The sequence below is a fragment of the Chenopodium album genome, chromosome 26 (genome assembly GCF_948465745.1).
Source record: "Chenopodium album chromosome 26, dcCheAlbu1.1, whole genome shotgun sequence".
In the NCBI taxonomy this organism is placed as follows: Eukaryota; Viridiplantae; Streptophyta; class Magnoliopsida; order Caryophyllales; family Amaranthaceae; genus Chenopodium; species Chenopodium album.
In genome coordinates, this window is record NC_137859.1 from 17,661,181 (window position 1) to 17,733,269 (window position 72,089).

The 72,089-nt window shown below is 39.0% G+C and overlaps 2 protein-coding genes and 1 non-coding gene across 4 annotated transcripts; 1 reads left to right on the forward strand and 2 right to left on the reverse strand.

The window, feature by feature from the left end:
- Positions 1–7,446: 7,446 nt before the first annotated feature.
- LOC145616484 (peptidyl-prolyl cis-trans isomerase FKBP19, chloroplastic-like) lies at positions 7,447–24,798 on the forward strand. Of its 2 annotated transcripts, none has more exons than XM_081671213.1 (12): positions 7,447–7,859; positions 7,953–7,997; positions 14,219–14,285; positions 14,380–14,541; positions 21,136–21,221; positions 21,311–21,361; positions 21,616–21,696; positions 21,795–21,839; positions 23,775–23,830; positions 24,156–24,231; positions 24,303–24,444; positions 24,544–24,798. In XM_081671213.1, exons 1-11 carry the CDS (start codon positions 7,509–7,511, stop codon positions 24,396–24,398), a joined length of 1,116 nt encoding a protein of 371 aa, XP_081527339.1. In that variant the 5' UTR covers positions 7,447–7,508; the 3' UTR covers positions 24,399–24,444; positions 24,544–24,798. The 2 variants fall into 2 exon arrangements, with proteins under 2 accessions (XP_081527339.1, XP_081527338.1); XM_081671212.1 differs by having other exon boundaries at positions 24,561–24,798.
- Positions 24,799–40,957: 16,159 nt separating this feature from the next.
- LOC145616912 (zinc finger BED domain-containing protein RICESLEEPER 2-like) lies at positions 40,958–42,653 on the reverse strand. Its single transcript, XM_081671630.1, has 3 exons — positions 42,185–42,653; positions 41,796–42,027; positions 40,958–41,360 (listed from the first exon to the last, which is right to left on the reverse strand). The coding sequence occupies exons 1-3, from the start codon at positions 42,651–42,653 to the stop codon at positions 40,958–40,960; spliced, it is 1,104 nt and encodes a 367-aa protein (XP_081527756.1).
- A 25,092-nt stretch (positions 42,654–67,745) lies between these two features.
- Positions 67,746–67,851, reverse strand: LOC145618736 (small nucleolar RNA R71). Its single transcript, XR_014107996.1, has one exon. It is a non-coding gene; the product is annotated as a small nucleolar RNA R71 (small nucleolar RNA).
- Positions 67,852–72,089: the final 4,238 nt, after the last annotated feature.

Genomic DNA, 72,089 nt, shown 5'->3' on the forward strand with positions numbered 1-72,089 from the left:
TAATGATTGATACTATGGAACCTAGTCTTCAAAAGCGTTTTGAGGACCAGGATGCCTACTCAATCATGGAAGAGCTCAAAGCTTTGTTTAAGAAACAAGCTAGAGTTGAAAGGTATGAGCTTCATCGTGAGATTCTGGATTGTAGGATGGAGAAGGGTGCCACAGTTCATGATCATGTTTTCAAAATGATCGGCCTAATTCAAAGTATGGAAAAACTGGGGTACCCAATTAGTGATGATTTGGCAACAGACATCATTCTCCACTCACTTCCAGAAAGTTTCAACCAGTTTATCATGAACTTTAACATGACTGCGAATGCAAAGACTATGAATCAATTGCACGCAATGCTGGTTAGTGCTGAGAAACAAATCCCTAAGGAACCTAAGAAGGAAGTTCTTATGATTCAAAAGGGAAAGGGGTTCAAGAAGAAGGGGCAAAAGGCTAGTGCCAAGAGCAAGGGCAAGCAAGTTGCCAAGGCTCCTGAAAAGCCTAAGGCTAATCCAAAATCCAAAGCTGCAAGTGAGAGTGAATTCTTTTACTACAAGAAGAAGGGGCATTGGAAACGCAATTGCCAAAAATATCTTGATTTCCTCAAGAAAAGAATGGAGCATCAACCTCAGGTATTATGTTATAAACATTTTAACTTTCACTAAGGTATATGTAACCAAGTTGAAGAGCTTAACATTATGATGTTGCGCAGGAACTGCAAACAAGTGAAGCTAGTATGGAGATGGAGCTTGAAGGTGCACTAGAAGTTTTGAGTGGCCAGAGATAGCTTCATAGTTTTATTTTCTGATTAGTTTATCATGACATTTAGAACTATTTCCAGTTTTTGATGAGACAATATTTCGGTTTTCTTATTTTGAATCCTGATTTGGTTTTACTTGGCTTGGACAAATGTTGATCCATGACCAAGGTAATAAAATGTTTTCATTTTGCTAGATATGAGTTAATTTTGGTTTTATGACATTGATATAAGTAGATCACAAAAGTAAATTTAGATGATTCAAAGTAAACTTACTTATAAACAAAGTAAGATTAGGTCACATAAACCATTTGCACATCCAAAGTTATGGATGGACTCTTACTCTTATATGATTATGAATCACTTGAGAATTAGAAGTCATGCTTGATAAGGTAAAATGACCAAGTTACCTTTTAGTTGAAAGGGTAAAAGAGCAAAAAAATGACCTTTTGGAACACAAACATATGATGTGTGTGTACCATAAGTTCAAGATTTAGCAAAAAGATTTAACTATTTCATTGCTTTTATTAACAATTTAAGTAAATATGTTGATAATTACTTAATGAAATAAAAGTTGGAATCATTGAAATGTTCAAAATTCCAAAATGAAATGTAAAATCAAGTTTGAGATAAACAATTTAGCACCACAATATGATTGTTGTAATAAATATTTAACTCAAAAACAAATGATCATCTAAAGGAATTGTTGAATTTGTTCACAATCCAGGAACATTACAATTAAAATGTATCTATAAAGTAGGAATCAAACTTTGCTTGCCATGGTTAGATCCAAGATTTAATGATTTACAAATATCGTTTTGAGGATATGCATTAGAACAACAACAATTACGAATATACTAAACAGAAACTTAACCAAAGCAGTAGAAAGATGTCATAAGAGTTATAGATTGGAAATGTTCCAAAGTAATCTTTTCTAAACAGGATCGAGGGAGTATGAAATCTATGTAAAATGTTTACAAAGATGACATAATAAACCCTGAATCATAGGTGTTATTCCTACAATCGCGTAGAAACAAAATGTTTGTTGCTCGCGATAGTGTCTTTATAGAAAGAAATGTCTTCCTACAAAGCCAAGTGGGAGTAAAGTTAGATCTCGATGAGATTCGAGACGAGCAACAAATGGATGTGGATAACACTACATCAGAGACGAATGCGCATGAAATCAACTAATTTGATAAAACATGTGTCGAAGCAAGCTAATTCAACTAGCGAGACTTCTATCGTCCTACTAGAAGGAAAGGCTTCAAAGAGTTGAAGAGAATAATTCTATTGTCGCTCATATATATCGTAGGTTACTTAGGATCGAAACAAACAGTTTGTTGAAATTCTAGTAAAAGGTGGATTCTAAAATTTTCCTATTGGAATGGTTGGAATCTATACCTACAAGCAAGCTTTGGACAAGTGCCAACTCAGGAAGTGGCTTAAAGCCAAGAAATCAAGAATGGACTCCATGTCTGTAAAGATGTGTTAGTCCATGATAGTCTTGCAAATGGGGTCAAACTTATTAGTTATGTAAGCCTATTTGGATTATTCTAGTTATGGAAATCAAAATCACCTTCATGAAATGTTCTTGATTGATGGCATGTATATGATATAACCTAAGAGTTTTGAATCAAGAAATTCCTAGAAAGTTTTACAAACTTCAAAAATTCATTTATGGATTGAAGTAAGCATTAGAGAGTTAGAATATTCATTAGGAAATCAAACAGTTTGATTACCTTGGAAGAATAAAAAGAAATCTTGTAGAGACAAGAAGTTTAGTGGGAGCAATTAGGCTTCTTAGTCTAGTATGTAGTTGACATACATTTCATATGAAATAATAAATCAATGCTTGAATAAGTCAAGCAATGGTTAGAAAGATTGTTTATATATGAGAGACTTAAAAGATGTTGAGCACATATTGGGAATCAAAATCCACAAAGTGAATCTTGAAGGATGACTGGACCTAATTAAGAGACTTATGTTGATAAGGTTTTTGACAAGTTCAAGATGCAAGACTCTAAGAGAGGATTTCTTCCCATGCCTCATGGTTTTACACTCAGTAAAAGTCTATGCCTTTAAAAGCTAGTAAAGTTGAGTTGTAAAGGTAGTGTACCTTATACTTTTGCAAAAGGGTCCATTACGTGTGCCATGAAATGTACAAAGCAAGTTGTTACATATGACTTGTGCATGTGTAGCAAGTTTCAAGCAAATACAGAATAAGCATACGGAAAGTTACCAAGAACAAATCTTTGAGTACTTGAGAAGCGCTAAAGGAATTTTTTCTAGTTTATGGTGTTAAAGATAAACAAGTTGTCAAAATTTTTACGAATGCAAATTTTTCCAAACAGGCAAGATGACTCTAGATTTTGATCTAGATGCACAGTTTTGTCAGTATGGAGAAGTACAGTGAGCTTGAAGAGTTCAAAGCAGAGCACTATTGCATGCTCAATGTCATAATATGTATATTAAGCTATAGTCGGATAGTTTTAGAGGAAGTTCGGATTAAAATGTCATATGACTAAAGGGTCACCTTTGCCCAAGAACAAAGGAGCCAGGGTCACATCACAAATCCAAACAAATGGATATGAGATATCGCCTCAGTTATGAGATCATTGACCAACTGGAGGTCACGTTCTGCAAAGTTTTATTATGAGTGAGAAATCACTAAACCCCTTCCTTAGACTAAAGCATGAAAGTCATATTAAAGTCTTGGATTGAAGCAAATTATGTAATTTAAGTTGTGTATGTTTGAGAAAACATATTACATAAGACAATACATCAATTTGCAGAATTATGTTTAAAACAGAAATTATTATTTCTCTTATTTAATTATGGTTTGAAATTAAATAAAATGTCCAAAATAATTATGAATTGATGGGTTCACTAGGTTGATGACCTTTTGAATGAAACCCCACAGGTGAACAAACTTCATATATTATTTAAGTTCCTAGTTCGAAATCATTAAAATGGACATAAATGATTTCAATGAATGGACTAGCATGTAAGATTGATTGGATAGCGCAGTTTCATGGGCTATAGGGGCATAGTGATGCTCGGTCAATCACTTGGATATGCATGAATGATGCATGATCGAACTATTGACCTACTTTGAAGTTCAAGTATAGAGCTTCCATATATATTAGTGGATTCCTTTGACATGAGTGGAACATGATTTCATTTAATGGATGTTATGGCTATGGTACACTCAAACGTCTGCCCGTAACTGGAGATTATAAAGGGTGTTTCCCGGTCATTTCAGAAGTTGAGTGGGAGGCTTATTGCTACAAGATTGGATAGAGTCTACCTATTAAATTAGGAAATGTGTCATGGCCGCTTGAAGAGGGAGAATTCAGAAAAATACGTGGCCTCGTTCAAATGCATTACTCAGTAATCATTTGGTTTTGTAATTCTAACTCAGATTTCAAGAAACGATTTGTAGATTAATATGATCTCGACATGTGATGCAATCTTATTATCAAATCGACATATACATTGACTTAAGGAATTTGAATAATGCACCCTTGTCTCAGACAAGTGGGAGATTGAAGGAATTATGTCTTCATCGTGTGCAATTACTAGATATATAGTTGGATCAAATTATGGAGATAATTAAGTCCGGACATTTGGGTCGTCGTTTTGCCATAGCTAGAGGTACTTACGATCTTTGGATTAGTAAAATAGGCCAAAGCCCAATTGGACGGATCCTATAAGGTCACATAAAGGGGCTAGATCGAGCATTAGAGGACGAGGCCCATCATGGGCCTAATCACTCTAGGTGGCCGGCCATATGGGGCTTTAAGAGGCTATTGGGCTTCGTGCCCTAGTCTAATTATAATAAGATTATAAATAGACTAGGTGCCTAGGTTTGCAAGCAAGAAATTTACTGATCATTTAGATCAAACCCTAATTAGCAAACACAAAACCAACCCCCTCTCATACTCCCTCTCTCACGTCACTCTCCTCCTCCTAGGCGCCGGTGGTGTCTCGTGGTGGTGGTGGTGGTGGTTCGTGCGGTGGTAGGTTGTCCGAAAAGGTGGTGATCGCGGTTTCCTCAATCACTCGACCAATCTAGTATTGGTGGATGGCTCGTTCGAATCTCGTGGACTAAGTAGAGGAGCAACACTTGGGGCTCTATTCTCTCCTTGATTTGCCTGTCGAATAGCTTCGTGGAATTCACGCTTCAAAGGTATGATTATGTGTCTTGTGTGTTTTGCATGTGATCCTTGGATTAGGTACTTTATTGAATATGATTTATATATGTTATTTCCGCTGCGTAGTACCTATAAACTCCTATAAACAATATATTGGGAACATCTTTTTTTTGAGGGGAATACACTGGGAACATCTAAACAGTAAACATATTCCAATATATTTTTATTTTTAGTCTTCTTTTGCTCGTACAGTTTTCATTCAGTCTTTTAGCTTTTACTCTTCTCTTTATATCTGAAAATTGCATAATACACTAGGGTGTACCATGCTAATGGTACACCTAGTGTTTAATGACGTGTTTTTAACATTTCATATGCAAGATGTCAGTTTGTTATTTTTAAAAAAAAACAAAAAATTCAATCTCTTCGACAATTCATGGGATTCAACGTGATATTTTCATTTATACATATTTTCAAAATTAAATTTCACTATATTTCAATTTCGAATTAAGAGTAAACAAAGTTTACAAAGAATTTTGTAGTAAAGAAAAATACAGAGCAAATTATGAGGACATTGTAATTGATGGATCGGAAAGGTAATTTGATTTTATTTGTTATGATTTTAATTTAAGGATTTTGCTTATTAGTTGATTTTATATATTTCGTTATTATTTTGCACTATTATTGTAAAATTTCATATTTTTTTTTTCAGTTTTGATATTTATGAATTAGAGATCTATATGACAAAGGTTGAACATGATGTTCTTTTATTTTGTCAAAGGTTGAAGATGATGTTCTTTATATTTTGTCAAATGTTGAAGATGGTATTCTTTAAAAATTGTACTTATATTCGTTATTATAATTATTAAACAATTATATGAATGTTCTTTATTTTAATCCTTTATGTTCTTTGTTTCGATGTTCTTTGATTTATTCTGTATGTTCTTTGAATTATTATAATATATTTTTTTAAAATAATATATCATTTATTTATTCTATATGTTTTTTTAATATTAATAATCACTTACTACGTATATATATTTTTTTAAATCAGGATCGTGAAGGTTGATGACAATATTCTTTTCAGATCTAAAGAACATCCGTTATATTTTTAAAGAACATGATAATATTATGTAATGAACATAATTTTTATACCTACCACGATTCAAACACAAAATTCAAAGAACATTTCACTATAAGAAATGAACATTATGTGACGATAAAAGTACATTGCAATTATAATCAAAGAACATGGACATTTAAAATAAACTATCAAAAAATATAATAAAAATCATTATATGATATAATTATGGACATAAGGAAAAAGATATAGTTTTAAAAAATAATTGTACATTACAAACAACTATAAAGTACATCATGTTTTCTAATAGAGAACATTATTAAATCACATATTGAACATCACAAAAAATTTATGTATACCAACCCTGAAAAGAATATTGTAACTATATATATTAATGGTGAAAAATATGAACGAAATAAAAAAAAATTGAAAACTAAAATTTTGAAAATGAAATTTATTAATTTAAAATTTGAAATTTAAAAACAAAATCTTAAGTTATTTTTAGGTGAAATATTTTAGAGAATAAAAATATTTTTTTTTATAAAGAACATTATATAATCCTATAAAGAACCTCATAAAAGGTACATGGAATAATCACTAATATAAATATTATAATTAAATATTTTTTTTAAATTGGTGAAAAAATATGAAAAGAATATTTTTTAAAGAAAGGGAATGAAATATTGTATTTTGGATAATAAGATTTTGGAGATAAAATTAAAATTTCAAAATTTGAAATTCAAACAACTGAGAATTAATTCTAGGTGTACCATGTGCATGTACACTTGGGTGTAAGAACCACGCATTCCTTTATATCTTCTCTCCTCCATTAATTCTGGTGCATGCTTCAAAGTTCAACCTTAAACCCCTCTTTCTCTTCTCTTTCTAATTTCAAAGGCGGTATATTGTTCTTTTATTCAATAGCGAGCCACCATAAATGGCAACCACAACTCGCCGGCGATCTGTTCAATGTGCCCGAAAATACATTGTTGAAATCGGAATTTCCAGTCGACCAAAAGTCGTATACTTTTATTGTCTGTATGTGAAATGCAATTCACGAAATTTTGGTAAAATTTTGAATTAAAACCCTAAAATTTTAATTTACAAATCTTGATTATCTGAAATCGACACCTGTTTTAGACACCTTTTCCGATACCTGAGTCGACACTAGCCCGGAGCCGTGTCAGGAGTCGTGTCGCGCGTCGTGTTGTGCCGACACGCGACACCCAAGGCCAAGGGAGGTGTCGGAGTAACACAGTTTATTACTATCTCTCTCTACTTTTTTTATAAACGCCATGTAAATTTATCTTTCCAATGTATTTTTAGTTTTTTGTATTCAACTTTATTAATACCCGCGAAACCAACCCAAAATGATTGTTCTTTCGAGGACGGAGGGAGTAGCTTGCTATTGTAGATGCTCTTAATTGATCTTTCCTTTAAAAAAAAAACCACATGACCACAAATGTCATAATGCCACACCATTATTCTGATCATCCTAACCAAAAACAGACTAGATAAGCTTGGAGAGAAAATGGGAACCCAACAGTTACAAGTCTTACAACTGCCATTAGCAGCAGCATCATCATCATCTTCTTCATCTTCAACTTGTTCAACTAGACTTTCTTCAATTTTATCACACCACTACAATTGCCGTAGCACCACCACCTCACTCCTGTTCAACCGCAGCAGCACCACCAACACCATTCTCTCTCTTTCCCTCAACCATGTCAACCACCGTCGTTCAATTCAGCACGGCCGTGTTGGTGTTGGTATGGATGACTCGGCTATTCCGGCTACCACTACCGCTTTCGAGGATGACGAAGACGATGTAGAACCCGAACCCACTCCTGAGGATCTCGAATACATTGGCCAAATTAAAAAAGTAATTCTATCTTCTTTGTTTCTTTCTAGTATGTCTTAATGTTTGATTTTATTGGGTTATGAATTTTGATTTTATTGGATGATTCTTGTTTAGGTTTTGGAGCTTCTCAGGAAAAACAGGGACATGCTTTTTGGAGAGGTACATAATTTATAATTTTGCTTAATTTCTTACCATTAGTGATGCACCCACTCTTGGAATTTCTATGTTTTTGATTCAATTCTTCTTAAATTAAAGATTAACCCGCAATTTTAATGCATAAAATCCTGTATTTTTTAGTGAAATTAACTTGATTGATCATATAGGAAGTAGTAAGTATATGGAATTTTGGGGAAAAAAGAAGTTAATGTTCCATGAAGGCTTTATTTGATTTGGGGTAAACATGTTAGGTGGATATTGTTTTACATGGATGTAAACCACAAGAGTTTTTCTTTGTTTGATTCCTTACTAGAAAAGTAAGGGAATACAAAGTGAAATTCAAAGTGGAAGGGAAAGGACGGATGTCCGAGAAAAAAAAGGAAGGTAAAGAGTAGGGAGTACAATGTGGCTTTATTGGGTTTGTGAGGCTCAAATTTTGTTGAGCTCAATTTATTTGGTCTTTAGGCAGCTAGTTAATCTTGCATGTTGACTTAGGGCCAATTCTCTTCAGTTTCAGCTCAACTCAGCTCCAATAAGTTTAGTTCAGTTCTTATCTTAATTTTCTTCTCTCATAAAATATTCAATTCAGTTCAGCTCAGCTAATCAGAACACAGAACAGACCCTTATTGGATGCAAATTGTGGAAGCTTTTAGAAAATGATACAAATTGTTCACACACAATTTCCCTAGTCTTCCTCTTTTGTGTTATGGGGTTGTTTGTAAATTGGGCTGTTGTTGCAGCCTGGTGGATTTTTCTCATATTAGATTTACAATATGGCTAATACGGCGGTAAAAGGGGTGGTCAAAGACTCAAAGGGGTTGTTTGCAATAGTCTTATGGAGTCTGTATATAGAGATGAATTTGAAGTGACACACCTTAAACCTTTTTTTTTAGAAGCCAAATTTGGATTTGAATTTGAAGTGAGAAATTTGAATTTGAATTTGAAGTGACAAATCACAATACTAAACATTTCGAATTACATCACTAATAAAATACAGGCCATTTCCCTTGACTTAAATGAATACAGGGTCACAGGGAAAGTTAAGACTTCAAACAAGTTGATCAATGAATATCTTTGGATATATATTATTCATAAGACACTCATATATGTTTTTAAGTAACATAGCACTACTTACGGCCAAATTTGTCCAAGAAATATAAAAATATAGTATAATATATGAATTTTTTTATTCATTCGAGATCAAGATATATAAATTTCATCAAAGTAGCATCATATTGTCTAATCATCATTATGCTTATATTGTTTATCAATCTAGTCTTATTGAAAAATGAAGCCTTTATGTTAAATTTGGGATTGAGGAGGGTGAGTTTTAGGAATAATAGGGTTAGGAAGGTAATATATGGGTGAAAAGGGTTAACTTAAGGAAATTGAGTATGTTAGCTCACCCATTATCAAACCATATGTAATGAAAACAACTAATTTCATTTTTGCAATTGAAAGTACTATCACATTCTAAATGTAATTGTTAGGCCTTGTTAAGAATTCCTTATTTTTTCTCTCTATCCCATAAATACTATAAGCAATCGTACTCACATTTGATTATTTATTTATTTATTTATTTTTTGTTGCAATTATAGAAACTTTTAAAAATTACCAAAAGAAGGTACAAAGAACTAAACAAAACCAATCAACTGGCACAAACCGTCTCAGAAGAAACCTAACACACCAAAGGAGAAAAATGAAAAAGCAACCAAGCCTCTACTTTCAGCAAAGCTCAACCAAATAATATCTCTGAACATCAGAGCACCTACTAGCTACCTTAAAGCTAATATCATGGAATAACACAGAAGAGTCCTGCATTTCTGGATAAAAATGAGATAATTCCTTTAAAGCCAAATTGCATAAATCTGATAAATGCATTCTGCAAAGAACATCAGAAAAAGCTTATGCTTGACAGTACGTTTTTTTTGCCACATTTGATGGCCCAATCAAACTCCCTGGTAAAAGAATCAGGTCTTCTATGAAAATTCAAAGTCTGCAGCACCAGACTCCAGACCTAGGAGGAATAATTACACTGACAAACAAATGCTCCACTGATTCATTTCCACTGTTACACCACTTGCAAATAACAGAGGAGACCATAAATTCTAGTAAACAGTCTATTCAGTGTTGGCAATCTTCCCTATAGGGTCAATGAGGTTATAAACAAGCTCCTGGGAATTGCTTGACTGTTACAAAGAACTTTGCTCCGACACACCTTAGGATGAGAACCATTAAGATGTTAATACATTTTCTTAACAGAATATGATCCATTTTTAAGAAATCCATCCCAACTGCCAGCATTAAGAATTAGATGTGCGCATCCAAATATTTTCCTCAAAGCCCGTGACAAACTTACTGAAAAGTTAAGAGCAAGACCATTCCCTGTGTTTCATATAACATGCATCCACCGCGCACTAAAGCTTGTCTTCCTTACAATAATAAACCCAAAGTAACTTACACACAACAGCTTTATTCCATATATTTGATGTTCCAGTTCCACCTATTAAGATTAATTCATACTATAGACTTAGGGGCCATTTGCTTGAGGATATTCATCAAAGGGAATGAGAATCAACTACCCTCGTTCCCTTTGTTGTTGTTGTTTGTTAGGCCTTTTTTCCCATTCCCTTTAGACTCTTCATTCCCCCAGGTCCTTCTAAGGTTATTCCCCACCCTCCTAGGTATTTCCCCTCCTATTCCTTAGCCACCACTATACCACCATACCACGACCCTCCTACCTACCAAAATCACCTGAAACCCGCACCACCGCACCATGGCCAGCCACGTCACCACTTTTCGCCTCTCCCCCACCCCTCGCCGCACCTCCACTCCCCTTGCCAGCCATCTGCACTCCCGAAACCCTTTCCCCATCCTCGTAAAAACCTAAGAAAACCCTTCTCCCAGGGTGGGGGAGGGTCGACCAACGGGTTTTACGGGTAGTGAGACTAGTTTCTAGGGTTTTTTAGGTTTGAGGGAGATTTTTTGGGGGAGGGGAGAGCAGACAAGGGGCGGGGGAGGGCTGGCGAAGGACGGAGAATGGTGGGGGAGGTGTGGCGAGTAGCTTGGTGGATGGGTGGTGGCTTGGAAATGGTGGAAAGTGAGGAATTAGTTGGTTGTGTGGTGGTGGGATTGTTTCCCTTTGTTTTTAAAACAAACAGCATAGAAAAAGTAAGGTATTTTCATTCCATTATTTTCCTCTCCCTTTGTTGATTTCATTCTTTTTACCCCGTGCGAACTAAACGACCCCCTTAATCTTCATATTTTACTCCATATAACCACGATAGTTTTTCTTTGTTTGATTCCTTACTAGAAAAGTTACTCTGAATAAAGAAAGTAAAATTCGAAGTGGATTGGAGAGGACGTTCTGAAGGAGAGGAAAAAGGAAGGTAAAGACTAGGGAGTAAAGTGTGGCTTTATTGGGTTAGTGAGGCTTAAAATTTGTTAAGCCCAATTTATTTGGTTTTTAGGTTGCTAGTTAATTTTGTATGTTCACTTATTGGATGCAAATTGTGGAAGGTATTAGAAAATGATTATTATGCACAAATTGTACACAATTCCCCTAGCCTTCCTCTTTAGTGTAATAGAGGTGTTTGTAAATTTTGCTGTTGGCGCAGCCTGCTTCAAAAATGTATCTTTTCAAGTATAAGATCTGGTATTTGGCTTTTAAAGCAAAAGGTTGTCTACATGAAAAAATACATTTTTGAAGTAAATGAATTATGTGTAAAGAGTAATCATAATCAACAAGAACACAAGAACAGAAGGTGAGTTGAATGAAGTAAAATATTGTGTAAGAGATGGGAGAGGAGAAAAATAATAAAATGTAGGAGTGAGGACCATGCGAAAAGAGAGATATAATACGTAGTATAAAACAAGAGATGTCCTGAAAAGGAAATGGGGCACTTAAAAAAAAAAACAGTTGACTTAGGAAATCAAAGCCTTAATCCCGTAGGAGGGGTTGGCTACGTAAACCAAATTTGATTATTCTGTTTAATCATCAACTAAGATCCTCCTCTTCCATCCCTTACGATTCAATGCCTCTTCCTCATGCACATCCATATACTTCATTTTCTTTCTAACTCTTTCTAACCAAGTCATTTTAGGAAAACTCAGGGATTTAAAAAAACCAAAAAACCGATTCCTATAATACCCCTTATTGTTCCTGAGGGACGGAGGAGGCTAGGTTAGCCGAAAGATGGTTATCGGATCAAGGACGCAAGGTGACCCTGTTTTTCATAGCACCAGGCGCGCTGAAGTAACCCATGCCATACTCCTAGAAAAAGCTCGAACGACCTTCAACGAAAGGGTACCTGTACCCGAAACCGACTCAGGTAGGTAGGTAGAGAATACCTAGGGGCACGAGACAACTCTCTATGAGGAACTCGACAAAATAGCCCCGTAAGGGCGCGAGACAACTATCTCTGAGGAACTCGGCAAAATAGCCCCGTAACTTCAGGAGAAGGGGTGCCCCCTCACAAAGGGGGTATCAGCTTTATTAGGGACTTTTGGGGGTGGGGGTGTAATTGGATTACCATGAGAGAATATTGCTGATTGCTCTAAGTTTAGTGATGGGGACCTAGTGTCAATGTGAGTGTTAATACTAAAACTTGTGTAATCATACAGGACATTACATGGAAATTTATGAAATTCAAGGGTTCCATATTACTTACTGGCTATAACAAACTATGAAATGCAGTAATAGTTATAGAATTTGGTGATGGATCTTGTGGGTGAAGCCAACCAAAGAGGTCCCTAAGGAACTAGTGATACGCAAGAAGTGTACACTTAAATGGGACAATTTCAATAGGTGTATAAATTATTTTTCTAACATTGGCTATTGGCCCACCCCAAAGCTTTCAGCATTAGTGGGGAATTCTTTGGTGCTGAGGTAGTGGTTTGTCCCCAAAACACATCAGCTTCTTTGGCGGAAAATATCTATTTTTTTAGGGGTTTTTTTTTTTTTAATTAATTAATTTATTTAAATATTTTTTTTTTTTTATTTATTTTTATTTTTTAAATGTATGGCTACCCTAGTTTGGATGTGCTTATAAGAAACGTTACAATTCAAGATTTTATTTGCATCCTTTTAAACGTTCTTTCTTACTAAAATAATGTTTCACTCCTACCATACAATACGTTAAATAGACAGAAATGTCTTTAATCTCAATAGAAAATTATGTGTGGATTGATCTTTTTTTTTCCTAAACCTTTTCGGCTAAGTCAAAACCTCTTTCCCATTATACTGATTTTTTAACCTTGCATCTCCTTCGAGAAAATCTTTGAGCCTTAATGAGCTTGACGCCACTTAAAATAAGGATGTGCAATCATTTATCGAAGTAATTATATAATCATCAATGTATAGTTTTAAGTTTTAACAATATTTATGTTGGTTTACTATTTTAAAATTTGGTCCAAATCTGGCTTACAATTAGCTTTTAAAATATATATGCTCAATGTCTCTTGATAATCTTCGGATATTCCTCTATAACAGGAACTTCTCATGTAATAATATACGAAGTAATTATAATCATCAATGTATAGTTGTAACCATATTTATGTTGGTTTACTATTTTTACAATTTGGTGCAAATCTGGCGTACGATTAGCTTGTAGAAATAGTGCTTCTCAACTAGTCAGATTTTTAGGTGCAAATTGATTTTTTTAAATCAATCAATCAAAGCCTTAATCCCATAAGTGGGGTTGGCTAACATGAACCAAATTTGATTATTCCGTGTAGTCATCGACATAAATCTTCCTCCTCCATCTCTTACGGTCCAATGCTTCATCCTCATGCAAATCCATATACCTCATATCCTTCCTGACTCCTTCCAACCAAGTCATTTTCGGTCTCACTCTCCCTCGTTTAAGCCCTCCATGGTCCCACTCTTCTGACCGGTGCACCCTCGGGTACATTAGGAGCTAACTACATATCTCTGACTGGAGACTTGTAATCAGTGACTCAGTGAGCTAGAATTTAAGTACATGTCATGAATCTATGAGGTACATGTCCTATAGCTGTTAGGTACATATTGTTAAGTTATAATGGTTTTATTCATAACACAAATCTTTGTTACTGGGTTTGCACATGTAGAATTATGATTAATCATCTGTTACCTGGTCCTTTTTTTATTATTATTATTATTATTATTATTTATTTATTATTATTATTATTTTTTATGTGGGTGTAAGTTGTGATAATATTTTTCTTCTTTTTGTTTCTTCCAGAAGTTGTTCCAGAAGTGGTTGTGGAGATTTGATTGTGCTCCCTTTTCTAATTCCCTCAATTTAATTTGTAAGTTGTAACTGGGAGGCTTTAAAGCAATCTGCATATATTATGAAGAGCTTAGATTTTTATACAATATAATATTTTCTTGGGAAGAGGATAGGTAAAAGAGAAGGGGATAATGATTGCAGAAGAGTAGAGTTGACCAATCGAAGGCAAGTCCTGTTGTCATCAGTTGGATACATTGCTGGCTTTTTGAACGCTGCTTCCTTCTTATCAGCACCTCCTTCTATAGCTGCTTCTTCAGGCTCTGGATTTGCAGACAGTTAAGTTTCTATGAAACTTGACAAACTTCTCTGATTTTGTAAGTGTGTTTTTTTAGTAACAGCCTAAATTAGAATTTGTCAAAAAAAAAAAAAAAAAGTAAAAAAAAAAAAAAAAAACATAAATTAGAGGAGTCGTTTACATTAAGGGCTTACTTGGTAGTTTAATATGCATTTTCTCCATTTCTTATTAATTGACACATGATACACTTCATCTAGACACACATATTTAGGAGGGTGAGATGTAAAGATTAAATACAATAATACCCTTTATATAAAACCCACCCCTACGCACTAACCTCCTACTTTTCTCCATGTCAGAACAACCACGTCAACCAACTTCCTTAGGACCACCCTTGCTAACATTGTAGTCGACATAACCACTATTGCAACCTATGCCATCATTGAAAAACTCAACACCGCTTGTTATGACACCACCACCTACTTAGTAGTGCGGAACTTTCTCCGTCACTCCATAACAACCTTAAAAATAAGGACGTTTCTACTTTGGTCCACTTTATTTGGACTACCCTTAATTATCGTTGGTCGATTTTTTACTTTTTTAAAGCTTGGTCAAACCTTAATTTTAGTATTTTTCTTTTTTAGTTCTTTTTTTATTTTCCAAAATATAATTACTGAATTTGTGAAAATTATTTTATAATTTTCAAAATTTATTTATTAAAATCAGTTTTAAATTAAATAAAAAAATAACATTAAATTTAAAAAATCAAAATAAAAAAATTGTTCATCAATGTTCTTCATTATTCATCATTGTTCTTCAAGAAATTTGTTCATTCATGGATGAGATTAACCACCATTATGGTAATCTTTGTCCCGTAAATACACTCGCATATCAATGAAAATTAAAAATATGCATCGATTTACATATTATATGTGAAAAGTTCATTCGAAATTTGGATTCATGTGTGAATTTGGGATTGTTTTTAATCCTAAAACAATATATGTTAATTGGATAATCGCAAACAAGGGATGTAAAAAATGTGACATGTATGCGAAAATAAAAAAAAATTAACAATTTTTCGAAATCTGGGTTTGTGAGCAAATTGGAGAAGACAACGATTTTTGTTTTGGAATACTTGTTTGATCTGAAAAAAAAAAGATATAGTTTTCAATTCTGTTTGCATATAAGGCATTAACCCAAATGTTAATAGGACATTACCTATAAAACGCAATATTATTGTTTATTTGCTCTACGACCATACGTTATTTTGGCCGTTATTTTGGATATAGTTTTCAATCCTCATTTACTAGCCAAGTCACAATGTACATATACCAAGTTTGATATCAATGATTAGTTATATATCAGCTATTATGGTTTAATTTCTGTATGCATATTCCTCAAAATTAAATTAACTCTAAATCAAACCACCTTTAGAGATATTCTAATGGCAACCTAATTGCCAAATTAGATGATTATCTTCTTATCTATCATGTGGCCCAATTGTTGGATTACTTGGATACTAGTTTGTTATTAATTAAAATAATGAACCGTCTTTGATTATTATTATAATTTTACAATAATTAAGGAGATTAAGACCAATTCTAAATATATAAGTAATGTCATATCCTAATATTGGACGAATCCCATATAATAACCAAATGAAAAAAAACGTGGAGGTGAGCAATTACATGGCAAACTTTTTTTTTTTTTTTTTTTTTTTTTTTTTTTTTTTTTTTTTTCTCTTTTTTTGAAAGAATACATTGAAAAATTGTTTAATATAGTAAATATATTTTTGCATTTATTAATTAGGAAAGCCAATATTCAACCCCTTATATTTATGCTAAATATATGCTACTATTGCTAGTTGTATTCCTTATAATTAGGACATATCATGCTTATGTTTTGTATATACACGTATTCTAGTTATATTAATGATAATTGAAAATATTATTTTTCCTATTTGTCAAAATAGTGTTACATGTTAAACGTAATTTTTTATATCTAGTTTTTTACCCAATGGTTAGTACTACGACTTTACGAGTATCTTTTTTTGATTAGTTTAGTTTTATTTTTTAATTTATAGTCTATATTTTATGTGCCACAAAAAATAACTGATAACAACATTATTGTATATCATTGATTTATTTCTTAAATAGTACGTTAGATATTATTAAAAAAATATTTGAAAAAGATTTGGACGACAATTTATATGGGATAACTGATGTATCAACAACCATCATATAGACAATAATCTCCAAATAGATCTTAAATCTAACACATTCCAGTGTTTATCTAAATTTCAATTTTGATAGGTTGCTTTAAATACGTGATTTTTTACCTTATAGAACAAAATTTCAAATTACACAAACCAAAAAACAAAATTAATGTCCAAACCTAAGCAAATCGATCAAAGGAAGAAGACGCAATTTTAGGATACAAAGATATATAATGAGCAAATGGATTAGAGGAAGAAGATGCAATTTTTTATTTATTATTTATTTATTATTATTATTTTTTTAATTTTCTTCTTATAAACCTTGTTTGATACGTAGAATACAAGTGTGAATTTTGTGATCTGTTTATAGCTCAGGAATTAACTTATGTGTACTTTGGTTATTATTTAAAAAAGAAAGTTTATTGAGTTTGACGAATGACGATATGTATTTTGGATATTGTAAAGATTTCAACTTTATGATTTTTTTGATGTGGAGTTGAGGGAAACAAACATTTGATTTTATTTTACGATATGCATGTCAAATATTTTTTTTTTTTTTGAAAATATGATCTTATTTTAGAAAAAAAAGACTTAAAGTATTTCCTTAAAAAAAAATAAGATAGATTTTAAATCATAATAAACCTTAATTAAATTATGGTATTTTCCTAATTTTATCTTTTTTTGATAGAAAGTACGCAAGTTATTATCTTAAGATTTTGTTAATATTCTATTAAACGAATTGCGTGAAGAAATAACAAAATCTTAGAAAAATCTTAAATTTGAGTGTAAGTAAATCAGCTGTTATCCTAAGCTTTATTAATATTCTATTTACCAAATTTATCCTCTTTTTAAATTCATTTTACACGATTGTTTATCAAACATTTTATGTTTATTGCATTATTAAAGATATATATTATCATAATTTTAGGCATGATAAAAATCAATAATTTTACAAAATCATAGGATATGTCGACAAAATCAGTAAGATATATATATTCTAAAATTTAGAAAATATTAGAATATAATCTTTTGAATTTTGAAAATTATACTGATTTTAAAACCTTCCATACAATAATTACAAGATAAGAAATTAGGAAATTATCCTAATTATAGTTGGTGATTAAAATGTTTTTTAAATAATATTTCTAATGTTAAAAGATATTGATTCCATAATATTTTTTATAGCATATGCATACATAAAGCAAACCACAATAGTAAATATATATTAGTTATCATTTATACCAAACCTAGTTAACATGATACCAGTGAAAACCACATTCATATTTACTACTCCGTACCAAAAAAGAACATAACAAAATATTAGTGAATTATAAATCAATAATGGGTAATGTCCAAAAGAACCTAATGTCATATGTTGTTAGTAATTACAATTTTCATAAAAGGTAATGTCCTATCCTTTTTTGGGGTAAAACATTTTACACAAACAAGTTTTAAATTCGTTTTTCGTGTTTTTTGGATCAAACAAGGTTTTGACCAAAAAAATGATGCGGTATATTTTTCAGATGTTCATGACAAACCCCGATTATCGTAAAATTTAAAAATTGTGATTTCGATTACATAAAATCATCGTTTTTGCAAACTTTGACTGATATTGTACAATCCAAACCTATTATTTTTGGATTTTCATCGCTGCCCATATTTGCAAAGATCCCAAATTTTTTGTGTATTAAAATTTCACATTTGCTTTTTAAATCTTGTATATTAAAATTTCACATTTGCTTTTTAAATCGAGCCATATTGTAAATCGCTTTTGATGCGCGAGTGAATTTAATGGACATAGATAATGTGTTCGTGTTTAATCTTATCCATGGATGAAAACACTTGAAGAACATTGATGAACAATTTTTTGATTTTGATACTTTTTAATTTAATCGTTTTTTTATTTAATTGTTTTTTTGATTTAATTAAAATCTGATTTTAATAATAAATTTCGAAAATGTAATTAAAATGATTTTTGTAAATTCGGTAATTAAATTTTGGAAAATAAAAAATGAATTAAAAAAGGTAAATACCAAAATCAAGGTTTGACCAAGGTAAAAAAAAAAAAAAAAGAAATTGACCAATGATAATTAAGTATATTGGTGGTCCAAATAAAGGGGACCATAGTAGAATTTTCCTAAAATTAAGGAAAAAATTAATCAAAATAATTAAACACAAACTCAAAGAACACTACCTAAAACATAAAAGAATAATACAAGATCTAAACACACATAGAAAAAATAAAAATAAAAAAGGTGATGGATTCTCCCATTACCACACAATATTATCTCATCTTTCTTTCATCTCCATCCAAATCCTCATCACCTTTGTACCTATCTATACAGGGAAAAAAAAGGAAACAGAAAATTCCCACCATCTATCATCTAACACAAACATATTTTGCTACATATAGGACGATGGGCTCTTATTTTCCTCGAGCTAGGTTTTGGGGATGACTCTCCTATTGTCATGTATCAATGGTATTTGAGCAGACAATCGCTCCTTTAGTGCACAGGTGACAAATGGAGGGACGTCGGTGCTTGTTGGGGCTAGGAAACTTCTCTTTTGTTCTCCCTCCTTCTGCCTAGCGCAAAGTTTGCCACATGAGGGCATGTAGCCTACGAAGAGGGATGGATGTTACGATCCATTGCAAGTTATGGGATTTGAGTCCCACATTGGTCACATGGGGTGCTGATGTGGGGGTTATATAGGACAATGGGCTCTCCTCCTTTTGAGCTAGCTTTTGGGGATGACTCTCCTGTTGTCCTTTATCAGCTTGAGAACAAGGGAAGGAAGGGGCTACCGTGGTACGCGTGCGAGAGAGAGAGAGGCCTAAAATAGAAAAATGTAAAAAAAAAAAAACTCCGAAAGAGATGCGTGTCAGCTAATTATGGAACGGAGGAAGTGACTTGGGTGGCTTGATAACATTGTCCTTTTTTAAAATTTTAAATAAAAGGGTTTTGGGGGGGGGGGGGGGGGAGGCTCATAAAACGCTTGGGTTGATCTATTAATGTAAACAATCAGAAGACCAAACATAACTATTTTTTTTTTCTGTAAAAAGGTGAAATTTATACATGCATTAAAAGAATCAACAATTACACCCTAAACAAAGTTCAAAAAAAAAAAAAAAAAAAACGAAATTACACCCTAAACAGTCCAAAGAAGACTGCAACACTACACACAATGAATAGCACACCCTTACAACACTAGAAAACTCAAACTACACCAAAACAAAGAAAATTACATCAAGAACATTTCCCTAAACCAGTTCTGATTTCTTCTGCTAGTCTTAGCTGGCATTCCACGAGAAATTCTATAGAAAAGATCAGCAAAAAGCCCCCTGATAAGCTTCTCAGGTTTCAGCAAGCATTTATCCCACTCCACTTTGTTTCTCTGTCTCCAGATGCAATATAGCAGGCAATATAGCAGCTTTGAAGAACTTGCCTCTTAAATCTCCCTTTAGTAGCTAGCAGCTTCTTATTACAGTCCTCCAGTGAAGAACGAATCATGTTGTCCAAGCTTTTTCTGCAGCTCTACACAACACATCTTACTATAATGACAGTCAAAGAAAAGATGATCAACAATTTCCACTCCATTTTCACATAATGGACAAGTATCATTAGAGATGACTTCTCCACATATTAAACCAGCAAATAAATCGATGCTGGAGGATATTCAATCTATTTCAAACACAGGCACTCCAACTATCTTCCTCATGCTGCTGCTTAAGCCAACTATAGCCACTAGCTATTGAATAGCCTTTAGGATCAGCAACCCATCTGTCACCAATATAACCAGATTTCATAACATCTTTTATCTTCCAAATCTGCTTCCAATTCCAGCTAGCAGGGTACTGGAATCTCTTCCAAGTTTTATCCTTTAAGTACAAACCATTCACCCACTTAAGCCGAAGACTATCTTTTGGGCAATGTTCCAGATATTCTTGCCAATAGCAGCAATAATCCATAAGTGACAGTCATGGATTCCTAAGCCCCCTTGTTTCTTGCTCCTACATACTATTTCCCAGGCAATAGGTGGAGCTCTAGAGTAAACAGGCTTCCCATCCCAAAGGTAGTTTCTGCAGATTGCAGCTACTCCATCCAACACAGTTTTGGGAATAATAAAAATAGTAGCCCAATACATGTGAAGAGAAAGGAGGACAGAATTAACAAGCTGAGCTCTACCAGCATAGGAAAGAGAAAACATAATTAATTATTGAATGAAAATAACCTCTTTGCTATATGCTTGTAGGATAAACCTTCCCCATCTCTTCAAAGGAGTGAGACTCTAAAATTCTTAAAGAGGCATATGTGGTGTTGATCCTAGTCTGTGTGCAACTTACTGGCAGTGAATTTGGAGGCCACTTATTTTGATCTCTCTAGGTGTCACAGTGGTTGTCTTTATATGTTTGAATTTCAGTGCCTGCGCTCAGGGGAAAAGATTATGGAAAGACCAAGATGCGTTATCCTGACTATATCGAAACTGAAAGTGGTCTCCAGTTTAAGGTTAGGTTATTCTGTCCATCTTCATACATTAACATGTGCCCACGTGTACATGATCATTTTTCTTAACCATTTTATGTTTTGCACTCCAGGACTTGAGAAAAGGAACTGGTCCAACCCCTAAGATTGGGGAGACTGTGGTGGTGGGTCATCCATATCCAACATGAACTTGCTCAATTTGCTTCAGTTTTTCATGTATATAGATTTAATGCATACATATCTTTCTAGCCCTTAATTGGTTTTTGGTGTTCATTACACCGTGTATAGAGTTATAGAGTATGTTGTGAGAGCTTTGTCAATCAAGTTGAACGAACAATTTTGTTCACTCAACTAATTTCTATTTGTTGTTTTTGTTGTATGAGAATCTATTTAACATTTTAATTATGAAAGTATTCAGGTTGATTGGGATGGGTACACAATAGGATATTATGGACGTATATTTGAAGCTCGTAATAAGACAAAGGGTGGGTCCTTTGAGGTATTACTCTGCTAATAATATGCCTTTATCCTCTATACTTGTTATCTTGTTGGTGCGACTAAAAACAGTTTGTGACTGTTTGGTCTTTTGATATGTAGGGCGATGACAAGGAATTCTTCAAATTCAAAATAGGATCCCAAGAGGTATGTGACTATTTCCTTATTTCAAACAGTGATGTATGGAAGGAAAGACGCATATCATATGTTCATTCCATTTCCTGTTGACTGCATTAAATATGTTTATTTTAAAATAACATCGTTGCATAACTCCAAACAGCAAAGGTCTGCTGTCTTTATTATATAAAAGCTAAATTTTTTATTTTTATATGTTACACGCGTAGCGTGTGCCTGCTTGTATTATTAAAAAGAACATATGGTATTATAAATTTTGAGGAATGAAGCTAATAATAATTTTGAAAAAATTTGTTTAGAGGAAAAAAAAAAAAAAAAAAAAAAGAAAAAAACTCAAATACTGGGATAACATGCATATCTTTGCAAATTTGCCTGTTGATATTTTTTTTTAAAAGCTAACTGGTTGTTTAACGTGGAAGAGTAGTTATGATAGAGAATTGTTTTGTTTTTTTCAACGTGAAATAGAGCAATTTTTTCAATGACAAGAGTAGTTTTTTTTTTTTTTTTTTTTTTTTTTTTTTGTTTTTTTTTTTGTTTTTTTTTTTATTTTTTTTTTGTCAAAATAAAATTTATTATTTAATTTTGAAATTGGGAATAGGAGAGGTAATTTTGTAAATTGAGAAGGGCAATTTGGGGATAGTGAAATTTATCACCCAAGATGCCCTTTCTCTTTATATATTACTATAGATATACAACACACTCAATCTCCCCCCCCCCCTTCGACCGTATTTGTTTTCCCCGTTGTACATTTTGGGCCGTTCCTTAAAGATTATCCCATTTTCTTATATAGTTTCGGAGTTTCCCCCACCCTATTTGTTTGCTCCATAGTACATTTTTGGCCATTTCTTAAAAATCATCCCATTGTCTTACATAGTATAATGTCCACACCATGAATCTCACTTTCATATATATATATGTATATATATATATATATATATATATATATATATATATATATATATACATATATATATATACATATATATATACACATATATATATATATATACACATATATATATATATACACATGTATATATATATACATATATATATATACACATATATACATATACTATGTATATATATATATGTGTATATATATATATATATATATATATATATATATATGTATATATATATACGCCCATCCACTTGCAAAATTTTGGTCCAAGACTAACAATCAATCAATCATTACCTAAGGGGCAAACAATTGAAACAGATATACTCTGAATCAGCATCTCCACTAGTTTAGGCTAGTAGTACATGCTGAGCTTTAGGCTTGTCTAACTGGTGTAAAAATGGGTTATAGACTTGCTATAGACTAGGAAAATCAGATGCAATGTTTAAGACACAAGAACACATATTAAGGTGAAAGCTTGTAGTTGATTGAAAAACTAACGGATGCAAGAAATATTGCTTGAGGCTGCTTTTCTCTCCACTAGACTGATCTCACAAATCACATAATAGACTACTATTCCATTGCCACTACATTATATACTAAGCATTCAGCGATACAAAAATTACTCTAATAATAAAGAGATTTGTCTTGTACTGCCATTGTGGCCTACAAAAACAGAACATCAGTTACCATTCCTCCAAGTGCTTCATTAATAATTTTGCCCTCTTCCTCTTTCTGCTGCTACTGATCATGAACCTTTTGGCTTGCTGTTCTTTCTTCTCTCATAGACCTGAATTGGTTGTAAGGGTGGTTCGACCTGGTTCAAATTGTTGTTGAAAATGTTTTTAGTTACGTTAGATGGATGTTTTTGTCTTAGCCTAATTAACTAACAAAATATTGCACATAAGAGTGATGGGCATAAAATGGATGACAGATATATTTAAATTTGAATATAGAGGCTTAATCTTCTTTCATTGCCATTTCATGGTGATCGTGATTTGATTGGAAGGTGTTTGACGAAGCTGATACCTGACATGAACATGCAGGTTATCCCAGCATTCGAGGAAGCTGTCTTGGGCATGTCATTGGGTGGAATTAGAAGGTATTCAGTTTCTGGCAAAGGATACTCTTTCTGGTATCACAAAGTTTGTGACAAGAAAGCTAGCTTTGAATTATATACTAAAGTTTGATCTCCTACTAACATCCTTGTGTGAAAAAAAGAGAAATATTGTGATACGGAAAGAGTATTTAAGCTATCCTTTGTTGCTAAGGAGAAATTCAGTTGAACATATAGATCTGTAATTTTAACAACTAATGTAGACTGATATAGCCATTTGTTGCTCGTTGGATTTCTCTATATTGCAATAATTTCAAGAGTGGAATTTTGTAAGTTGACAAAGGGCAGTTGGATTTCTCGGATGATGCAGGGTTATAGTACCTCCAGAACTGGGATACCCTGACAATGACTACAACAAGAAGGGACCTAAGCCAACAACGTTCTCGGTATGTAGGACGTCAACAATTTCATTTCGTTGTTCATTCTAATGTAAGTAGTGACGAAATTATATCCACAGGGGCAAAGGGCATTGGATTTTGTGTTGCGGAACCAGGGACTTATAGATAAGACACTATTGTTTGATATTGAGCTCCTCAAAATCGTATCAAATTGAAAGTTGCTGCTCTCGCTGGTTGTTGAACACTATTTAGTGTTTATTGGTTAGTCATTACTCATTTGTTTGCATAATGTTGTTTGAAATTATATTATTCTGAGACTTTTGGTGTTACTTGAATTAATCTACCTCTTCTCACTGCCAGAGGTTTGCCCTTTGTAGTTTTGAGGTATTGAAATATGCAATGGCAAAGGAGTGTGGTTCCTGCTGATGTCGCCTGAAGGCTAATGCTTATGATGTTTCCTTCTATATTGATATTGTTATTGTTTTTCATTCAACTTATCTTGTGTTATTTTTTTTAATTTTTAATTATATGTTATCCTCTTTTGCATTGATGGGCATTTTGTAATTTCTCAGTATTTTTTCCATAGAAGAATTAAATGCAATTCTACCATTTCAATAGTGTTGCTTTATAATCAAAATGATAAGTATAAATTATTGAACTTTGAATGACATCTTCCGTTCCATTAGTGCACTTTCTAGCTTTTTTTGACAAAGGATACAAACAAATAAAATTAACCGGCAATTTGATGAGCTCGATGAACGCACGGACGATCCGCCTTATGTATGCTACAATATTGAAAGGTTGAGCCAAGTAGTTGAATCTTGCGGATGAGCCAGAGGTAATCCACATTACCATGACCATCCCCCCGAAGGAGGGTAACAAGATTATAAGAATCAGTAAAAATCGTGGTAGAATGAAACTGAAACCGCCGATCAAAAGCACATTGTAGCCCATACAAGCATGCCGCCAAAGCCTCGTCATTTAAAGCTAATGTACACACCTCGAAGTTACTTCCTCCAATGATTTGATCATCCAACGGGTCATCATTATCCAAGCACCAACCCATCCCAGCATGACGAGAGTCTTGGAACCAAGCACCACCAACTTGTAGTGACTGTAAAGTACCCCCTTGGTTACTCTGACCAAGCTGAGCTGTGTAAAACCTTGGCGGAGGAGAGGCACCTACGCCATCTCGTACAATATTAAGGGTATTAGCCGAATCTGTCGAGGATACAAAGACTGAAGTGTCCATGACCTCTGCAAACTGTGAATCAAAGGGCTAGGAAGCAGAAGATTCCCTAAATATTCTGGAGTTTCGACATAACCACAAACTCCAAAGTGTGCCGACTGTTGGGGTTTGGTGAGTCCGACACACCGCGGAAACAACCCCGGCCCAAGGAACCACTCTTAATTAATAAAACCATAAAGCATAAATAATTAATCATACCCTTGAAGCGAGCTTCGCCCTCACAAAACGAGCTCTTACTTGAAAGTCTTTAGCACCGCAAATGCCGTGCCTCCAACGGTATCCACCCACAAAGGACGAACACGACTTTTAGGTCCGCTACCTTGGAGTTAGCAAGGTCCGACCAAAACCCAAGTGTTAATGGAGTTTAAGAGTTTTCCCAAAAATATGGAATGCGCTTTCTAACTCCCACTCAAGCAAAGAATTCTCAAGCCATGCCATGACTATTTATAAGGAAGTATGCTTTGTGAATTCCACTCATCTTTCAATGTGGGATTTTTCACAAAAATATTAGTGAATTCAACCCTTAGTAAAATAAACCAAGGAACAAGTAACAAGTGTCACATGGTTAGGAGTGGACCACTTTCTCACTTGGTCCCCAAGGCATTTCACATGCAATGTGAATTAACCATGTGTCACCCAACCTTGAGCCCCAAGTTGGGTTCGGTTGGCCCATTTCATTTTGGTTCGTGTCCATGACCCATCAACCCGGATCCACGGCCATTGCCACATGTGTCGCCATCGTGGCGCGCCGCCATCATGGCGCTGCCATGTGGCACGCTGCCACTTGGTGGCTGCCAACCTGGCGGCCACGTGTGCTTCCCCATGGCGTTTTTGCCATGTGTGCTGCCACGTGGCACGCTCCTATTGGGCATGCATTCCTAGCTTTTTTCGTGGCTAGGATTTTACTTGTTACTTGATGCATTTTCCCGTCTCGCCAAATCCTAAATTTTGGCTCGACATTTGAGATTCTTCGACGCTCGGTGTCAACACTCAAAGCTCGAATTATCGACGTCTAAATTTTTAACACTCGGGCGACGAATTAATTTCTTCCGAATTAATTCGTCGAGTTGGTTCGTATATTTTGCTTGGGTGTGACCCGAAGGGTTCAGTCAAGATTAAGCTGTAATATTAATTATATTAATATTACTGATCGGAAGCGGCCTCCACCCAGGCATTCTGATCACTTGACTTTGCTGAATATATTAGCTTTCTAATAATTCTGAACCCGCTATCAGAATAATACACTTGTTTGAAGGACACCATTCCTTTCAATCTCCCACTTGTCCTTCCGGACAAGTGTGTATTTAGTGTATAGCCCCTTTCCTATGTCTCTTCATGTCTCTTCATGAACTACAGAGTAAGATTACTCGTCATCTCTGTTACGTCTAGAAGTGTTTCTCGAAATCCGAGTTTGACTGTCAATAAGCAGATGATTTCTAAAATCCATCTGAGCACGACCATGCATTTTCACCAGTGTCGCTCTTCGAGAGGCCTTGTAAACAACAAGACATGTTCCCTATTGTTAGTAGGGGGACATTTCCAGTCTTGTAATGTAGCTTCTCTTACTAAGAGGACCTACCCACCTGATATCTGTCGTTATAATCCCCAGTTTCGGCAGACGTTTGGCGGATACCAAAGCGGACTAGTACTCAAACAAGAGATCTCCCACTACTCATGGTCAAAGGAAAAGAGTTCCGATAGTAATAATGAGAAAAATACTTATGACGATTTTTAAATCTCTTAAAGTATTCTCATAGGTTGATCCGGTATGGTTCTAAACCAATACCTGTGCAAATGATTTATATCCTCACAGCACAAGAAACAGTGCTATAAATCATACTACACACTAATCTCTAATGGTCATTAATCGTCCACAAATAAACGACCTTGATTAGGGATAATTTTCGATTAAGATATTCAACGTTCACTTAATAGGTGTTTCTTTATCCAAGCCATTGACTTGATACCCTATTTTGAATATTTATTAAAATCGAATGGACTCATTATTTAATACTAAACCACAATTAAATAGTTTTGTGGAATATTTAGAAATATTTTATTCCACTATGAAACTTCACAATGTTTCATCTTATGATAAATGGTTTTTCCCAAATGTTTTAAGAGTAGTACTATTCATAAAACATTCATAAAAATCACACTCATATTTGATATGCTTGATTTCTTTCATGCAATTATGAATGTTGTCGTTCACTTATTGCATAGGTTTAGTTATAATTACTTTGCAAACCTTAGCATCTTCGTTATCCACCATTTCCATAATAAGATGATAAAACTTTGAGAGTGTTAATGGATTACATGTGATTCAGGATTTATTGTCCAAGCAATGGCTCCCACTCATTTTTATGATTTGAGACCTTCTACTTGACAAAACCTACAATCATCAACGTTCAACAACGAACTTTTCCATTTAACATATTTCCTTATTATTTCCTTTAAGGCAACAATATTCTCAACATATATTTTAATAGACTCCCTGATGATGCCTTGCTTGGGTTTCACTCCAAGCGACTCACAACGATTTGGGATACCCTAATCACTTGTGAGCATGGAAATTTTCCTTAAATTCCCGCACCTTATACATGGATGCACATCCATGTTACCATTCTCAAGCCACGACACTTCTTGCCTCGTGCTTATAAATGGTTTCCTTGCTAATGATCTAATCCTTGTTAAGGTTTGTCCTTGCAACATCAAAACTCAAATTATATTTGTTTCCATGCGTCAAGAACTCATCCAACTACTTATCTAAGTTCTTTGGATGTTCTTGACTATAATCTAATGATCTACTACTTAGATTAATGTCGATTAGTACTATATACGTACTTCACATGCTCTAAGCATGTAAGTCATCTGACGATTCCATATCATAGCTTTACATGATGGATTTAATTCTAGAATTAATCTCAATTTTATTCCATCCATGTGACATTTAGCTCATACAGTTACACTGAGTCTTGCCAAATTGTTCGCTATATGATGTGGTTGAAAGTCTCCTACTAGAGTCTTTCTCGTTTGACTTAGTACTAATTAGCTTAGCTTATATATAAGTCGAACATTTACTTAGCTTCATACATATGAGTCGAAAGCCTTTCAAAATCTTTCATGTTTAACATGGTAATTTCTTTTACTCATTTAAACATTTAATTAAGTCTATACCATAAAACTTAATTCCCAACATGTACTAAGTATCGTCTTTAGCTCGATCCATTGTCGAAAATACTTTCAAATCTAAAAATTTAGCATTTGATGGTTGTTTCACAATAGAGTACGTAATCTTCTTGTTGGACCATTACTTTTGCTCCCACTAAACTTCTTGTTCATCAGAATTTCTATGTTTCTCCATAAGTCAATCCTCTTATTAACTTTATGAGAAAATACGTTCCAATTCCTTCATGCAATGCTTCCTTTAATCCTATAACGGATTCCATGTGCTTGCTTTCAAATCTAGCATTATTTAGATTTTCAAAACCCTTAGACTATTCCATAGTCACTTTCAAAATCCTATTTTGGGTAGGCGGTTTTTTTTTTTTATCTATTTTGCCATATTTCATATGTGCAATTTTGCTAGATCAATCACGAAAAGACTCGAACATTCCAATTGGTGAATGGGATTTTACTAAAATCAACTCCTTGAAATTAATTATATCCCTTACAACCAATCTAGCTATGTATATGTGTAGACACCCATTTGTGTCTCCCCAAAACCAAACCCAGTGATGAATGCCTTGCACGTTGTGTTATTATCGAATTAGGTGAAAGTGATTCGAAAGTCAAGTGTTGCGGTTAGTTTTTATTAAAATCCTTCTTTCTATTTTCGAAAACCCACTCTATTTTATAAAAACGTCCATTTCAGTTTATTTTGGTCCATGATAAGGGTCCAATAATGGTGTAGTTGGATGGGGCTTGAAAAGACCTTTCCAACGATATATTATAAGCCCAATTCCGATGAATAATGAGGAAGTTATGGCCAAAATACTAAACTGGGCCCAAACCGGATTTTACCTACGACCCAATGATCATGAGGAGGGTCCAAAGGTTTAATCCTATTCCTAAACTAATTAGGATTGATTAGAATCTTCTATAAGTTTCTAAAATATCTTAATTATCCTTTTTTGAAAAGATAAGATCATGGAATTTGATTTGAATATAAACTTTCCTTTTTTAAAACTTTCCTAATTCTATTCGGATTTAAAGATGTTCAAAGATAGTCAGATATTATTTTCGTGCCTCATATTATTTTATCCAAATTTTATATGGTTGGATAGATCTTGAAATTATCTTTCCAATGATATATTATAATAATAAATCCGAGCTATAACGAAAAAGATATTAAAGATATACGAAACTCTATCCAAACCTGACACCCTTTCACTATTTCATCCATATCTTTTTATCTACAAAAGATTTTAATCTGATTCTAATTGCATTAGAAAGTAGACTTCAAGAGCTTTCCAAAGACATATTATATGACTTATTTGGACTTCTAGATCGAAAGATATGATTAAAACAAAATCCGCAAAAAAACTGTCTTGTCGCGAAACGACAGGCTTGTCGCCTCGCGACAGACTCTGTCGCCTGGCGACAAGATAAATCTTTGGCGACAAGGTCGGTTTGATTAGCGACAGAGTGGAGTTTTATTTTTTATCAAATTCTATGATTTTCCGGACTGTTTTCTTATAAATAGGGTCCGAACCTCTGTTTTTATTCATCAACAATCAACTTTCATCAACCTTCATCATCTCTCATCAACTCTTCCTTAATTCTCTCTTTTCTCTCTTAAGCAATATTTGCTTTCTTTCTCCCTCTCTTTCAAAACTACCTTTTTACAAAATACACAATTTCGCATTCACAAGATCTTGAATCTCTTAGCCAAGTTCGAAGTTGCCTTCGCCCTAGACGTGCAAGGTTTGATATTTTCTGAGGGTTTGGTCCAAAACTAGTCAAAACTTTGTTTAATTTGATTTCAATTTAATTCTTTGATTGTTCTTTATTTATTTTCATTGAAGTTTACTAACTTGTGTATTTTGTTATTAGAAAGAGGTACGAGGCTTCAAAGTAAGTAGATTAGCTTACTCCCTATTTCTTTCACAATGTAGATTGCATGCTTATTATTATTTTAATTCTTAGTATCATGTTAGGATGCTTTTAATGCTTTCTAGTATCATGTTAGGATGCTTTTAATGCTTTCTAGAATCATGTTTAGGGTGCCTCTTATCTTTTCTAATATTATGATATCATGTTAGTACCATGTTAGGTTTAAAGCTTTGATCTTTATCGTTTAGTGACGTGCTAGGATTTGTTATTAATCTTGTTAGTATCATGCCTAGGATCTTGCTATTATTATCAAGCTTTATTATTCCTTATCATGCTATCTTCATCATTATTTATTCTTTATTATTTATGTTGCTTGATATATTTTATTTGTTATTGCTTGATCACGCCTTTTATGCAGGTTTAAAGGGAATTTATACTTGAAATCACGCTTAATAAGATAATTAATAATTTGGTTTAGGCTAATGTGATTTTAACTCAAGTGATCGCCAATAATAGTATTATTTGTGCATTAATATTCAACCAACATAGATAAACAGGGTAGGTTTAATATAATGTTTGTATGTTATTCGAAAAGCGCACATGAATACGAGCAGAACAAAGTAGAGGCCTATTTTATAGGGCGGGTCCTTTCTTTTGTAGATTGGATTCGTACCCTCATCCCCGGACCCTGTTTGGTTCAAGACCTTATGGAGTATTTGACGGTCCTTTGGATTGTCTTTTGGGTACAAGTTCCTTAAAACTTGTTGGCGACTCTTTTTGCTCTTTGTCTTTCCCATTGGAACGCCACCGTACTTTAGTGTATGATCACAGTGGGGTTCAAGTTTGGGGTTATCATAATGCTTGAAATATTCCCTACAATATGCATATACATTTCCACAGTTGTTAGTTTTCTCCTTCAAAACTTATTTGCAATCGATGGGTCTTTCACCTTTCATACAAATTAATCAAGTTTCAAACATGATTTTCAAACATAGAGTCTATTTCGGATTTTCATGGCCTTTAACCATTATTAGGAATTTGGATTTGTCGTAGCTATCTTACAAGACATTATTCCTTTACTATTTAATAGTGAATAGTATGCTTGTAAGTCTTAGGTTTGTTTCTAACTTAATAGAAACTTTATAGGATTCAATCCAAGCCTTTGGTGAATTCTTTACCTATACGGGGTAATTGCATCAAACACTGAGTTTTAAGGCGATTTCAAAGCCCTTTTATTATGTTGATCTTACTCTATCATTTTTAATGTTTTGTGAGTAATGAATTCTCTTTTAAGGCACTTGTAAAGTCCTTTTGAGTATTCTTGATCAAGCATTCTCATGAAGTCCTTTAAGGTCTTCCGAGATTCTCAGTTCTAGTTTGTTGCTAAGTTCGATGGTCATCGAGTTCATTTTCCTCCCACTTGTCGTTTTGGAAACGTGTTACTTTCCAGAAAGACACTACTTAGAGCAACAAACATTTTTGTTCTCAATTAGGGTTGTGGAGGTAATGCCCGTAGTCTCACTTGAATGCTTACAAAGAGACATGTATATTGTCTTTGGGTAAAAGTTCGTTGTGAAACAAACAGTTAGCTCCCACTTGAGCTATCTTAGTCTTTATTGAGCCATTCAGCTCCCACTAAGTCATCTAGCTCCCACTGAGCCACTTTGCTCCCACTGAGCTAGTGAACTCCCACTGAGACTAAGAGCCTTAGACATATACTTGAAAAGACTTTTAGAAGTTATTTCTATCCATAACTGAATATGGCGCCCTTTCTTAGCTTCAACATTTTGTTTAGTGTAACATTAGTCATTTATGCAAATCTTTAAGAACTTTATAGGAAGGGTTGTGAACCATCATCATTCGAGTCATTTTCAAATGACACCGAGGTCTCCGTGAAGACACACTATGTTCTTTGTGGAGTTCTTTATGAAAATTTCCATTCATAACTTTGAGATGGTCACACTTGGCTCAAGCAAGCATCGCTCGATCTAATTTAGACGTTTTGATATCTTGCCAAGTCGATTCCGTACTTCACTGGACTCTTGAGCTACTCAAGTCAAGTTTGTTCACATTTGATGAATATAGCCATATCCTTTCAAATTCTTCGTGAAAATTTGAAGTAATTGAATCCTCTTCAGCCTTCGGAGTCAACTGTCTATACTAAGAACAATAGCTCTCTGCTTTGTCGGTTTCAACAAGTAAAACTTGCTTGTCTTAGAACGATTCCAAATCGAGCAACTATCAAGAGTCTATCTAATAAAGCCTTTGAGTACGTTCTTGTCGATGTGACATTGCTAAAGATGTTCGGAATGCAAACTAAGCCCATGACTTGAACTTAGTAAGTTTATCATGTTTAGGAAAATGTTTGTTTATAATCGGGCATTCTTGACTTAATGCTTGGATAACCATGCCATTCAAACAAATCTCGCAACTATTGCTCATTACTTTGAATGTGAGTCTTTCTGTGTGAAAACGGATCAATTGCTGATTATGGGACATAATAACCATTACTTGTTCCAGCCTTTGGCTTAAAAGGTCCTTAAACAAAACATACGACCTTACAACTGATGTAGCTCTTCTTACTTCATTCTATGCTTGTAAGTCGATAACTTAGCTTAACTTCAATAGTTTGAGGTCACTATCATAGTGGAACACTCATGCAGTATCCGATACTTGTGAAGATAACGAATTGCTAAGTTAACTACAATAACATGAACTCATGAGTTGAAATGAAATCTAATTCCTTTTCTTCGTTCCTTCTTTCCTATATTTCTTATCATACACTATCTCATAATCTTACTTTAAGAATCATTTCTTTAAGTACCTTGACTCTTATACTTTGTTAGGCATAATCAAGCACCTAGTGCGCCGTAAAACAAAGTTCCATCTTTTCCATTAATTCTTACTTGAATTACTACATCAATGAGTCCTACTCAATTATGTATGATGCGAAAAGATACGTTGGTTTTCAAACATTGACAATATTGAGATTTCAACTCAATTCCTCATGTTTTATCAAAACTACCTAGTATTTTGAATACATGATGTCCAACCGGCCTTTCGGACTTAGTTATAAAAGTCATTTATGAGAATTGCATTTTAGAAATGCTTTTCCTTTCTTTGAGAACTATTCTCAAGGATTTCCATAACCAATCATGGAAACAATATCATTTGATTTAGAGTACTATAAATATAAGTGCAAAGTATAACCATTTATCAAGAACATAATAAGTTTGAAATAGCATTCATGCAAACTTTAATCTTATTAAACGTCTTATTTACGCATAAAAATTGTCCCTATTTGGCGAAAATAAGGCGATTCCAAGATCCGAAGAAACAAAGAGTGGTTAAGCATGCTTTAGCTTGTCTTAAACACTCAATCTTCTAGGGTAAGCATTGCCTTGCTAATGGCTCTAAGCCACTCTTGGTTAGACAATCGTCGCATCTAATGCATCTTTGACGATGTATCTCTTTTGCCACGATATGTGAGGACTCCTCACTCATACCGATGAGTTAAACCAAAACCAACGTGCATACCCGGTGTGCCTTACGCGCCTTGGAGAAGTGATGGCACCTCGCTTTGGCGTAGCCTACCATCATCCTCGTCCGGTCAATAAGTGTTGTTTTGGAAAGGCAAGTTTGACTCAATATTATTAGGGACCTAGGACTTCTATGTTGGTTGATTTAAGTGAACTTAACTAATCATCGCAACATCAAGAAAACCTAAACATGCATCTAACGAATAATTCACACATATATATATAAGCATAAAATATAAAGCGAAATTATAGATGCATATTGACAACTAGCATGACCCCTTGAATTCTTCAAATCTTCAAAAGGTCTTCATTTGCAATTCAAGGCTTTGTCTTCCAAGATACGCCGTCTTCAAGACTTAACCAAACTATGCAAATACTAGTGTCTACGACTAGAAATAATCTAAATATAAAAGTACAAAAATACTTAAAGGTGCGTAGACCGTATGTAGATTTACAAAAATACATAACGACACGTAGTCCGTTTTTTCTATCCTAGTCGGGTCCTAGTAGTTGCCATTTCATAAAACCTGTGAGAGAGAATATACATTCCATTCATCCATTCACTATTTGTGAATGGCCCATGCAATTTACAAAATCAAACAAGTAAAATGCATTTAAACAACGTGCGCAATAGTAACTAATCTAGGTGGTTAACCCGATTAACACGCCTAATTAAAACTAGTCAAAGTTGTTTAACCGATTATGTAATTGACGTCATTAATAATTGAAGCTCCCACTAAATTCCGCATTTCCCTTAATTAATCTAATTAATTAAGTCGGTAGCACCCAAACTTGTCAAAATAAAATTTTGCCAAAGTCGCCCAAAACCGAGGCCTAGCCTCCCAAAATTTTCATTAAAATAAACAAAATTAATTAAAATAAATAAAACGGCAAAATAAGCAACATTAAGCCAACCGCATTTCAAGTGGCTTTCGCTTTAAGCGTTTTGCCAAGGAAACACGAATAACCGCGGCTCATGCAAACTAAGCATATTACGGCTAGTCACCTCATCGCACCAAGCATACGCGCACACCCAAAAATCCGCACACACGGCCCATGGCACACGGCCACATGCTGTTGCCACAGCACGCCCGCGTGTGGGTGCTGCAGCCCGTGTGCTGCTGTCGCGTGTGGCCGCACGCAAGGCGGGGCAGCCACATGCGGGCTGCTGTGTAGCCCGGCTAGCCAAGTTGGTTCTTTGCCTCGTTTTGCGTGCCATGGCCTCGAGATTTGATCCCTTTTCGCTAGACATAATTAATTAATTAATTCTAAATTAATTTTAGAACTAACTTAATGAGCAAAATAAAATTTTAAAAAGTCTAACTTAATAAAATTTTCAAAGTGCAAATAACCAAAATAATTCCAAGAACCATTCTTAATTAAATTGGTTTAGCTTGGTGCAAAAACAAATTGAGGCAATTTCTCACTTTCAATTTAATCAATTTAAATTAAACTTGAGAATTTGACAAAGTAAGGGGAAGTTGTAAAAATATGAACTTTAATGTTTAAATGAAAATTCCAACATCTAAATTTTGTGAATCCTTGAAAATTATATCTTCCAACATGAAGATAACCGAATTTCTATCACAAAAATTGAAACTTTATATTTCCAATCAACTCAAAATGATTAAAACAACAAAGTTTAACACAAAATAACATGGAATTTAGTGGTTTGTAAAGTTTCAATCACTTATCACAAATAAAGATTGAATCTTTAACACTTAGGAAGCCTCAAAAATAACATTTTCACACTAAAAAGCAATCAGTTTGCAATTATGTGGAAATAAATCAACCTTTAAGCATCAAATACTACCAAGTAAGTGTGCTTTAAGGGGACTTAAAAATGCAGAAAATAATGCAAATAATCAACCACATAATCAACAAGTTATGCCATTAATTTCAAGGTTAGAAAAGACTTAAAATTTTTCGTCAAAAACGAAAAATCCCTCGAAAAAGGCATTTCTGGTCAGAATTTGGCTAAAATCACAGACCTTTTGGGATAAAAACCTTTCCAGAACACGTTTTCCACCCAAAATTAACTAGTCTTGGGCGAAAATCTGGGTTCTGGGCCAAACTCGACTTTAAAAACGGGATTAAAATAAATAAAACCGAGCTACTAATCTAATTAGCAACTTAAACCAGAAAAACAAGCCAAAATAAACCTTGAAAAACATGATTATAAAAATAAACGAGCGGGGCTCCGATACCGCTGTTGGGGTTTGGTGAGTCTGACTCACCGCGGAAACAACCCCGACCCAAGGAACCACTTGTAATAAATAAAACCATAAAGCATAAATAAATAATCATAAAAAAAGGAAGAACGAATCATACCCTTGAAGCGAGCTTCGCCCTCACAAAACGGGCTCTTACTTGAAAGCCTTGAGCACCGCAAATGCCGTGCCTCCAACGGTATCCACCCACAAAGGATGAACACGACTTTTAGGTTCGCTACCTTGGAGTTAGCAAGGTCCGACCAAAACCCAAGTGTTAATGGAGTTTAAGAGTTTTCCCAAAAATATGGAATGCTCTTTCTAACTCCCACTCAAGCAAAGAATTCTCAAGCCATGCCATGACTATTTATAAGGAAGTATGCTTTGTGAATTCCACTCATCTTTTACTGTGCGACTTTTCACAAAAAGATCCCACAGGGAAAGATTGGTGAATTCAACCCTTAGTTAAATAAACCAAGGAACAAGTAACAAGTGTCACATGGTTAGGAGTGGACCACTTTCTCACTTGGTCCCCAAGGCATTTCACATGCAATGTGAACTAACCATGTGTCACCCAACCTTGAGCCCCAAGTTGGGTTCGGTTGGCCCATTTTATTTGCCCGTGTCCATGACCCATCAACCCGGGTCCACGGCCATTGCCACATGTGTCGCCACCGTGGCGCGCCGCCACCATGGCGCTGCCACGTGGCACGCTGCCACTAGGTGGCTCCCAATGTGGCGGCTGCCAACGTGGCGGCCACATGTGCTGCCACGTGTGCTTCCACATGGCGTTTTTGCCATGTGTGCTGCCACGTGGCACGCTCCTATTGGGCATGCATTCCTAGCCTTTTGCGTGGCTAGGATTTTACTTGTTACTTGATGCATTTTCCCGTCTCGCCAAATCCTAAATTTTTGCTCGACATTTGAGATTCTCCGACGCTCGATTTCGACGCTCCAAGCTCGAATTATCGACATCTAAATGTTTAACACTCGGGCGACGAATTAATTTATTCCGAATTAATTCGTCGAGTTGGTTCTTATATTTTGCTTGGGTGTGATCCGAAGGGTTCAGTCAAGATTAAGCTGTAATATTAACTATATTAATATTACTGATCGGAAGCGGCCTCCACCCAGGCATTCCGATAACTTGACCTTGCTGAATATATTAGCTTTCTAATAATTCTGAACCCGCTATCAGAATAATACACTTGTTCGAAGGACACCATTCCTTTCATCGACGAAGGTGCCTAAGCGAGCACTGGAAGGCCCATCCTGACTAATAAAAAGTCAGATATAATCTTAGAGAAAGATCTCCATTAAATTCTGAGCGGATACCAAGGCATCCACCCCTCTGACGTGGGGAAAGACTAGGTCGTTGAACTAGCCAAACAAAATTTATAATCACTTAACAAACCTAAATACAAGTGTAGAAGTAAGTCAAGGGTCGAACCACTGGGAATGGCTATGTTCAAGTGCTCTCAATCAATGCCTAAGCTAGGTCGAAATCTAAGGATAAAAGGTAAACACTAACCAACTACCAAAACGAAGAACCAAACAAATAAAGCACTAGGGAATGGAGATCAACAAGTAATCATGAAAATTATAGCAACTCGGGGAACAACATGTAAATCAATGGTTGCGAAGACTAATGGTAAGAGCAATCAAAAGAGCTCGACAAGCTATCTCCTAGAGGTCTACCTAGTGCCAACTATGAAAGACTCTAACTAGGAATGTCACTAACCAAGCTCAATCGACAATTGCAATTCCTAAATCAATGGTCCGTATCATTAGAAACTACAATGCAATATAGCATAGTTCTCAAGGCCTAATCGAATTACACACATGCAAACTTACACTAATCAATTAATTTAATCTCAAAATTAAGCACAATCAATCAATCATACAAGTTTCACCCTATCCCTAGCTAAACAACTGCTCTAGCATCATCATCTAACCACCAAACAACTAAAGAAATCAAGAATCAACAAAATATCAAGAACAACTACACTAATCAAGGATCAAACATCAAAATCAATCCAAACAAACATAATATTAAACAACGCAATACAATGAGATAGAGTTAGAAATGCTCATTGATTGATTTGATGATCTTCAATACAATTATCACCTTGAATCTTCAATCACTCAAATCAACATTGAAATTCCTCACTTTCTCTCTCTAAAGCTACTCCTAAACTAACCCTAAAACTAGAGAGATAAACTCTCAACTAAGCTAAGAATATGATAAAAAAAATGAATTAAACTTGCTTACAAAAATTGAGCTCAAAAAGGTATTTATAAGAGGCGCAAAATGAAGACGAGCGAAGCCAAAAACCCGCAGAGGAGCGCCCGCGCAACAGGGGTACACGCCTGCGCAGGGGGGTTGCGTGGACGCGCTGCCGCGCTCTTCTGGGCTTCTTTGGGTTTCTTCGAGGCATCGTACGTTCGCTAAAGGCCTTCAAGTGAGCTTACCGAATGATGATGATGGATACCAAGGTTGTCAGCTTCAAAAGCACTTGACGGTGGGATCAACACCACTCCTTAATGAGAGCATGGCTTAAGAGCGCAAGAGGTAGAACTTGGAGAATCCACTTCCTTGCATCTTGAGCTTTCCTATTGCCATGAGCTTGCTCCAAAAGCATGTTCCACCTTAGTAAACTACCTGTATCAAGACCCGAACCTCGTACAATACCTACAACCACGAAAAGAAAGCAAATAAAGGAGAAAACACTAGAAAAACCATAGAAATGCATAAAACCACAAAATAAGAGAGAAAAGGTAAAACGAAGAGGAAAAGCATAAAACTAAGAATTTATTAAGAAAGAAAGCCATGAAAAGAAGGTGAAAGCAACCTTAATACTCATCAAATGGGTGCCATTTATGACATCCATCAAATGTCCCCAAGCTTATCTTTTGCTCGTCCTCGAGCAAAACAAAACCAAGGGGTGGAAAAATGATGAGCTTATTCAAACAAACAAAAGAAGAAAGGAGACAAGAATATATACTAACTCACTTTCGTAGGGATCGCTGTCAATTTTAGCAACTAAAGACAAGCCATTTAAAACCCTAGATCGCCCTAGAGGACGAGTGATGCTCTCGTAAGGGTTTCCTAAGAGATTGATCCATAACTCTCTTAATAATATAAATAAGGCAAAGCATGAAAAAGAAGTCAAAAGTAACAAATCAAATAAATGTCCATGGAAGGACTTTTCCAAATTTACAAGTACAAACGAATGCAAATATTTCTAAACAAGTAAGGGATTGCACGTTTTAAGATATCAGAGGTTGATTGAAACATAAATATTCTAAGCATAGAGAACTAGTAATCACAATCCACCTTCATCCCATTCAATCTTACCATGTTCTCCCTACTAGTCTCAATTCTTCCCCTAGTGAGCATCTCAAAAGAACCGGAAAAAAGAGATAATTTTGGGCTACTCAATGTCTTGACTATGCATCCCCTCTCTATAGGCTATGACTTATATTTCCCTACCCCGATAAGTGACTCAACCACTGGGTCAAAAAGACTTTCTTAGGTTGTAATACAAGGGCAAATGAGTGAGGGTAGGCAAAATTTTAAAATTTGGTGGTTAACCTAAAGTGTGAAGCAAATATTGGCCAAATCTTAATACCAAAACCAAGTAATCACCAAACAAAAACACCAATACTCCCAAGCTTATTCAAAGCTATAATCACAATCATATACACAAAAAGCGTGAGAACGCTTCCCCCCAAGCTTAAATGGAGCATTATCCTCAACGCTCAAAATAAGACACTCACATCAAAATATTTTTGAATTTTTATTTCACTTTTTATTTCGTTTTTTCTTCATTAGTGCTTTGTCCTCGCCTCTTTTAACTATGGACGACTTTTTCAACTTTGCACTTGCTTTGTTCTTGCCTTTTTTAACTTTTGGACGGCTTTTTTCATTTATTCATTTGCCATTATTCACATAATATTCACAATACAACCTTGCTCATCAAAAGAACCATATATCCAAACTCCTCCACCACAAGCTCCAACAATAATGATCATTTTGCTTCAGGGCACTTTCGGAAGCTACTGTTGAGACTTGACAAGCTAATACATCACGAGCCAATTTTGCCATTGTAGGAAATCTAGAGCAATGAAACCTCCACCATCCCAAAACATCAACATTATCAGAGTCTTCCTCTTTCTTCTTCCAAGTACTTGTCCAACTTTAACTTTGTTTCTCCTCCTTTTTCCCACCTTTGTTTCTTATACTTGTTTTTCAAAGCATCAACTTTCTTTTGAGGAGAATTTAAGTGAGCATCATCCCTACTCTCACTTGAGTCCTCTCTAAGTGTATCGATTGTTGGAAAAACACGATACTCATCATACAATGCATATAGAGATTCCCTTAAATTTTTTGTGAGTATAGAACCAACATTGAAATCATAAATCTCACTGATCATCCACTCAACATAATCAAGTTTATAGCGAGGATCAAGAACAACATCAACGAAAATCAGCAAGTTTATCTTTTCTGGATCCCCCCAATATTTTTCATATTTCTCCCTCATTTTACAAGCCATCAAACACATATTTTCATCCCTAGATGCACACAACTCTTTCAAAAGTGCAGCAACATTAACAAGCTCATGAAAAAACTGATTGGCAGTCATATATGCAGAACCAGAAACACGCAAAGTCAGCTCATAAAAACACTCTAAAAATTCAGAAAACCTCTTAATAGTAGCCTAATCATCACATGTAGGGGGTCTATTTCCTTCCCACTCATATAACTCTATATTATAATGGGGATCCTCCTCTGAATATTTATCAAAATCATCCTCTAAAGCAAGAGCAGCATCTAACATAAGATACGTAGAGTTCCACCTAGTCGGCACATCAAGACACAACAACTTCTTGCTATTTATTTTTTCATCCGCAACACATTTTTTAAACTTCAATAAGCGAGTAGGAGACTGCTTAATGAACCTAACAGCATGTCTAACCCGAATAATTGAATCATGAACACATTTCAAAACATCACCAACAACTAAATTAACAGTATGAGCTACACAACGCATATGAAGGAAACGACATTTAAGAACCCTTGTCTTCCAGCCATTGATTTTTCTTATCATCAATATACCTTTACTAAAGGCGAAACCAGAAATGACACTTGTCATAACCTGGTTAAAAATTTTCCCTCCAAAAGGTTTTTTTTTTTTTCAAAGCTTCTTAGAGAAGTATTTAATTTAATAATTACTTTACAATAATATTTCTTTTCTATTTGGCAAGTATATTCATTTTTACGCATTCAACAAAGATTTATATATTTATTTATTTAATGACGGGAACAAAGTCATATAATACAATAATGTAATATTATCTATAAATTTGTAATGTAATCCATGGTTATTTTTATTGGTCGTGCATGCATTTCTTCCTCTGTTTTTTTTAAGATTCAAAAAAATTATAATTACAGAACTTTCATCCTATTTTGCAATTTGATATAATTTTTTATAGTAAAATAATTGTATTAAACTAATGATAAATATTGAAATTACCGTTCATGGCACGGGATCTAACCTAGTATAAGCTATAGCAGTGTCATTTGAACTCGCATTATCAACAGTTATGCAAAAAACATCTTCAAGCTCCCACTCAAGCAAACACTTCTCTATCATTTTACCCACTTCTTCACCTTTGTGACTTGCAATAGTACAAAAACTCATAATTCTTTTTTGAAGTTTCCAGTCATTATCGATAAAATGAACAGTCAAAACCATATAATTGATTTGTTGAATAGAAGTCCACAAATCTGTTGTTAAAGAGACCCTAGAATTGCATCGTTTTAGGAAATTTTTTAGCTTTCTTTTTTTTTTCTGTCAAGAGCATCTCATAACAGTCCCTTGCTATAGTTTGTCTAAAAGGCACATGAAACCTAGGTTCCATAACACTACAGAAATACTTAAAACCTTGAACCTCAACAAACTTGAAAGGTAGTTCATCAACAATTACCATAAAGGTTAGTGCTTTTCTAATGCTAACAGGGTCAAATTTCTGATAAGGCAAACCACTAGTACCTCCACATGCTTTATTACTACCATTTTGAAAAGAAAGTAAGCTTTGCTTGGATTCTTTTGGAGTAGAATAGGGATACTTACGGCATTTAGAGATATGAGCCCACAAAGGGCTGGTTCCATTCTTTTTAGGGTCGCAATTATACTTTGTCTTGCAATACTTGCATATTGCCTTTAGCCTCCCACCCGTTTCCTCTTTGTCGAAGTGATCCCAAACCTCGGATCTGTCTTTCATCCTTTTCCTCTTACCCTTTTCTTTCTTTGGGTTGTTGTTTGAAGTAACTTCAACATCAACATTACTTTCACCATTATTAACTTCAACATTATTAACTTCAACATCCCCTTTGCATGAAACTCGCAACATACTGCAAGTATAATTACGAAAAAATTAAAAACTTGTAGTTGAAATTCAACAAAAAAAAAAGAAAAAAAAAACAAAATACAATAGAAGAAGGGTAGAAAATTACCTTAAGTGGTTTAGGATTGTGAGATCAGAAGAAGGAATGATTCGATTTAAATTTTCATGAGATGAATAGATGATGAAGTGATGAAGAAAGTGGCAAAGAGCGCTTGAGGAGTTGAGGGAGTCAGAGGCGTGTAATGAAAACTGAAAGAGGCAAATTTAGGGTTTTTATTTATATAGTATGTATTTGGGCTAAATTTTAAAGGCCCAATTATAAACCACAACAGGCCATATTATAAATGCTGGTATCTTAAAGTTCGGTGTTCGGTTTTAATTGGATCCGAATAGGGTCAATCCGATCCGATCCGAAAATCCGAATTTTCAAAAAATTTCAATCCGATCCGATTTAAAGTTCGGATCCGATTCGAATTGACAATTTGGTTTGGATTGGATTGGATTGGATTTCGGTTTTTATCCGAATTATGGACACCCCTACTTCCAGTAGGTGTAAAACTTACCATTGAACATGAGTGAACGTTGGGTGGAATACCCTTCTTCAAGTTTCTCCTTGTAATTCATCTCTCCAGGTGGTTACTCAGCAAAGTTATATGCTTACACGTGAGAACCTGCCTTTGATACCAATTGTTAGTTGAGACGATTAATACAAGAGGGGGGTGAATTGTATTGAGTTCCTAATGACTACTTTTTGTGGATTAATAAACAATGCATATAGGAACTTAATAGAACACACAGATTTTACGAGGAAACCTTCCAAGGCCCAACAGGAAGTAAAACCTCGACCCTGCCTTAGGGATTTCAAACACACAAACTTCACTATAATAGGGCAAACAACAAGTTACAACCTATTAGACACGAACCTTTATTTTTACAAGATCCTCACTGGACTTGCTCCTTGATAGTACCTTATCCTACCCAACCTAAACACCACACTTAGATTCACTCGTACCACCAAAGTACTACACATACCACCAAAGTACTACACGTACTACCAAAGTACAAACTGCTTGCAGCACCTAAGTACAAAACTCTCAGCCTCACCAAGAAGCTTACAAAACTGTATGTAAAGAAAACAATAAACTCACCCATATAACCCAACCCAATAAAAGTGTACGACACCTAGTATGATAGGTAAGCAATGCACGAAATCCGAAACTAATTTGACTAGTTAGAAGCTTGGTAAACTTACACAATTATAGCACAGTAATTTCTCCACGCATAAACTCACAAAAACCTAAAACCATTTTGCTCTCTACTATTTATACAAGTATCACTCGTATAGAAAGTAGGTTTTCTAGAAGATAAATAAGTTAACTTAACTTATCTTTAAACACGGTTTTATGTTAATCAAGTGGAATTAAATCTTTTCCGGAAAATAAAATTCAAAAGATATTTTGTTAAAAAGAATTATCTTTTTAACATACCGATTTAAAAGGAAATAAACTTTTAGAAAATCTTTTCCTAAAATCTATCTTTTATAACTTTCCATATTATTTTATTTACCAAGCCATCTTCTCATGTTTCTAATAAATTTTGTGCAATAACCTACTTAACATATTAACAATAATCTAGAAGATAAAAACTTTAACTATATATAATTGCTGCGTTGCGCTTTTGTTCAGGTAGCTTGCTTAGGCTCCAAGATTATTAAGTTCCACCAAAGAACTTAAGCTTGCTGTGTTCAAGTTCCTGTTAGGGAACTCAGTTCTTGTTAGAGAACTCTTCTTCTGATTTGTTTAACTCCTTTGATAAAGATCTCTTCATGTCTTCTTAGTTCCAGCTACTTCTTTCATCACCACGATCAACTTCACCTAAACTAATCAAACACTTAAAAACCTTTATTAGTCGAGTTTGCTTTAGTTTAAGTTCCTCATCATCAAAACCTTTATGCTTCAACAGGTTCTAGTCTATTATAGAAAATACGAACAAGATTCCAGTTCTCAAAATTGTGATGCTAGCATTAATCTTTGAAGATCTAAGAATCTATCCCATGCTTCCCTAAGAGATTCCCCCGGCTCTTTAAAAGTTCCAATGGGACAATGGAAACAGTTCAAACAATCAAACTAAAACTAATAGAATCTAGCCGTCTCCCCGGCAACGGCGCTGTTTTGGGTGTTTTTGTCCCTTGGGAGAGTTACAACTCGAAAACTGGTCCTGAGGGCTTCTGTACCTGCAAAATCAACGAAGACACCGTTCGGGTGGTGCTCCGCCTCCAACGCTCAAGTTAGTGACTAGAAGGAGAGTAAAAAGTGCGAAATTTAAGGTGGGGATCTGCTTGGATTCCAATCTCAGGAGTTCTCTAATGAGAGAGAAAGTAGGGTGTAGTAAATGTTTTGTGAATTTCTGAATGTCCCCCATTTTGGGGGAATAATATCTCCCTATTTATAGGGTCCTTGGGAAAAGTGCCCCTTCATAGGTTATTTTAACCTAGAATTGATGGGCTGCGCCGCCAAATAGCGGATTTTTGGGGAATTGGGCCCCTGAAAGCTGCAATTCTGAGAGAGTATCTGGAGAGGCCACGTGTCAGCTGGAGATTGGTCAAGGGGGGTGACCTGCCAGCCTCTGGCACGTGGCACCTCCTCATTGGTCCACTTGTCAAGGGTGAAAATGCCCCAAACATTTGCCCCTCACAGGTGCCACGTGGCAGGCCATGTGGTGCCTGTGACACGCGTCAACCCACGAAGGGTGAACAGTAAAAAACGGCTATTTTTGATAGTGATGACGGGGATTCGTGCCGTTTCACCCCCTATAAATAGGGATTTACCCCCCCTCTATCCTCTTCACTTTTACAATCTTGACTTTTCTAGAGAGAGAAAGATAGTTTTTTAGAGAGAGGTGCTCTGATCCCGGTTGCGTTTAAGCCAACTCAAGATTTCCATGTGCTCTTTCGAAGTCACACGGTCACCGGTTGCTTTTGCTGTTTTCAGATTTTCAGAACCCAAAGCAAGGTAACTATCCGTTTCCTTCTTTAAGCTTCCTTCTTTTTCTTTTCTTTTTCTTGAGCCTGTATACATCGAATTCCGGCTGTATACATTGATTTTTCAAAAATAAAATGAACTCTCCATTTGCACACACGACACTGCCTAGGACGCTCAGCCGGTCACCAGGGACGGCTGAGTCTAGAACCGGGGGTGCCTTGTCTAGAGTTTCTGGAGTGCTTTGCTCATCTCCGGCTTCTTCCCTCTCTATGTCTGTGCAGGACACAATGGCCAGAACTAAACAAGCGGCTACCAAGCTCAGCATGCGGCGCACTAGGGAAGTGCCCGCAAGTGAAGTTGTGAGGGAGGAAGACTACGAGGCGGCTGAGGAAAGTAACTCAGCTGAGGACACCCCGTCTACCTCCAGCAACAGCGACTCAGGGGGAGACGGTGAGGAGACCGCCTCCTCCCCAGAACAAAATAACTCAGCTGAAGAAGCGGCTGAGGAGTAGGAAGGATCCGGGGATGAGGAGGAGGACCTTGCTGAGGCTTATCGCCAAACAGCAAAGAAAGAAGCAAACCCGGATCCTACTAAGACCCGGATGAAGCCTGGGATAGGGCCCTTCTTGAAAGCGGCTTCAAGGCTTTCAAACAACAACACCCCTTCGGGGAAGACTGGGACATCATCGTCCCTCCAGCTAATGCTGTTCTAGCCTGGGGGGAAGACATTGACAATGTAGACAACTATTTCGTCTGCTATGTGGCGGTAATAGAAGCCGGCCTCCGCTTTCCCCTTCACAGAGGCATCCGGAAGATCCTGAAGGGATATGACCTGGGAGTATGGCAATTAACACCTAACTCTTGGGTCAACATCTTGAGCTATATCGCCGCCTGCGAGCTCCAGGACATTGAGCCCAGCTTCACCGCCTTCGCCCACATGCACTATCTCAAAAGTGCCCCAGGGGGATATGGAGCGTGGTACACTATTTCCACGCTCCCGGAGTACCTGATGACTTTGTACAAGGTGTCCAAGTGGGGAGGCTGGAAAGACAAGTGGTACTTGGTTTCCTCCCCACAAATAAGAATAAACAGAATTCTCCGGCGCTACAACAAGGAGCCGGCTTTGGTGGGTCAAAAGTGCGTACGCCCTGCCCTAACTGCCAAAGCCCGGGAGCAAAAAATAGAGCCGGAGTTTTTCAAGACAACAACTGAGCCCTTGGGGGATGGGACTCACATAGTTGTTTCAAGAAACTAGATCCCCCACCCGGATTTCTTTGCGGATGAGAGATTCTTGTCCGCCTGCGGGTTGAGCCCTATGTTTCCAAAGGGTAGATACACTCACCCACCCGGCGGTCTTCCGTCTGCATTTTAAATTTCATTGTTTTGAACTTGTTCTTGTTCGAACACTTTTACGTTTTTCTGCAGAGGAAGCAAGGAAAATGGTCAATCCGGCTAAGACCCCTCAAAAATCTGCGGCTCAGCTCCGCAAGGAAAAAATCTTGGCCAAGAAGGCCAACATCGAGGCCAAGGAGGCCAAAAAAGGAGGGGTAAGATAATTCAACTTTACTTGAAATTTTCCAAGTTCTTCTGATTCCGGATGACTTATGTTTTCCTTGTATTTTTGCAGGCTTCAACTGGCATTCTTCCCCGTTCTGTGACAAAGGTCTTGAAAAGACCTGGGGATGAGAACCTTCAAAAACCGGCTGCTAAGACCGGGAGGAAGGCCACCTCAACGTCCTCTGGCATTAATGCCAAAGGTTTTCCTACAATCGGGGGTAAGGGCCACGAAGCCATGGCAACTCTGAGTGAAAACTCAGAGAAGTCAAGGAAAAAGCCGGATGCTCAGGAAGCATCGAAGGATGACGAGCCATCCAAGGCTGCAGGTGGTGCTGCAGCCGCAGGGGAGGAGCCGGCGAGGGTCGACTCCAAAGGTAAGATTGAAATTCCTTGGCTGCTTGACTTTATGCGCGTCAAGACTATGACTGACCCTTCCGGGGGTTCTGTGAGTAGCCGGCAAAGAATGAATGCCAAATATGCTGCTAGTCTCTCACTAAGTCCTTCTTATGCTGTAGATGCTACTTCTGCCCCAGACCTGGCAGGGTTTGGCAAACGGATGGTGAGAACTCTCACCCAGTCGGAGAAGAACTCCATACCCAACCGCCACGATGTCGACTTCGACCAGATTCTGGGGCAGCTGGCGGAGGTAAGTGAAAAGTGAAACTTGCCCCTTATCTTTTACATTTCTTTTCATTTCATTTTGTCTTTCAATTTGCTAAGTGTTTAGTTTCCCGGATGACCTTGCTCAGGTTATGGTCCGGGTGGATGGGCTCTGGTTGCCTTTCCGGAAGAAGCAAGAAGAGGTAACTGATGCCAAAAGAAGGGCTCAAGCTAATCTCAACTCTGCTGAATATGCCTATATAAATTTTGATGTTGAGATTAAAGCCCTCGAGTTAAAACAGGAGGAGCTGGTCAGGGCTTTGACGGCTGCTAATGATGAAGCCAATAACAAAATCAGCGACCTGGAGCTTCAGCTGAAAACTGCCGGCTCCAACCTCAAGGCCTTGGAGGGGGCTGACCAAGAGAACATTGCCCTCAGGGAGACAAGTCCCGGCTGATTGCGGATCTTGCCACTCTGAAGGGCAAGCATGCTGAGGAGCTCAAAGCTGAGCAGGCCCGGCTCATCAAAGAGAATGAGTGGGACAATGAGATCCGCCTCCGATACGCTTGGGGGCTTATCTATCCTGAATTAGACTTTGAAGTCTACAAGCTGAGGTACAACTACGCCACTGAGCTGTACGATGCCAAGGTTCTCCAGGATCCTGCTCCGGCTCGCTTCAAGGAATGGGCCATGGAGAACGGTGCTGAGGTTTCGGACACAGAGGAGCCGGACCTGGACGAGATTATAAAGGAATTGAACAAGGAAAGCCAGCCTGAAGAGGTTGTGGTTCCGGATGATGTTCCTTCAACAACTCCAGCCCAGCCGGAACAACCAGCAGCGTAGCTCCCCTCCTTCTCTGCGGCAGTATGCCAACCTTTGCTTTTCTGGCCTGTGCGCCGAGTAATTATGTAACTTTATTTTTTCTTTTGTCTCTGTATTCCGGATGTGGATCCGGTTAACAATTATTCCTGGCCTTGAGCCTGTTTATTTTATGAAGTACACCGACATAGTCGGTTTTCTTATACTTGCATAATTTTTCAATTTTTTCAATTTTTCACTTTTGCATATATGCTCAATATATACATATCCGGCTGTCCTTGCCCCTGGACGGCTGTGTGGTTGGTTTAATCCTTAAAAAAAAGAGGATTAATTGCCTGGGAAACTTCTCATACTTAAAAGAGTATGAGATGTTTGTAAGGCAATCAATCACAATGGTGATTGCCCCAAACCAAGTACACAGCCGGTCAAATAACAGGCTTACAACCTCTGCCCCAGTCGGTATCAAACGGTCTGGGTATGCTTTATAGCCATTACGCAAAAAAAGGGGGTTTGCCCCAAAAGTACGCAACTTGAAGAAAATTTCTCTAAGTAAAAGACTTACGATGATACTCCGGTTGATACTCGTAGACAGCCGGAGAATTCTCAACCAAAAATTACTTAGGAGAAATAATAAGGGCAGACAGCTATGAGTTGACTGTTTTTACCACTCAATTGTTGCCGCCTGCATGGACTTATAGAACAAGCAAAGTGGTTGTTCTCTGCGACGATTGCACCCGGAGGGGTGTCGCCGGACGCCTATAGCCATATTGGAATAGACGAATTTGAGAAAATGGACAACCATCTGGCCCTTGGCCTCAAGCCTAGCTGTAGACCGGCTGATAGCCACTAAACGGTTTTGTGCTTAGCTTAAGGATCCAGCTGTTAGGCTCTTGTCACTATGGACTTTTGATTTCATATACTAAGTATCAAACTTAGTTTTTATCTGGCCATTGGCCTCAAGTTATTCACATATTAAATTTTCTCCTTAACGTTTCAACGTTAGTATGGGTAAACCCAGACGGAAATAAAAAGACAATAAATGAAACAAAAGCATTTCTCATTAATACTTCTTGTTACGAAAAACTTTACAATACTCAGAAGTAGTACTTTTTTAAGTTATCTACATTCCAAGTTCTAGGCAAGCGTCTACCGTCTGGGGTTTCCAGGCGGTATGTGCCATCCATAACTTCTTCATAGATCCGGTAGGGGCCTTCCCAATTAGGAGTGAGCTTTCCAAGCTCATTGGCCCTACCGGTTGCCTCCATTTTCCGTAACACAAAATCGTCCACTTTCAAAGGACGTTTGTGCACTCTTTTGTTGTAGGCTCGCGTCATTCTCAGACGGTATATATCATGCCGCAGGGCAGAATTGCCCCTACGTTCCGAGAGGGAGTCCAATGCCAGCCGCATGGCCTCCCAATTTGCCTCTTCATCATAGAGCATCACTCTGAGCGTAGGCTCATAGTGTTCAATGGGTAGAACGGCTTCAGCCCCGTATACCATGAGAAACGGGGTTTCTCCGGTTGACCCCTTAGCAGTTGTCCGGATGGCCCATAAGACATGAATTAACTCTTCAGCCCATAGACCACCGGCTCTTTCAATTTTCTATTTGATGCCGTCTGAGATGAGTTTGTTGAATGCCTCAACCTGACCATTTGCTTGAGGACGACCGACTGAGGCGAAGTAACTTGAGATGCCCTGATCTCCTAACCAAGTCTTTAGCTGAGGCGTCTCAAATTGAGGGCCATTGTCAAACACCATAGACATAGGTAGCCCAAACCGAGTGATAATATTCTTCCATATGAAAGAGATGACATCCTTTGTCTTGATATTCTTAACTGCCTCCGCCTCCACCCATTTGGTGAAGTAATCTACAGCCACCAAAATATAGCGCTTTCCGCCTGAAGCAGGCGTATAGGGACCCAATATGTCCATGCCCCACTTAGCAAACGGGACTAGGCTGTGGATTGCCGTCAGATCAGTAGCCGGGCGATGTATTAGCTTGCCAAACCTCTGGCATTTATCACATTTCTTCACAAATTCCTTGGCGTCCGTCTCAAGGGTAGGCCAAAAATAATGCCGCCTGGCTCTGACAGCTAGGGACTTGCCGCCTATATGGGAGGCGTAAAATTCCGCATGCAGCTCTTCGTGTACCTCCTTCCCCTTTTCTGAGGTAACACATTTCAACAAGGGCTTGAGAAAACCAGCCTTGAAGAGTTCTCCGTTTCTCAACTCGAAGTTTGCTGCTCTCTTTTTCATGACGGCTGCTTCCTGAGGTGAATTAGGGAGCGTGCCGTCTGCAAGATACGCCCGGATGCAATCCATCCAAGTAGAAATTCGATCCAGAATTCCAATGGGCTCTTCATAAATACTTTCTTTTTTCAAGAACTTCCCAAAAGACTGACCGAGGCGTATCATGGCAGGCGGATGATGCCAATTTTGACAGTGCATCCGCCGGGTGGTTATCTGACCGGGGCACTTGATTCAATCTGAATTCCTCAAGTGTCCCAGCCTCATCTTTGACAGCCTGAAGATATTTGATCATTGCCGGATGGGTCGCTTCATAAGTGCCCTCATACTAGCTAACAACCAACTGAATCAGAATGGGCGTGAATCTTTGTTGCCCCTGCTGCCTTACACATGCGGATTCCGGCTAGCAGGGCTTCATACTCCGCCTCGTTATTCAAGGCCTGAAACTTGAACCGTAGTGCATACTCATATGTATCTCCTTCTGGAGATTCACAAACTATGCCTGCACCACAGCCGTTCTTTGCAGAGCTCCCATCTACAAACACCTTCCAAACCTGATAAACATTATCCGGGAGAACCGGACGGGTCATTTCAACAATGAAGTCGGCAAACGCCTGACCTTTCACTGCTTTCCTTGGTTCGTAGGAGATTTCAAGACTTTGCATTTCAATAGCCCATTTCAACATTCTGCCGGATGACTCCAGAGTGGACATTGGCCGCTTGAGGGGCTGGTCAGTGTAGATTACCACGGGATGTGCAAGAAAGTATGGCTTCAACTTTTTGAAGGCCATATATAGAGCAAGACCAAATTTTTCCACCATTAGGTACCGAAGTTCAGCATTTTTTAACACATGGCTAATGAAATATACCGGGAGCTGTGTACCGTCGCGTTCAGCAAGGAGAACGGCACTGAGAGCATGGTCTGAGACGGCTAGGTACATGTACAACTTCTCTCTTGGCAAAGGACTAACAAGCCTTGGCAAAGAGTGCAAGTGTTCTTTCAACTTTTGGAATGCCGCCTCAGCATCATCCCCCCATTCAAATCTAGTCTTCTTCTTGATTGCTTGGAAGAAGTAAAGGCATTTGTCACCTGACCGGCTGAGGAACCTCCCCAAGGTGGCCAGGCAACCGGTGAGTCTCTGAACTTCCTTGACAGTGCGGGGTGACTCCGTGTCAATTACCGCCTGTATCTTCTCAGGGTTAGCCTCTATCCCCCTTTGATCAATCAGGAATCCGAGAAACTTCCCAGACTCAACACCAAAGACGCATTTCTTAGGATTTAACATAACCTTATGCTGCCTGAGTGTGGTGAAGGTTTCTTGGAGATCAGCAAGATGATCCGCCTGCTGCTTGGATTTGACTATCATGTCATCAATATACGCCTCTACATTCCTCCCAATTTGATTAATGAAGACTATATTAATCATCCGTTAGAACGTAGCCGGCGCATTCTTCAAGCCAAATGGCATCACAGTATAACAAAATAACCCCTGATTAGTGACGAAGGCCGTCTTTTCTTGATCTTTTTTCCACAGAGGTATCTGATGGAAGCCGGAATAGGCATCCATAAAACTCATCAAGGCATGACCGGCTGTTGAATCGACCAAGCTGTCAATTTTTGGAAGTGGATAACTATCCTTTGGGCATGCCTTGTTGAGATCTGTGTAATCTACACACATCCGCCAGGTACCATTCGACTTCTTTTTGCCACCCAGTCGGGGAAATTACAAGGTCGAATGAACCTGGCAACCAACAGCTTTTTTACTTCGGCAGCTGCCGCCTGACTTCTTTCCTCACCGTGGTTTCTCTTCTTTTGCCGGATGGGCTTCATTTTTGGATCCACGGCGAGTTTGTGGATAGTGAGATCCGGGCTGATGCCTGGCATCTCATCCACTTCAAAGGCAAACACGTCTTTGAATTCTTTCAGCAGGAGGTGCAAGTCTGCACCCAGAACAGCATTAGCAACCGTCCCAACCTTAACAGTTCGCTCTGGACGGCTGTCGTCCAGAACAAGATTAATACTTTCACCAGCCGGTTGGGGACGGAGCTCCTCTGACCGTTCACCGGTCAGTGATTGCTATTTCTTTTCTTTCTTCACCACCACCAGCTCTGCAGCTTTTCACTTTTTTCAGGCTGCTGGTCGAGGTGAAGGAGCATCCTTGACGTTGTCAAGGTCTATTGGTTCCTTCCCTTGGCCGTCTACGGCCACGGTATCCTTGACGGCTGAGAGGTAACACTCCCTGGCCGTCTTCTGATCCCCGTTCAGAGAACCAACAAAACCATCATCCCTCTCATACATGATGAGCATGAGAGAAGGGATGATTACAGCCTTGGCTTCGTTGAGGGTTGGCCTCCCAAGAATGATGTTGTAGGCGGTCAACTCCTCAACGACCAAGAATCTGACGACCATATGTCGTCCCTGGCCCTTCTCACCCAGCCGGATGGTTAGGTCAATTTTACCGGCTGGATAGACCATCCCACCCCCAAAACCAACCAAGGGGTGGGTGACCGGATGCATGCTGCTGGAGTTGTATTTCAGCTTCTACAAGCACCGGAGGCTGATGATGTCTGACGAGCTGCCGGTGTCAATAAGAATGCGCCCAACTAACTGGTTGGCGACCTTGCATTAAATAACAACCGGGTCGTCATGCGGGCGGCGAACGCTGCCCCTGTCCTTCTCAGTAATGAGGACATCCGGAAAATTGGAGCTGGCAGATGCCTGCTCCTCATCATCCTTATCCATATTTCGAAGATGGCTTTTGGTGCCCCGGATGGTAGGGCCACCACATGAAAATCCGCCTGCTATGGTGAAGACCGGATCCTTGTCGGTTTCCGAACTACTAGCAGGCTGGGGGGCAGCCTTAGAGGACTGACCCTTGTTCTTCTTCTTTGCCCCGTCTGGGGACTTAGAAATATAGGACTTCAGATGTCCTTTGTCAGCCAGACGGTCCAACGTCCGCTGTAAACTGAAGCAGTCGTTGGTGTCATGGCCAACCTCCTCATGGAATTGACAATATTTGTTCTTGTTCCGGGATTGGACGGAACTCTTCATCGGATTCGGCTTCTCAATGGACAACCGGTCCTTTACCTCCATGAGGATGGAGTTACAATCCTTGTTAAACTCATACCGGGGAACGTACGGTTTAAACTCTTTCTTCTTCTTCTTCTTCTTCTTCTGGGACGGCTGCTCAGAATCACTGACCGCCCAGACTTCTTTTCTTTTCTTGCTTTCTTTTTTTTTCTTTGCCGGCTGAGCAGACCGGCTCTCTTTTTGTTTGTCATACTTCTTGGAGTCTGATTGGTTACCAGGCGTACAGAGGTCGGTTGCTTGTATATAGCTTTCCGCCTCCCTCAGGGCCTCCTATAACGTAAATGACCCTTTTTCTGACAAGGTCGAACTTAAAAGTCGACCCGTCTCTTAGACCCTTGAAAAAGTATGTAAATGCTTCCTCGTCAGACAGCCCCTGGATCTGAATTCTGACCAGGTTGAACCGCCTGACATATGAGCGTAGCCCTTCTCTCTCTCCCTGCTTAATGGTGCTCAAGTCTAAACTTGTTTTCTTAGCAGGGATGTTCATTGAGAAGTTCGTGGCAAACAAGAAGGCTAGCTTCTTGAAGCAGTCAATAGATCCGGCTGGCAAGTTGCCAAACCATTGCTGGGCAATGCCCTTCAATGAAGCCGGAAAGCAACGGCACCCGGTGGCATCATCCCAACCTTGTAAACACATTAGGTTGGTGTATGCCATCAGGTGATCTTCAGGGTTGGTGGTGCCATCATAAGCACCAACCAAAATGTTTTTAACCTTGGCCGGCTGAGCCGCCTCAGTTATATTGGCTGCAAAGGCAGACGGCTGTTCGCCTAGCCTCATCAGTCGGAGCTGCCTGTCCAGTGGCTGGGCATTAGTATATGCCGCCTGATCTCCGAATGGGGGTGGCTGCATGAATTGGAGGCCATATTGGCCATACTGCGCCTGGGGTGCGTATGGCATAGACCCTATCATCAGCTGAGGTTCGGTGTTGACGGATTTACCGCCTGTCCGACTCTCATGCAAGGACATAAAGCTCCTTGCAGAAGCTTCCTTGAAGCTGTCTGGAAAGCTTGAGGTAGAAGCTGACTCAGACTGCTGCTGCCTCCTTCGATTGATGACTTCTCTAGCATCAAAGGTAGACGCCTTTTTGGCCTCCGACTGGGGTCGTCGGGGCATCAGAATCTTAGACTAGTCAAGTTTTGCGGCTGCCTTCTCCTTTGGGTGAGGAGTCGGCTGCCTGTCCTTGACCGGCTTCTTTTTCTTCCCATCATTGGGAGTCTTTTTAGCCGGCTGACTCTTGGAAGAGCCTGCCTTGTTGTTGATTATTTCCTTGATTTCACCCTTGAAAGAGTTCATGAACTTCATGAGCTCGTTCCGGGTGACTAGAGCTTCTCCTCTGGTCTTCCGGGTTTCCCCGTCTGACCTCCTAGTGGGCTGGCTGCTAAGGCCCGCCTGATCCAGATTTCGTTCCAACTGGTCCCTGGAACGGAGGGATTAAGAGATGAGAGAACCATCCCTAGATATGTAGGTCTCAACATCATTGTCTTCTTCTTCATCCTCCTCCTTAGTGAATACCTCTGGCTGAGGTTGAGGTGGAGGCTGGGGGATTTCAAATCCAACCGGCTGAATAACCGGTTGCATGTCTTCCGGGTTACCCATCTGAGTACCCAGACGTAGAGAGGTAGAGTTGAGAATTGGTACAGAATTTTGAACCATCTTGAGGTACTCTCCCCACAGACAGCGCCAAATGTTTTGGGTGTTTTTGTCCTTTGGGAGAGTTACAACTCGAAGAATGGTCCTGAGGGCTTCTGTACCAGCAAAATCAACGAAGACACCGTTTGGGTGGTGCTCCGCCTCCAACGCTCAAGTTAGTGACTAGAAGGAGAGTAAAAAGTGCGGAATTTAAGGTGGGGATCTGCTTGGATTCCAAGCTCAGGAGTTCTCTGATGAGAGAGAAAGTAGGGTGTAATAAATGTTTTGTGAATTTCTGAATGTCCCCCATTTTGGGGGAATATCTCCCTATTTATAGGGTCCTTGAGAAAAGTGCCCCTTCCTAGGTTATTTTAACCTACAATTGATGGGCTGCGCCGCCAAATAGCGGATTTTGGGGGAATGGGGCCCCTGAAGGCCGCAATTCTGAGAGAGTATCTGGAGAGGCCACGTGTCAGCTGGAGATAGGTCAAGGGTGACCTGCCAGCCTCTGACACGTGGCACCTCCTCATTGGTCCACTTGTTAAGGGTGAAAACGCCCCAAACAGGCGCCAAAAATTTAATGAATAAAAAGTTATACTGTAAGTGCACGATGGCTATTGTTAGCAAAGACTTAGCAAATACAAGTCGAATCCCACGGGAAGACATGTTCAATTAGCTTTTGCCCAATTATATAAACTATTTCGATAAACGAGGAGTGATTTGATGATCAATTAACTAAAGCAGGAAAATAATGAAAATAAGCTTGTTCTCAAATATATAAAGGTCTAGGGCATACGTTCGATCCACCATGCTTTTACCAATCCAAGAAATACAAACAATCCATTGATAAATAAACTAGGTTGAATAATTAAAGCACTTGTTAATCCCACGATCGGGAATTAATGCTTACGAATTAACATATGTAGTTCGGTCGCTAACATAATCAAATTCGCCAATTGTAATTAAGCCTCTAAAAATATGATCTTTCAATTCTAATTTTTATTAGCTAAATAATCAACTCAAGATATTGGCCAATTACATGTATCAAACAATAAAGCACAAATCAATTGGAATTATTCAAACCCTAATTCATATATTTATAAATAATTAAGCACAAGTAATCAAGTTATAAAAATGGCTTCCCTGACTTAGCCTTAGAAAATGACTACTCACTCATAGTTGAAATAAACAAAACGAAAGAGGTAAATAGACTTGAATTCATAATTAATAGAAAAGAGTAAATGAAATACCTCGATGATTGAATTAATGGAGGATAAAACTAGGGTTCAAGAATGGAGGAGAAAACCCAAAAGAACGTTCAGGCTAGAAAATAAAGCATAAGAGGCCAAATAAAATCCTCCAGTATTTATATTCATGCCTAATTCTCAGCTAATTAAAATAGAAATAAGTAAATAAAAACATAAGCTAAAATATTCAAGGGCGGAATCAATGGGGGAATAGGGTAGGCCACGGCCACCCCCTTGATTCTGTCATAAAATTAAATTCTTACACAAGCCATTAATGTTTTGTAGTTAGCCTAGTTGGTTTAGTTGAAATAAGTAGGTGTTGTGTTTATAAATGGTTACAAATTCGAAGCTTGCTAGCTACATTCTTAACTCTTTTTTTAGTTCATTGGAAAAAATTAATCCCAAATTGTATAAAGTAAATGTATTATTCACATGATTTATTAATCAATCTTGGCCCCCCTAAATTTTCTAGTTACGCCACTAAAAATATTATTGGATGATAATAATGACGTGGCACGAGAGAAACAAGGCTGCCATGGCTCATCATCACTCAACCAAACTCGCGGCCGCATGGTGGTTCCCGCGCCCTGGCAATGGCGGCAGCAGCCCTCGAGTGGCCGCAGGACAGACCCGCAGCAAGATCCCATGGGCGGCTGACTGCATTGCTTGGATTCAAATGCTCATAACTTTAGTTCTATGAAGCTTCTTGGGGCATGTGACCTATCATTGGAAAGCTCTTTAAGTTAGTTTCCAACGCAACTTGAATCACTTCAATCCAATCTGTAAACTCGAGTTATGTTCAAAACAGTTAGCAATGGTAATTTTTGATACCTTGCAAGCCTTCGTTTTTCTCCGTTTCTAACTCAAATTCGCTTCCAAAAGGTCCATAACGACTCTCGTGGATGCTATATTCATGTCCCACTCATAAAATCCTTGGAGTCAACATCCACAAACATGAATCCTTCGATTAATGAACTTGATCTATCGATTTACATTCAAATATCATCCAAATCATCTCCAAACACTTCGAAAGCGTCCAAATGACTATAAAATCACCTGAAACATTAAGAAATACACAAACGAAGCGTAATAGAGCGATATAGGATGACTTATGAAAATATGACCCTAAAATCGACCAAAAAGACTAAGAAAAAGGGTATGAAAACTAACATAAACGTGCCTAAGAACTCTATATAAATATGATTCATCAAGGAGTTGCTCCATGCATATGCCACCATCCTTTTTCTCACTTAGCCCATAATCCCCCTACTTCTTCTAAGATTCTCCTTCCTTGGCAAACTTCGTTCTTCTTCATTCTTTGGAAACTCTGGCTCAACCGCAATGATTACATCATTAACCAATCAAACCAATCCCGAGAGCAGTCCCTTAAAGAGTTCCAAGCTTTAGCTTAGGAAGTTCACACCTCTTTAAGATTATCCTCGGGTATCACCATTCCCAATCCTCCTACTCCTTGCTGGATTCCTCCCTCGAAACCCAATTTTAAGCTGAATTTGATGTCTCTTTCACATCTGAAGGTGAACGGCCGGGCTGGTATAGCAAGTGTATTTCGTGACTTTTCAGGTTAATGGGTGTTTAGGGTATTTTTACCTTAGACATATGGACCTAAAAGGGCCTGCCACGTCAGAGGCTGGCAAGTCATCTCTGACCAATCTTCAGCTAACACGTGGCATTCCCAAATATGTTCCCAGAATTGCGGCCTTCAAAGGCCCCATTCCCCAAATCAGCACTTTTGCGGCGCAACCCATCTGCCCTAGGTCAGAATGACCTAGTGGAGGGCACTTTTCCCCATGACCCTATAAATAGGGAGATATTACATCCATTTTCTCTCTCATCAGAGAATATCTGAGCTTGAAATCCAAGCAGATCCCCACCTTAATTTCCGCACGTTTTATCGTTCCTCAAGTTACTAACTTGATCGTTGGAGGCGGAGCACCACCCAACCGGTGTCTCCGTTGATTTTGCAGGTGTAGAGCCAGTCGGACCAGTCTTCGAGTTGTAACTTTCCCAAGGGACAAAAACACCCAAAACATTTGGCGCCGTCTGTGGGGAGAGTACCTCAAGATGGTTCAAGATTCTGTACCAATTCCTAACTCTACTACTCTGCAGCGGGTTACTCAACTAGGTAACCCAGAAAATGTTCAACCGGTTACTCAGCCGGGTAGCTTTGGAATTCCTCAGCTTTCTTCTCAGCCCCAGCCTCAGCCGGAGGTCTTTACTGAGGAGGAAGATCAAGAGGATGATGATGTGGAAACCTATACAACCAGAGATGGCTCCCTCATCTCCAAGTCCATACGTTCCAGGAAAACCAAGCAGGTCCGAGCAGGCGGCCCCTTGGGAGGTTAGACGGGGAAACCCGGAAGGCTAGAGGATATGCTCTAGTCACCCGGGATGAACTCATGAAATTAATGTACTCCTTTACGGGTGAAATTAAGGAGATGATCAACAAAAACAAGGCTGGCTCTAGCAAGAGTCAGCCGGCTAAAAAGACTCCCTCTTTAGGAGGAAGAAGCCGGTCAAGGACAGGCAGCCAACTCCTCATCCCAAGGAGTAGGCAGCCGCAAAACTTGACTGGACTAAAATTCTGTTGCCCAAGAGGCAACCCCAGCAACCACAGCCGGAGGCCAACAAGACGTTTGCCTTCGACGCTCGACATATCATTGATCGAAGGAGACAGCAGCAGTTGTCTGAGTCAGCTTCTACATCAAGCTTTTCAGACAGCTTTAGAGAAACTTCTACAAGGAACTCACTGTCCTTGCATGAGAGTCGGACAAGCGGCAAGACCGTCAACACCGATCCTCAACTCATGATAGGGTCTATGCTATACACACCCCAGGCGCAGTATGGGCAATATGGCCTCCAATTTATGGAGCCACCCCCATTCGGAGGTCAGGCAGCATACAACAATGTCCAGCCACTGGACTGGCAGCTCTGGCTGCTGAAGCTTGGTGAATAGCCTTCTGCGTTCGCCAAGAATATAACCGAGGCGGCCCAAACGGCCAAGGTTAAGAATGTGTTGGTGGGTACTTATGATGGTACCACCAACGAACCTAGAAGATCACCTGATGGCATACACCAACCTTATGTGCTTTTAGGATTGGGACGATGCCACCTGGTGCCGTTGTTTCCCGTCTACATTGAAGGGCATTGCCCAACAACGGTTTAGCAACTTGCCAGCCGGATCTATTTATTGCTTCAAGAAGCTAGCCTTCTTGTTTGCCACCAACTTCTTAATGAACATCCTTGCTATAAAACAAGTTTAGACTTGAGCACCATTAAGCAGGGAGAGAGAGAAGGGCTACGCTCATATGTCAGGCGGTTCAACCTAGTCAGAATTCACAGACTTCTTTAAGGGTCTGAGAGACGGGTAGCACTTCAAGTTCGACCTTGTCAGAAAAAAGGGCATTTACGCTGCAGGCGGCCCTGAGGGAGGCGGAAAGCTATATTCAAGCAACCAACCTCTGCATGCCTGGCAGCCAGCCGGACTCATAAAAGTCCGACAAACAAAAAGAGAGTCGGTCTGCTCAGCCGACAAAGAAAAAAAAAGAAGAGGGCAAGAAAAGAAAAGAAGTCTGGGCGGTCAGTGATTCTGAGCAGCCGTGCTAGAAGAAGAAAAACGAGTTTAAACCATACGTCCCCCGGTATGACTTTAACAAAGACTGCAACTCCATCCTCATAGAGGCAAAGGATCAGCTGTCTATTGAGAAGCCGAATCCAATGAAGAGTTCCGTCCAATCACGGAATAAGAACAAATACTGCCAATTCCATGAGGAGGTTGGCCATGACACCAACGACTGTTTTAGTCTTCAGCGGGCGTTGGATCGTCTGGCTGACAAAGGGATGTTGAAGTCCTATATTTTTAAGTTCCCAGCCGGGGCAAAGAAGAAAAATAAGGGTCAGTCCTCCAAGACTACCCACCAACCAACTAGTAGCTCGGATACCGATAAGGGTTCGGTCTACACCATAGCAGGAGGATTCTCTTGTGGTGGCCCAACCATCCGGGGCACCAAAAGCCTCTTCGAAAGATGGACAAGGATGATGATGATCAGGTGTCTTCCAACTCCACCTTCCCGGATGTCCTCATTACTGAGAGGGACGGGGGCAGCGTTCGCCGTCCACATGACGACCCGGTCGTCATTGAATGTAAGGTCGCCAACCAATTGGTTGGACGCTTCCTAATTGACAACGGCAGCTCGTCTGACATCATCAGCCTCCGGTGCTTGCAAAAACTGAAATACAACACCAGCAGCATGCATCTGGTCACCCACCCCTTGGTTGGTTTTGGGGGTGGGATAGTCTACCCAGCCGGAAGAATTGACTTACCCATCCAGTTGGGAGAAAAAGGCCAAGGACGACATATTGTCGTCAGATTCTTGGTCGTTGAGGAGTTGACCGCCTACAACATTATCCTTAGGAGGCCAACCCTCAATGAAGCCAAGGCGGTAATCATCCCGTCTCTCATGCTCATCAAGTATGAGCGAGATGATGGCTCTGTTGGTTCCCTGAACGGGGATCAAAAGACGGCTCGAGAGTGCTATCTCTCAGCCGTCAAGGATACTGTGGCCGCACACGGCCAAGGGAAGGAACTAATAGACCTTGACAATGTCAAAAATGTCAGTCCACCCCCACCAGCAGCCGGAAAGAAAAGGAAAGCTGCACAGCTGGTGGAGGTGAAAAAAGAAAAGAAACAGCAATCAGTGACCGGTGAACGGTCACAAGAGCTCCGTCCCCAACCGGCTGGTGAAAGTATTGATCTTGATCTGGATGACAGACGTCTAGAGCGAAGTGCTAAGGTTGGGACATTTGCTCATGCTGTTCTGGGTGCAGACTTGCACCTTCTACTGAAGGAATTCAAAAACATTTTTGCCTTTGAAGTGGAAGAGATGCCAGGCATCAGCCCGGATCTCGCTGTCCACAAACTCGCCGGGGATCTCGCTGAACGAGACGGCATCCAACTCCCGGTATATTTCATTAGCCATGTGTTAAAGAATGCTGAACTCCGGTACCCCATGGTTGAAATTTTGGTCTTGCTTTATATGTGGCCTTCAAAAAGCTGAAGCCATACTTTCCGGCACATCTAGTTGTAATTTACACTGACCAGCCCCTCATGCGACCAATGTCTACCTTGGAGTCACCCGGCAGAATGTTAAAATGGACTATTGAAATGCAAAGTCTTGAAATCACCTATGAACCAAGGAAGGCAGTGAAAGGCCAGGCGTTTGCCAACTTCATTGTTGAAATAACTCGTCCGGTTCCTCAGAATAATATTGACCAGGTTTGGAAGGTGTATGTAGATGGGAGCTCTACAAAGAACGGCTGTGGTGCAGGAATTGTATGTGAATCTCCAGAAGGAGATAAATTTGAGTATGCACTACGGTTCAAGTTTCATGCCTCAAACAATGAGGCAGATTATGAAGCCCTGCTAGCCGGAATCCGCATGTGTAAGGCAGTGGGGGCAACAAAGATTCTCAATTGGTCGTTATCCAGTATGAGGGCATCTATGAAGCAACTCATTCGGCTACGATCAAATATCTTCAGGCTGTCAAAGAAGAGGCCGGGTCACTTGAAGAGTTCCGACTGAGTCAAGTGCCCCGGTCAAATAACCACCCGGCGGATGCATTGTCAAAGCTGGCATCCTCCGCCTGCCATGATACGCTTCGGTCAGTCTTTTGGGAAGTTCTTGAAAAAGAAGTATATATGAAGACCCCATTGGAGTTCTGGACCGAAGTTCTACCTGGATGGATGGCATCCGGGCGTATCTAACAGACGGTACACACCCTGATTCACCACAGGAAGCAGCCGTCATGAAGAAGAGAGCAGCTAACTTCGAGATGAGAAGCGGAGAACTCTTCAAGGCTAGATTTCTCAAGCCCTTGTTGAAGTGTGTTACCCCAGAAAAGGGGAAAGAAGTACTCGAAGAGCTGCATGCGCGATTTTGCGCCTCCCATATAGGCGACAAGTCCCTAGCCGTCAGAGCCTGGCGGCACTATTTTTGGCCTACCCTTAAGGCATACGCCAAAGAACTTGTGAAGAAATGTGACAAATGCCAAAGGTTTGGCAAGCTTATACATCGCCCAGCTACTGATCTGGCGGCAATCCACAGCCAAGTCCTATTTGCTAAATGGGCCATGGACATTTTGGGTCCTTATACGCCTGCTCCACGCGGAAAACATTATATTTTGGTGGCTGTGGATTACTTCGCCAAGTGGGTGGAGGCGGAGGCAGTTAAGAATATCAAGACAATGAATGTCATCTCTTTCATTTGGAAGAACATCATCACCCGGTTTGGGGTACCTATGTCCATGGTATTTGACAACGGCCCTCAATTTGAGACACCCCAGATCAAGTCTTGGTTAGGAGATCAAGGGATCTCAAGTTACTTTGCCTCAGTTGGCCATCCTCAAGCAAACGGTCAGGTAGAGGCTTTCAATAAACTCATCTGAGATGGCATTAAAAAGAAAAATTGAAAGAGCCGGTGGTTTATGGGCTAAAGAATTGATTCATGTCCTATGGGACATCCGGACAACTGCCAAAGGGTCAACCGGAGTAACTCCATTTCTTATGGTGTACGGTGCTAAAGCCGTCTTGCCCATTGAACATTATGAGCCCACGCTCAAAGTGATGCTCTATGATGAAGAGGCAAATTGGGAGGCCATGCGGCTGGCATTGGACTCCCTCCCGGAACGCAGGGACAATGCTGCCTTGCGTCATGAGATATACCGTCTGAGAATGACCAGAGCCTACAACAAAAGAGTACACAAACGCCCTTTGAATGTGGACGATTTTGTGTTACGGAAAATGGAGGCAACCGGTAGGGCCAATGAGCTTGGAAAGCTAACTCCAAATTGGGAAGGCCCCTACCGGATTTATGAAGAAGTTAGGGATGGCACATACCGCCTAGAAACCCCAGACGGTAGACGCCAGCCTAGAACTTGGAATGTAGACAACTTAAAAAAGTACTACTTCTGAGTGTTGTAAAGTTTTTTTTAAAAAAGAGTATTAATGAGAAGTGCTTTTTGTTTCAATTATGTTTGTCTTTCTTATTTCCGTATGGGTTTTACCCATACAAGTATTTTAAAGTTTAGTAGCTCATTTAATGTGTGAATGGCATGAGGCCAATGGCCGGATAACCAACTAAGTTTTATACATAGTATTAAATTCAAACATCCATAGTGACATGCGGTCTATGGCCAGATCCTGAAACTAGGCACAAAACCGCCTAGTGGCTACGTAGCCAGTCTCCAACTAGACCAGAGGCCAATGGCCGGATGGTTGTCTTTTTCATAAATTTGTCTATCCCAACATGGATAAAGGCATCCGGCGACACCCCTCCGGGTGCAATCATCGCAGAGAACAGCCTACCTGCTCGTTCTATGTTCCCATACAGACGGCAAAGATTGAACGGCTAAATTAGCCAACTCACAGCCGTCTAACTCGAATTGCTCCTAAGAACTTTAAGACTATGAAACTCCGGATGTCCTTAGACATCAGCCGGAGTATTATCACAAGCTCTTACTTAGGATTATTTCATTTTAAATTATGTACTCCCCCCTATTGTGGCAAAATTTTTCGTGTAATGGCTATGATTGTTCCCAGACCGTCAAATGCCGCCTGGGGCAGAGGTTGTGTTCCTGCTATTTGTCCGGCTGTGTACTTGATTTGGGGCAATCACCATTTTTCGGCTGTGTACAAACATCTCATACTCTTTAAGTATAAGAAGTTTCTAAGACAATCAATCAGTTTCAGATGAAACCAACCACACAACCGTCCAGGGGCAAGGACAGCCGGATTTGTACCTGCCGCATGCTTTCCATAAGTTAGGAAAAATCACAAGTATATATCAAGTATATATGAAAAAGTGAAAAACTAAAAAAAAAAATTAAAAAGTTGTGCAAGTATAAAAAAAATCGACTGAGTCGGTATACTTCATAAATAAAATTGGCACAAAGGCCAAAATAATTGTTAACCGAAATTACATGTGGTGAAGAAACCATTGTTACCCGACTCTACAGTCGGTAAAGATACATCACATACTCGGCACACAGGCCGGAAAGGCAAAGGAATTTGGCATACCGCCGCTCAGAAAAAGAAAAAAAATGGTTGGCATACTACCACAGAAATAAAGACAAGGAGAGCTTCTCAGTGGGCTGCTCCGGCTGGTTCTGGCCTGTGGGGGGAACTCCTTCCGGATCAACAGCCTCTTCAGGCTGGATATCCTTGCATCCCTATTCCCCCTCTTGCTCTTCTGGCTCCGGCTCCTCAGTATCTGAGACCTCAACCCCAAGCTCAGCCGCCCATGCCTTGAAACGAGGCGGACCTGGATCCCCAAGAACTTCAGCATCATACACCGCAGTGGCGTAGTCATACCGAAGTTTGTAGACTTTGAAGTCTACCTTCGGCTAGAGGAACCGCTAGGCCATCTTCAGGCGGACTTCATTGTCCCGCTCGGTCTCATTGACGAGCCAGCTCTGCTCAGCATCAAGCTCCTCCTTGTGCTTGGCCTTTAGGGTGGCCAACTCAGCAACCAGCCGGGAGTTCTCCTTCCTGAGAGTTGTATTCTCCTTATCAGCTTGATGAATGGCATTTATGCCACAATTTAATGTACTCTTTACGGGTTTTCCCACCCATTTGTAGCTTGTTTGCCCCCTTTTCTCTCCTTTTTGTTCCTCTTTTCTTTGTTTGCCTTTCTCCTTGTTTTCTTTGTTTTTGTTTTGTAGGAACCAAGACATTGGAAGAAGAGCAATTCACTCCCAAACTCCCCTGTGTGCGGGCGCGCAGCTCTGGGAGAACCCGCGCAGGATGGCTCCTTGAGCAGAACACAAACAGAAGATTTGTGCGCCTTGTGCGCGCTCAGTGTGCGGGCGCGCGACTGATGTGTGCGGGCGCGCAGCTCTGGGAGAACCCGCGCACAGCACAGCATCAGAAGCAGAACCAAAACAGAGTGTTGCGTGCGCCATGTGTGCGCCTTGTGTGCGGGCGCACACCCCTCAAGAGCGGGCGCGCAGTATTGCTGAGAGAAGGCGCGCATCCATGGGTCTCATTCTCCGTACCCACAGATCTGCGGGCGCGCAAGATCTGCGAGGGCGCACACCCAACTTCTGCGCGGGCGCGCAGTGTATGTGCGCGGGCGCGCACCGCTGAGCTGCAGTCTTTATTATTTCGTATTTTGTATCTTTTGGGGGGACCTATATATATAGGCCGTAGAGAAGTTTAGGGGATCATCTATCATTACTTAGAAACATTTTAGCCCTAATCTAGTGAGAGAAACTTCATTAGTAGAGAGAGAAAGTGTGGATTTCCATTGATGAACTTGGATATTGAAGAAGGAGCTTGCTTGAACCTTTGTAAATCTTCATCTTCAATTAATGAGCAATTTCTTACTCTCTTTCTTTGCTTTTGTATTTAGTTTTATTTGCTTATTTTGATTTTCCTTCATTGCTTATTGATCATGTTGATGCTTATTGATTTGATGATTGATATTGCCTTCAATATGATTTGTGAGTAGTCCCCTAGCCAAGGGTGTGGGGATGGTGTAGTTGTTGATTGATTCATGCTTATGATGTTGGGGTTTTGTTAATGGTGATTAAAGTCTTTGTGTGTTTGATGTTCTTTAATCTTCTTGCAAGTGCACATTGTTAGTTGATTAAAGGTGAATCTTTGCTAACAAGAAACGGAAGTTGACTTAGTTAAGATCCATTACTATCGATAGTTCTTTGATTGCACCTTCTAATATATGGTTCTAGTGTGGAAACATAGAGGCTATGTTAGGAGAATTTGATTGACCCCGGAAGGCGGTTAGATTGAGCTTTAATTCGATATTCTTACATGCTTAGTTTACCATTGCTTTGCCTTCGTGTTATTGCATGATCAATTGGCAACTACATCTACCTACTTCCCTTGGTGCTTAGTTATATTGGTTTTAATCATTCTTAATCTCTAGTTTAATTTCTTAGCTTTTCACACTTCTTGTTCCGAGGTAGCTTAAGTATTGAGTAGTGAATGTGGTGTTTATGCATGTCTCCTTGTGGTTCGACCCCTATACTTGCCTTATACTTGTATTAGGTTTGTTAAGGTGTATAAATTATATTTGATTGAGGTGTAGTCGTTTGACGACGCGATTATTCCCTTGTCAAATTTGGCGCCGTTGCCGGGGTGACGGCTTCCATTAATTTTTCACTACTTCATTTGAGACTATCTCATTCCTTGTCTGTTAATATTTGTTACTTCTTGTTACTTGTCAGTGCTTACGTTCTCCTTAGCTTTGTTGTATGAACAGAGGACGAACTTGCTCAAGGTCTTTGGTTCCCATTGATCCGGAGTTAGAAAGATCTTTGTCCTTACTTCGAAGAGAAGCGAGAGCGAGGAGTAGAAATTCTCACACCCCAACGAAAGAAGGAGTAAGAGAATTGGAAGATAATCCACCATCTTCACCCTCAAGTGAAGACTTAGATAGCCCTAATTCGCTATCAAGTCCGGAAATCAACCCCTTTACAAACTTTAAGTCCGGAGGTGAAGACGGTCCTAAAATGGGAGAGAATACACCTTTGAGTCGTCTTGGGGCTCCCGAAGCCTTTAGAGCCCAAAGTGGGATCCTAACTCCTACCACTCAAGCCAACAACTTCGAAATCAAGCCCAATTTGATTGCTTTGATAGAGAGGAAACAATTCTCGGGTGGAAAATTTGAGAGCCCTCATGAGCATTTAAAAGAATTTGAGAAATATAGTGACACAATCAAAGCCAACGGGGTGACTCAAGAGTACATCCGTCTCAAGATGTTTCCATTTTATTTAATTGGGAGAGGTCTAGAATGGCTAGAGAAGGAGGTGCCCCCTAACTCTCTCACAACTTGGGACCAAGTGACTACGGCTTTCTTGAGGAAATTTTATAACCATAGGAAGACCGCCGAGGCTCGATCGTTGATCCAAGGCTTCCGCCAAAAGAGTGGTGAGACTCTAAGTGCGGCATGGGACCGGTACAAGGAGCTTCAACGCCAATGCCCACATCATGGGATACCCAAGTATCAACTCATCCACACTTTCTATGGAGGTCTCTCACCTCAAGGGAGAACAAGCCTAGATGCCGCCGCCGGCGGTCCAATCATGAACAAGGGAGAGGATGAAGTGGAATGCATCATAGAGGAGGCCGCAAAGCACTATGATGGTTGGTACGAAGGAGAAAGGGAGGCCACTTCTAGCAAAGGTGTCTATGCATCGGAGCAAGCCAACGCAATCAACAACCTTTCTTCCCAAATCTCCAAGATGGCCAAGCAAATGGATGAAATGATGAAAGAAAGGTCCAATCCTCATGGTAATACCTCCCCTTCAACCAAGGGAGGCAATGGTATGGCCACTTCTTCCCCCTCTTCTTATAATAAAATGCCTCAAGGATGCATGTTTTGCTCAAATTGTGAAACCTATGATCATGATACCTCCCATTGTGTGTATGCTTGTGAAGTTCAACCCCCTCCCTATGAACATGATGATAATGTAGAAGATGTCAATGCTATGAATTTTGCTCCTAGAATGGAAAATGTAGGGAACTTGAGGCCAAACCCCAATCAAATGGGGAATTGGAATCAAGGTGGAAACCGTGGTTGGAATCAAAGTGGTGGTGGTTATGGTAACCAATATCATGGTGGGGGAGGCCCTTCCAATTTCAATGGAAGAGGCTACTCTAACCAAAGAGGGTATGGCTACCAAAACCAACAACCCAACTCCCGATACCAAGACCATCAAAATCAAAATTTTGGTGATCAAGGTAGCATGGGAAATAATCGACAAGGTAATGTTCCCAACCAAGGAACCGGAGGCAATAGGGGCCAAAATGTTTCTAACTATGCCCAAACCAATAGGCCTCCGGGTTTCCATCAATCCCAACTTCCTCCACCTCAACAACCTCTTCAAATTGAGGCCCCTCCTAATGATCCCGTGATGGCTAAGCTAGATGCCATCATGAAGATGCATGAGGAGGAAAAGAAGAGGAATGAGGAAGAAAAGAAGCGAACCAATGCTCATATGAAAATGCTTGAAACCCAAATTGCCCAACTTGCTTCCAATTCTTCTTCTTCTTCTTCTTCCTCTATCCCTAGTCAAGGAGTCAACCCAAAACCTTTGTATGCCGTGACAACAAGGAGTGGAAAGGTTGTAGGGAGTGACCCCTTAGTTGAGGAAGAACCTCGAAATGAAGTAGAGTTGGAGAGGGGGAGTGAGAGAACCAAGGAACCTTCTAATGTTGAGAGGGAGAGGGATGTTGAGGTGCAAAAGGAAAAAGAGACCACCCCCTTGCCCCAAAATCTCCAACCTAGAGAGGAGAGGCTACCTTTTCCCCAAAGATTTGTGAGAGCTAAGCTTGATGCTCAATTTGGGAAGTTTTTGGATGTGATCAAGGATTTGCATGTTTCCCTCCCTTTTATAGATGCTATGAAACAAATGCCCCATTACTCTAAGTTTTTGAAAGATCTTTTGAGTGGGAGAAGGGAGTGTGAGACGGTGAGCTTGACCGCCAATTGTAGTGCAATCCTTTCCAACAAACTTCCCACTAAGTTGAAGGATCCGGGTAGTTTTTCCATCCCTTGTTCTATCAATGGGATTGAGTTTGACAAAGCTTTATGTGATTTAGGAGCGAGTGTGAGACTCATGCCCTACTCCGTCTACCAAAAGCTTAGTATAGGAACCCTTTCCCCCACCAACACCACTCTCCAACTAGCGGATCGGTCCATTAAATTTCCCATGGGGAAGGTGGAGGACATTCCCCTTAGGGTAGGGAAGTTCACATTCCCCGTGGATTTTTATGTACTAGAAATGGATGAGGATGAAAGGATTCCTATTATCTTGGGTAGGCCGTTCTTAGCCACCTCTAGGGCCATTATTGATGTGAAGGAAGGCAAAATATCTTTGAAAATTGACAATGACTCAATTGAGTTTGATTTGAATTGTGTAATGCAACAACCTTCCTCAATTAGTGAATGCTTTAGAGTAGATGTTCTAGATTCCATGCTTAGTGAATTCTCTCGTTCCCATTTGCATGCTTCTAACGATCCCCTAGAGAGTGTATTGTTGAATGATCCTAAGCTAGGTGTTCACAAGGGCGACATTCAATTCTATGAGGATTTGCTAGAGGAAAGCAAGAGCAAGTGTATGGATGAGAGCATGGAGGCGGAGGATTTTCACACCCATGACCTCTTTCAAGTTGAGGAAAGAGAAGAGAGCACCAATGGTAAGGGAGCACCAAAGGTAGACTTGAAACCTCTACCTTTGGGCTTGAGGTATGTATTTCTTGGTTCTAATGAGTCTTTCCCCGTGATTGTTAATTCCAACCTAACGGAGGAGCAAACCTCCCTCTTGATCAATGTTTTGAAAACACACAAGAAAGCTTTAGGCTATACCATTGATGACATCAAAGGTATAAGTCCTTCTTTATGCATGCACAAAATTGATCTAGAGGGAGATGCCAAACCCGTTAGGCAAAGGCAAAGGAAGCTTAACCCTTCCATGCAAGAGGTTGTGCGGAAGGAAGTGGCTAAGCTTCTTGATGCGGGAATTATATACCCAATTGCTCATAGTGATTGGGTATCTCCCGTGCAAGTTGTGCCTAAGAAAGGGGGAATGACGGTAGTGAAAAATGATCATGATCAACTAGTCCCCACTAGGCTTGTAACCGGTTGGCGCATGTGCATTGACTATCGCCAACTCAACACAAGTACATGCAAAGATCATTTTCCATTACCGTTCATTGATCAAATGTTGGAGAGGCTTACAAAGCATTCCTTCTATTGTTTTCTTGATGGCTATTCGGGATTTTTCCAAATCCCGATTGACCCCAAGGATCAAGAGAAGACGACTTTCACTTGTCCCTACGGTACTTATGCGTATCGTAGGATGCCTTTTGGGCTTTGTAATGCTCCCGCAACATTCCAACGTTGTATGATGTCCATTTTTTGTGATATGATTGAGGATGAGATAGAGGTCTTTATGGATGACTTCTCCGTTGGAGGGGCCACCTATGAAGATTGTCTATCTAATTTATCTCGTTGCTTAGAAAGATGTGAGAGGGCTAACCTCGTGCTAAATTGGGAAAAGTGCCATTTTATGGTAGAAAGTGGGATTGTTCTTGGGCACAAAATTTCCCATGCCGGCATTGAGGTTGATAGAGCCAAGGTAGAGGTCATTGAGAAAATTCCTCCCCCCACCAACGTGAGGGAAGTGAGGTCTTTCCTTGGCCATGCCGGGTTCTATCGGCGTTTCATAAAAGACTTTTCTTTGATTGCAAAGCCTCTCACATCCCTATTGCAACAAGATAAAGAGTTTATATTTGATGATGCTTGTCATGAGTCTTTTTGTAGGTTGAAAGAGGCCCTTTGCACCGCCCCTATTGTCCAAGGCCCGGATTGGTCTCTTCCATTTGAGCTCATGTGCGATGCAAGCGACGAGGCTATTGGTTCGGTTCTTGGGCAACGAGAGGATGGGAAGCTTCATGTCATACATTATTTGTCCAAAACTCTCAACGACGCTCAACGAAACTACACAACCACCGAGAAGGAATTCTTAGCAGTTATTCACTCATTTGAGAAGTTTAAAACCTACCTCATTGGTTCTAGGACAATTGTGTACACCGACCATTCGGCTCTCAAATATTTGATAGGGAAGAAGGAAGCTAAACCAAGGTTGTTGAGATGGGTTTTAGTTCTCCAAGACTTTGATTATGAAATGAGAGATAAAAAGGGTGCCGAGAACGTGGTGGCGGATCACCTTTCAAGGTTGGGCGGTGCAAGGTTCAAGGATGATGGTTTGCCAATTGAGGATGCTTTAAGGGATGATGTGCTATACGTTCTTGAGGTGAAGTCGGCTCCATGGTATGCGGACATTGTGAATTACTTGGCTTGTGGTGCCATACCTCCGGATTTCACTTCACAACAACGTCGAAAACTCAAGCATGAGGCAAAGAGATATATTTGGGATGAACCGATTTTGTTGAAGAGAGGGGTTAATGGGTTATTGAGGAGATGCGTTCCCGATGATGAGTTTCAAGGTGTTCTCCACATGTGTCATTCCTCTCCTTGTGGTGGGCATATGAGTGCTCAGAAAACCGCCTCAAAAGTTCTCCAATCAATGCTCTTTTGGCCTTCCTTATTCAAGGACTCATGGATATTTGTCAAGACCTGCGATAGATGTCAAAGGGTGGGGAATATTTCGAGAAGGGATGAAATGCCACAAAACCCCATCCTTGAGCTTGAAGTTTTCGATGTGTGGG

Bases quoted from the DNA above. Each gene is read 5' to 3' on its own strand.
- LOC145616912 (XM_081671630.1), bottom strand. From the start codon at position 42,653: ATGTTGCGAGTTTCATGCAAAGGGGATGTTGAAGTTAATAATGTTGAA. The intron at 42,028-42,184 runs GTTTTAAGTATT...CTTTAACAACAG, and splicing joins CAAGTTTGTTGAGGTTCAAG to ATTTGTGGACTTCTATTCAA. The intron at 41,361-41,795 runs GTTAGATCCCGT...TTTCGCCTTTAG, and splicing joins ACTGCTATAGCTTATACTAG to TAAAGGTATATTGATGATAA.
- LOC145616484 (XM_081671213.1), top strand. From the start codon at position 7,509: ATGGGAACCCAACAGTTACAAGTCTTACAACTGCCATTAGCAGCAGCA. The intron at 14,542-21,135 runs GTTAAGTTTCTA...TTTGAATTTCAG, and splicing joins AGGCTCTGGATTTGCAGACA to TGCCTGCGCTCAGGGGAAAA. The intron at 21,222-21,310 runs GTTAGGTTATTC...TTTGCACTCCAG, and splicing joins AAAGTGGTCTCCAGTTTAAG to GACTTGAGAAAAGGAACTGG.